Source organism: Babylonia areolata, chromosome 1 (assembly GCF_041734735.1).
Source record: "Babylonia areolata isolate BAREFJ2019XMU chromosome 1, ASM4173473v1, whole genome shotgun sequence".
In the NCBI taxonomy this organism is placed as follows: Eukaryota; Metazoa; Mollusca; class Gastropoda; order Neogastropoda; family Buccinidae; genus Babylonia; species Babylonia areolata.
Window position 1 is genome coordinate 11,942,062 of NC_134876.1, and position 72,089 is coordinate 12,014,150.

Consider the following 72,089-nt stretch of genomic DNA (forward strand, 5'->3'; position numbering starts at 1 on the left):
GGGGGGGGGGGGAAGCTTAAACCTTCCTTGCATATCATACCTTTCTCGTTATCTCAGGGGCGAAGAAGCTGCGTGACTGATGTATTCGTGGTGAACTCCAAGTATGAAATATTGCTGTGCGCTGGGATTCAAGAGACAACCGGCGTAAATAACCGTTTCATAGAGAAAAAAACCCACCCCACCTTTGCATTGATGAATCGCCTGAGAATATCTTGAAATTTCCACTTCACCTAATTAAAACTCTAATTTGACATATCTTTTAAATAATGTTTTAACAATGTGCTCGATTATTTGCAGTGTGTAATGTGCTTTCCGTCCCGAGTGACCTTAATTAGCTGTCGTCGTCTGCTGGTCCATAGACAACATAAGAAATGTAGTCCTACGAATGCTGCCAGTGTTCGTTCGCGCGCGCGCGTGCGTGTGTATGGACCTACGCTGTGTCTGTCTCTGACCAAAACTCCCCCTCCTCCTTCATCCTCCATTTGCCCCTTCCTATCTCTGTGGCTGCCTTCACCTCTACACTCCATCTCGCTCTCTACGGTCGGCTTCGGATCCACTCTGATTACGCATACCCAGATTCAAACACTCGACTGTTGGCCGCCGTTCTTTCTCTGTCTCTGGACCTTGCAGTTGGAATGAACTTCCTCTTTCTCTTCGTCAGGTCTCCGCACTCAGCTCTTTCAAGTTTGGTCTTAAAACCCACCTCTTCCCAAAATAGCCTCCCTTCCCTGCCTCTTCCTTATCTTCAGGTGTGTTTTTTTCTTCCAGTTTTAGAGTTATGCATGCGTGTGAATGACTGGTGCAAAAACGCTTTGATTTGTCTCTGCACAAGATTCTGCGCTATATAAATATAATAATAATAATAATAATTATGACTCCACCTCTCACACCAATATTCGATTCCATGACCTGGCCACCCGTTTATCTTTTCCTTATCTCCCTCCTTGTTTGATCCCCACCCTCTCCAGTCATGATACAGCCGACGTCGTCTACACGGGGTATGTGACGCACGTGAGAATCAGTGTGGAGATGCAACCATCTTTCTCCCATTCTGATCACAGGGCAAGGCTGCAGTATGCACTGCACTTTTCCTCTAGTCCACCGCTGTTGCTGGTGACTGCACACACAGATTGTGGTCGTGATCGACTGCCTCTGAAAGGCCGCGTAAAAATAAAGAACTAATACCTGTCTTGTCCTGTCTTTCTTCTCTTTCAGATGTTTTTATAAACACGTAAACTGTTGAACCGTAAGAACGGTTATAACGAGAATAATCTCGATATCTCTCCCCCTCTCTGTCTGTCTGTCTGTCTCTCCCTCTCTTGGAACGCTGTCTTGTAAATCGCTTCACTGCACGTGGAAGGACTTTATCCTGAACTATATAATTTTCTAAATGTTAGGCAAAGTATTGAGTTTAAATATTCATTTTGGCCTTGGCCTGCTTTTGTCAAGGACACTGTTTCAAGTATCATATTATCATTACCTCCCCTCCACCCCCTCCAAAAAAAAAGACCCCCCCCCCGCCTTCCCCCTCCGCCACCACCCCCCCACGCCCCCCCAAAAAAAACCCCGAGAATCGGGCGCTTTAAATGATTACACGTTTTAGATGTTCAGCTGGGATAAAGCGTTTCATTTACAAACTTAATGTTTAACGCTGTTTACAGTGGTTACTGCCTGTCCACACAGACAATTATGGTTTGTCTGGAAGTTCGGAAACCAGGTCTTGATTGTTTAGAGTAATGGCAAAATAATTGGTAGGCCCTAACCGAATCTCACCCATTTTTGCAATCTCAAAAGTGAATGAACTCAACAGTGTGTGATACGTAACGTGCTGCTTGCTGGGCTTGATGGATATACATATCAGGTGCAAACGTTTCATAACAATTCAGTGAAGAGCGATTCTTGTTATACCCCGCATCAGTCAAGGTTTAGATTCCTTCAAGGAATAATATTTTTCACGTGATCTGACCATCACGATGATTCCACAACACTTCTTGGTTTTCACTGAATGTTTAGTTTACTCACTCAGCTTCCGTTTGCTCTTGATCCAAAATGTTAAGATGTTAATGATTTAATGTGCCTGTACATAGTTGGGGCAACACAATGAATAAAACTAATCGGAATTTTGGCATACGCATTGTTTTTGTTTGTTTCTAAACTCACTCACTGACATTTGAAAGACAGGGTCTAAGAGAGAACACTATGGGAATGACTAAAATCGTTTTTATTGTCTTTTTTTAACGTTTTCTATCAGATTCAAGATGAGACTGTTGAAGCAATAAAATTCTAAATTCTAAATAAAAAGTTATCTCAAGGAAACATCAAGGTTGATAATATCACATTTTTTTCATCACGCACAAAGAAAGAGTTTTGTGTAATGTCCCGTCACATATACTGATGATTCTAGACATATTCTTAAAGTATTACTTTTCACATTTGAACATTATCGTTTAAAAGGTAGGAGAGGAGGTGGTTGTGAATGGTGAGCTGGGGGAATCCGGGTACAAGGATGGTGGAATCAATGAATATTTGAAATAAATATTCAAGTACAATTAAAGAGAATTACCTGATGGACTTCGCAAAAAGAGAAGTCGTTCAATCAGTAAACAAGAGAAACAACTGATAATGAATACAAAAAGTCAAAAACATCAACGTTCACAGTGACGTGTGGTGGCACACTTTCGTGCAAATCAAATCACAATTTTAAAAAATGCATAACTGTCACATCAATGGAAACAAATGCACTTAGTAATGGGACAATATTCAGACCGTAATGAATCAGACAATAAACAAAGATAAAAAGAAAATAATTATGGTTATATCCTCTCTCTCTCTAAATTTAGATATTTTTTCAACTCTGTACAACCCTCAGTCCTACGCTCTTTCCATTTTCCTTTCTGCTGTTTAGTGTTTTAGATCGTTTATCTTACTGTATTTCTAGTATTTTTCACAAAAAATGCGAGCATGATTCAAATCGAAGAAAATAAGTAAAGACAATACAGAGGCTTGAAACTAGAACATTCCCATAACTCCTCGTTTCTTAATCACCCCCTAGGCTGCTGGCTTCAGAACAAATCTCCATCTGAGCTCGAGTAGGTTGGGGTTTTTTTTTTTGTTTTTTTGTTTGCTTGTTTTCGTGTGTGTGTGTGTGTGTGTGTGTGTGTGTGTGTAGGTTACAAAGCGGGCATACGACGTACTTGTTTCCAATCGATCGTTAACTGCGGTGAGGGCGTAGACTGCACAGATCCCTTCACTGGAAAAGTTTTATCTGCATGCATATGTGAGGAAACGTAGCAGGAGGAGGGGGAATGTGTGGCGAGTTACCGGACTGGACGGCAAGCAAACACCACACAGGCCATCGCCTGATCCCTCGTTACACAGCCGATTGGGAGACAACAAAAACCCTCGACCAACACGATTCAGTGAAAATGGAGAGGAAGTGGGTGGTGGAAATAGTAGCCTTCCCCCTGCAACCCCCACTCTCGCTTCCCCGTGCGCTTGATTGGCGTTCGGAAACAGCGTCAGAACAATGCGCGTGCGCTCATGTGACGGCCATCCAGCGGCGAACTGGAGCGCCATCGTGCGGACTTCCGCTGACACACAGGGTGCGCATGACCATTATGAGGAACAAAAGGCGCTATCAGCAGGTGGTGGACGCTAATTTCGTGGATCCCGTCTGTTCACGCCTGGGAAAAGACAATGATTATGCCTGCTCCAGGCCTTGAGCTCAAGCAGGGACGCGGGGAAGAGGGAACGTTGGGGACAAGAGTGAAAAAATGTTTACCAGGTTTACAGGTCCACGTCAGTCCCGTAAAGGTTATCTGGGCCGGAGACGACAAAACTAGGATGCAAACAAGAAAAGGATTGAGAAATATAATAAAAAGAAGATGAGAAAGAGAATATAACTATTTATGCCCACCCTATCCCCTTCCCACATCCCTCTGTTCCGTAGTCAGGCTCCGATCTGTACAATACATAATCGTACTGTATTACATTTGTCACAACAAATTTCTCTGTATGAAACACGGGCTGCTCTCCATGGGGGGAGAGCGCGTCGCTACAATGCAGCGTCAACCTTTTTTTCTTCTCAATATGTATCTGTTCATTCGTTGAACGAGTATGTATGATTAGACTGAGAGGAGATTCTGCTGACACAATGCCAATGTTCCTTACACATACCGTCTTCTTTTCAATAAATTCGTTCCGCTCGGTTTCTAGGAAATGACAAACTATTCTTGTACCATACAGACTGTTGGAGCCTCAGCTGGGGGTCACGCCGGGATATAGTATGAAATGAAACGTTGAGTGCAGCTTGTCACGTCGTCCCCAACCTGAAATGGACCTCTCTAAACGGAGATGTTGTTCAACTGGCACGAAATCTCCAAAGGAACAGTCTGAGCGACTGTGTCGTCTTTAAAAGACGGCATGAAATTGCACAGGTGAAAGCCGCGCTCTTGTAATGAGGTAACGCCTTCTTAAAACACTTGTAAACGACAAGCATGCAGCAAAACGTTTCAATTTTAGAGAGAGATCCATGAGTGACTGGACCCAAACCATCTTCCGCCGCAGAGTCCACGCAAATAACTGAACCCACTGCTTTCGTTGTGGTCCTCAAAATGATTTTCAGTCCCTGCTTAATAGTTTTTTATTTTCTCACTTGCTGCCTCCTCTTGAAACCATTATCTGTTGTTTACAGCTCAGCGCCAATGTTGGCTGAATTTCATGAGCTTTGCACATTCCTGGAAAAGATAGGATAACATTGTTAGTCTAAAAAGTATTCCGAATGCATTGTTTTAGCATGGATCCCTGTTCATTTTGGAATTCGAGGTAGCGAGGTCGTTAACGGATTTGCACAGACATCCTCCAATAAATATGTTCATGCAATTCCATATGCAAATTCAAACACATGCTTCAGACACATGTATAAAACCTCTGACAAGAGGAATACAATTCCCAAACTGATAACATTCGATGTCAAGGAATCCCTTCTAGCTGTCACGGGGAATATGAAAAAGGAGACTGTTCTGTCACAGGAAATAGGAAAAAGGAGAGCGTCCTTAGCAGGTAGTACACGTCACTCATTTCTCAGTTGTTCTTACCATCTGAAAGGTAAATAACTCCATGGACTGCTAGAAACCAACGTGATATCGCCATTACCAGCTTTTCTTCTGACTCGGTTCATGTGCTTTTTTTCTGCTGTGTTTTTACCCGATACTAGTCTTCAGTGTCAATCGCAAGTAAATATATTTCAGTATGATATGATTACCTCTTTCACGGTGGTTCTGTCCTTTTGATAAAATAGAGTTGGTGTTGTTGCTTGTTTGTGTGTGTGTGTGTGTGTGTGTGTGTGTGTGTGTGTGTGTGTGTTTCTAAGTAGGTATATCACTGAGTCAGGTTTGGTGTCAGCCATCGGTCATTAAAGCATACACATTTGAAATGACCCAGCGATGTGGTAGCAGGACGGTAACATGACATCTATTTCCGGAAAGTCTGTCAATCCACAAAGCCTTTATAGATTTCTCCTATTCTCGAATAGGCTTACACTTTCAAACTCTGAAAAAATTTGATTGCTGCTGTTGTTCTGCATGCACGCAGGTGTGTGTGTGTGTGTGTGTGTGTGTGTGTGTGTGTGTGTGTGCGTGCGTTAGTGTGTGTGTGTATTAGTGCATGCGTGCGTGTGTAACAGACAAAGACACAAAGATAAAACGGAGAGCCGATATTCTCCTCAGAGCGTTTTCCTCAGAGCTCTTTGCATGCTCGTCTGCACATGGGTACACCAGAAACATTTTGTCACTTTGACACATACAAGTGCACAGACAAGAAGTGGCAACTCTCAGCGGCAGATTTATTGCCAAACTCAAACTGGACAGCCATGCTTTCTGGCTTCCTCATCACATGAAACGCAGACTCATACACCACGATTACAGCTTTCCTTCAGAGCATTAATTGCCTTCCCTGTTTTATCACATTATCTTTTTCCTGATGTCTCCTTGAAGGCACGGCATCCGCATACCACTTACAATTCAGAACAGGAATGGATGTGATGGGTATGTATGTATATTGATGTGTTTGCGGTTGGTAATACGGGAGTTTGGGGGTGGCTGTTGGTGTTGGCGTGTGTGTGTGTGTGTGTGTGTGTGTGTGTGTGTGTGTGTGTGTGTGTGTGTGTCTGTGTCTGTGTGCGTGCGTGCGTGCGTGCGTGTGTGTGTATGTAGTTTATGTTGACTGTTTCGGGACAAACATTCCCTTTACTAGCATAATTGCGCACACACATGCATATATGCTTGAGCAGGGAAACATTTCTTTTGTGGCAGCCAACAACAACAGCAACAATAACAACATTATCACACACACACACACACACACACACACACACACACACACACACACACACACACACACACAAACCGTTTCACACATAACAAAGAGCATGATGGATAATGCACGAGCGAATGTACAGTGTAATGGGGTTTGTTTTTTCTTTTCCCAAACGGGAAGGGGAAGGTGGCGGTCAGGGGATGGAGGCTGGTGTGTGTGCGTGTGGGAGGGGGGGGGACCGATGGAAGAGCAACATGTTGTTTTTCCAGACCCACTGATTTTGTGGTGAACGGGTCAAATGACCCATGGTGTACGAGCCAAATGCTATCATCACTGCCTTGCCTGCGGCATGTTTTCATCCCGGAGGTGATAAGTGTGGCTGAATGGGCAATGAACACGAATTAAACTGTACTGACTTAATTAAGTTTCACACAAAATTATGATTTTGTGTTTAAACACCGAGCGGTTTCCACACATTTTTATGTATGATTGTTCTGACGCCCATTTCCGCTCCGGAATGAGCTAGAGTTATAAGTAATATGATTTTTAAAAACCAGTTTTACTAACATTATGCTTAGTCGGAAGCTTCATAAATGCTATTCAGAGTGCGTCTGCATTTTATTTCACTGACACTGGGTGGATTTTCTTATCATTTTTGTGCATGTTGAAGAAAACGTGTGCGACGGGCGCAATAGCCGAGTGGTTAAAGCGTTGGACTGTCAATCTGAGGGTCCCGGGTTCGAATCGCGGTGACGGCGCCTGGTGGGTAAAGGGTGGAGATTTTTACGATCTCCCAGGTCAACATATGTGCAGACCTGCTAGCGCCTGAACCCCCTTCGTGTGTATATGCAAGCAGAAGATCAAATACGGACGTTAAAGATCCTGTAATCCATGTTAGAGTTCGGTGGGTTACGGAAACAAGAACATACCCAGCATGCACACCCCCGAAAACGGAGTATGGCTGCCTACATGGCGGGGTAAAAACGGTCATACACGTAAAAAGCCCACTCGTGTGCATACGAATGAACGCAGAAGAAGAAGAAGAAGAAGAAGAAAACGTGTGTGAGTGGAGCGTGGCAGGAGTTGGGTACAGTGGCGTGGGAGTACAGAATACTTCAGCGGCCTCCTTCTACCATCCTCACCTCTGACATGCAAGTTCTGCAAGCCGGATAAGTACTGAAATAACGTTCGCTTTTTTTTTTTTTTTTTTGGTACATTTGTGTTATGTTTCTTATGACAAGGCTAATAATTAAGAACAGTCATGAATTATTTCTGATTCCGACACAAATGTCTGTTCAGGGTTGTAAGGTCTACAGTTCAAATCAACGAAAGGATCATTTACAAAGTCCAATCAGAAATGAAGATACATTATTCACAGACCTGTCTACAAGAGAACTGTCTCGGTACCGCGGGAAGAAGGTAGGTGGGGCGAGGGGCGATAAGAAAAAAAAGAAAGAATATGTTAATCAGAACCCCCGCAGTTGTTTTTTTTGTTTGTTTTTTTTTTTTTTTAATAGACGTGATGAGAGAAAATGGGGTGAAACCGGTACAAAACGATTACATGGAAAGGAGGTTAAACATTTCTCATTCTGTTGTGGGCTTTTCTGTGGTAGCTACTGAAATTTCCGTCGTCCAGTTCTCTCTCTGTTTATCTTTCTCTATCTGTCTGTCACTGTCTCAAAATACCTTTCCATCACACCCACTCCTCTGTCACTCATTTCCTCTCTACTGCTCTACGAAAACCACACGTTCTCGCGATTCCAACAGGTAATCGCGATCTGACAACGGGCTCCCAAAGTTCAACAAACCGATATCGCCTGAACAGCATCTGACGCACGTGGAGGTCATGTTCACAAAGCTGGCCCATGAACTTCAGTCATAGGTACAGTGTCAACACAAAAGGAAAATCTGTATTTTCCAGGGAAGTACCCACTGTTGCTTCTAAAAATAACTGTTGTTTCTGAAAATAAGTCTTGGTCTGATCATTGTCTGTATGTATGTTTTTGAAAGCTGTTATTCATTTTCAAAAAATAGAATAAGCGTCGTTCTTTTATTGGGTTAAATTCTTGTATTGTTATCATTTTTTTCTGTTGACTTGTAATTGTGTTCAGCACTCACTGAACCGTTTTCTCTTTTTCTCTTTCATCGTGTCTGTTTTTTCTTCCTTTACTTTCTTTCTAATCCTTCTTTCGATACTTCAGTGTCGAGGCAGTCGGTTTTATATATATATATATATATATATATATATATATATATATATATATATAAAGACGCATTCATATATTCTGTTAAGTCGGATTATAACATTTTATCAACATAACTTTGATTTTCATTGTTTGTGGAAGGAGAGGGTGAATGGATTTATTTGTATTTTTTCAACATGTCTCTTTCATTGTATTTGCTTATAAGTTTGCTTACTGATCTGTATATTGTTATCCCTTCCCGTCCCTGAAATAAATAAATGGAATCAAAGTGACCGGAAGAAATAACTGAAAAGGACTTGTATCAAGGAAACCTGTGCACTTGATTAACTCTCTCCATACGAACGGCGAAAGAGACGACGTTAACAGCGTTTCACCCTAATTACCATCATCAAAATATTGCAAGCGGAAGGCTCTTATACTGAAGAGGTGAATGTTGACAAAGAAAACCACAATTCTTACGGCGGAAGCTAAAGCTTGGGTCATTCAGACACCCACTGGACATCCGAGGGGTCTGTGTAGGGGAGAAGAGAGGACTGGCCGTACTGAGTGAGTTAAAATCGACCACTCGTCTAACACCACCTAGATGCTTGCTGTAAGCTTTACCTGGGAGTTTAATATCTGTGGATCCAACGAAAACATGTTTTCAGCATGGAAACGATCTCAGGCATATGAAGCATATGCCGTTCTTGGGGACAAGCAGAGGTGAGGACAGAACGACGGGTCCCTGGACAGAATGAACCACCGCTCTACGCTTTCAGTTGCTATGTTGCAATCCTCGTTTCACAGTCATTGCAAGTAGACAAATGCCAGACCAACCACGATCAGCGAAAATGGCGGTGATGTGTGAAGAAATGCCTGTCGTCCATGCTTTCACACCGGCTTGAGCAACGCTAGAAATAACGGCAGACCAACGCGCCTGCGTTCATTTTCTGGCCGGTCATCAAGCAACGAACTGGAACGCCACATTGCTAACTTCTGCTGTCACGTGAAACGGTGAATGGCCACTTTGAAAGGACTAAAGCACCAGAAACTGATTGCAGTGGATACTGGCGGCTGGTATGGTGGTCATTATTGATCCACACTTCAGAACAGGTGTAGGTGAGCAACTGGATGTCCCCTCTTCGATCCCCACTGCCGAAGCAGGGGAATAACTCTCTCCATACGAAGGCGAAAGAGACGACGTTAACAGCGTTTCATCCCAATTACCATCATCAAAATATTGCAAGCGGAACGCTCTTATACTGAAGAGGTGAATGTTGACAAAGAATACCACAGTTCTGACGACGGAAACTAAAGGTTGGGTCATTCAGACACCCACTGGACATCCGAGGGGTCTGTGTAGAGGAGAAGAGAGGACTGGCCGTACTGAGTGAGATAACGTCACGATACAGACGTGTACACGTTGAGCGAAATGTAGCTTTCTCACATGAACTTAACTTCATGGGGTCTCAGAGGTCCAGTCCCGAGCTGGCCTTTGCTGTCAGCTGGACTTTAGAACAAACCGAACTGGTTTAATCCCATTTATATTCTGTACATTGCACAACAGTTGGAATCTGTATTTAGGGTTGTATGGACGGAGGCGTGAGTACAACAAAATAGTTAAGTTAGGGGGTATGAACAGATGTGTGAGTACAATAAAACAGTTAATGTAGGGTGGTATGAATAGATGTGTGAATACAACAAAACAGTTAATGTAGGATGGTATGAACAGATGTGTGAATACAACAAAACAGTTAAAGCATACTCTACAATACAATCTGAACCAGCATGATGTCGAAAATCAAAAGATACAATTGACTGGTTAGTGTATGCAGTCTTAAACCCACAATCAATTAGAAAATTATGCAGATTGTGCCTCAAACAATATCATAAATCTATTCAATGTTTTGGAACACATACATTAGCTTCCACAGGAAATCACATGCGCTGCTTTTAAAAATGGTTATACAGTTACGGTTGCTCAGTGCTGTATAATCGAAGTACAATCCGACATTTTGGAATTTATTTCCCGTCCTGCTACGAGTGCAGTTGCCCTGATATGGAGGAATACATTTGATTGAATCAATCAACCGAGTTAAACTAAATTGAACTGCATTGCACGCCTGTTTGTTTCACAGCGCAACTTCCCGCTACGTACCTCTGGGGGAAAGCCATGAAGATCAAACATTTCTCTCCTTCCCAGGAAAAAAAAAGATTTCTGTTGTTGTTTTTACCTCCTACCCTCCACCCCTTCCCCTGTAAACTGAGTACACATTTTCAAGTGCGATCTGTTTGTCTGATATAGGTATTGTGTGTCCACCCTCTATCCGAAGCAAAATCATTCGGTCGGACATTATTCTAGACAGCCACTCCTAGCTGGAGATACACCCTCGAGACTCCCGCTCCACAAAATGCATTTGTTCTTTCAAGTGGCGGTTAAAAACGATTCTTTATCAGGCATGCTGGTGTTGTGGAAGGTTTGTGGGACTCCCGGAGAACCTGCGGGGATGGGGAAAAGACGTGGAAGCAGGAGGGTGAATTGAAGGGGGTGGGGGTGAAGCAGGGGATTAGGAATGCTGGAGGATGAAGTTGCCAGGTGGAAGTCTTTCCACTGTAAGGTTGTAATCTGCTTAGGCCGTGTGTTTAGGAAGTATAATTCGTGCTTCATGATCAGTGTTGCATTTGTTTGGATTTCACTTCACAGCAATTCGATCCATTGTCAAACGTCATTGTTAATAATAACAAAGGACGTCCAACCCCAGAGGAAAAGCTGATGATCTGTTGTATTGTTTAGTTTTGTTTAAAAAAAAGGTTTTCATTCTTGTGTACTCGCTCGCGCATTCACACACACACACACACACACACACACACACACACACACACACACACACTGGAACTCATTCTTGCATATACTCACGCGCACGCACCTGTTTACGCGCTCCTACCCACCCACGTGCACACTGTTTTGTTCAGTGGGCAACACGCCCCTGTCATGTCTGAGCCACTCCATTGCAGCACGTGAACCGTGAGGATTATGGGATGATGCATGACATCTCCGGAGGGCTGAATGGTTGGAAGAGCGTGTTCTCCATCACAGTCTGCCAGCCTCCGGCACGATTCCCATCTGTTGATTTACTGCGCTCCTGTTCCAGTAACCTGCTGATCGAAAATAAAATCCAAAAGAATGTATATTTTAAAACACATGTAGCGCTGTCTCGTGTGTTATGCTAAAAAAAAAAGGCAACAACAAAAATAACAAAATGTTTTAGAATACTTTGGGTATAAAGATGAGTCGCATGTTACACACGGCTTGAATAAATGAAAACTCAAGTTTGACTGACCGAGGGCTACAAAAATTCCACCATATCTGTGTGCTGAATTGACTTTGGGTCAAGTATGCCCAAGAATTGTCACAGTCACGCACACACACACACACACACACACACACGCGCGCGCGCGCACGCACGCACACACACACACACACACACACACACACAAACAGAAGCAACAGAAGCAATCAGTAAAAACCTTTTGTCTGTTTATTTATTGAAAATGTGGGTGGAGATTAGTATTGGAAGCAGCTGAAGACAACGCGGAGGCTTAGACTTTTGAACATTTAATCGATACAGTTAAACAACAGTGAACAATGTCGTAGTTGTGCCCTAAAGGAGCTCCCATCCCTCAGTGCCTCCAAACAGTGACGGACAATCAGGCTCTACAGTTTGGCCCTGCTTAATTCACTCAGTACGGCCAGTCCTCTCTTCTCCTCTACACAGACCCCTCGGATGTCCAGTGGGTGTCTGAATGACCCAACCTTTAGCTTCCGTCGTCAGAATTGTGGTGTTCTTTGCCAACATTCACCTCTTCAGTATAAGAGCCTTCCCCTTGCAATATTTTGATGATGGTAATTGGGGTGAAACGCTGTTAACGTCGTCTCTTTCGCCGTTCGTATGGAGAGAGTTAAAGGAGACGCAGGATGTAGAAAGATCAGAACAAACAGTGCTTACTGTTTAACTTTGTGGTAATTTTACCAAATCTTATGCAGTTATGTATTTTCAGAAAAAAAAAACCTGATCCTACAATGCAAGGCAGCTGGGGTGTATGGGTGACTCATTTTCAGCGTGCGCCACATTGTGAACAACCCTCTTTTCTGTATCCTCTCCTTTGTCTTTCATCCTATTTTTACAAAGCCGCCCCCCCCCCTCTTCTTTTAGTAGATAATTAACACTTCCATTAGAATGTATTGTTTTACCGACTTCTGATATATTCACGTGTCCTTTTTCTTCCCTACAGTGGTCTTTGTGATGTTGTTAGACTGCTTGTAAGGACTAACGTTGTGAACACAGAGACATGAACTAGTTTTCATTATGTCGTGTAAATGAGTATTTTTGTGAGTATACCTACTTTAAAACAGAATGGCTTACGCTTCCAGAACAACATTAACTCATGTCATTGAATGGTGTATGTCTGACACAGAAATGGATATGTATTGGTTGTCATGTTTGTAATATTGTGTAGGTTTGGGGTGTTGTTCAGGTGCGCGTTTGCGCGTGTGCGTGTGTGTGTGTGTGTGTGTGTGTGTGTGTGTGTGTGTGTGTGTGTGTGTGTGTGTGTGTGTGTTAGGATGTGTGTGGGTTAGTGTGGGTGTGGGTGCGTTTGTGTGTGCGCATGCTTCCTAAAAAAAAACACCCCAAAAAATCAGCCGCTATGGTTTGTTGGCGCCTGTCTCCATAGTTGATATCACCCACTGTTAATCTGTGTCAGTACCTGCGAAAGGGATAGTTGGTCACATTACGTTGTTGACTTTGGCAAATTATGGATCGCAGCTGTCAAGAGGGTGCTTTCGTCGGACTTCGTCAGAGGATGGATAGTCGGCAAGTGGCGGACAGCCGCGTTGGGCAACACTGGTTTTGTTGTTGCTGTTGTTGTTGTTTTTTCCCACTGTGTTTGGCTGCAGGGGAAAAGTCAGAACGCGTAAGATTATTGAATCGCTGAAAGAGAGAGAGAGAGAGAGAGAGAGAGAAAGTGTGTGTGTGTGTGCGTGCGTGCGTGCATGCGTGCGTGTGTGTGTGTGTGTGTGTGTGTGTGTGCGTGCGTGCATGCGTGTGTGTGTGTGTGTGTGTGTGTGTGTGTGGTACGCACCACCACATCTTGAAACTTCACCCCCTTCAGTATTTCCCTCCCCTATCGCCATTACCCTTCCTGCTTCCCGTCTGTTTCCCCAACCCCGTAGGTTCTCCAGGAGGTACACACACCCTCCACACCACCAGCATGCCTGAATGAAACAATGTTTTTAAAAAGCAACCTGAAAGAAGAAATGATTTTGTGGAGCCAGAGTCTCAAAGAGTATAACTCTAGCTAGGAGGCGCTGTTTAGAATAATGTCTGACCGAATTTTTTATTCCAGCAGAGAGCAGACATTGAATGCCCATCTCAGTATTTGAGACTGCGTACTCGTTTTACAGGGTGCTGAGAGGCGAAAGGAAAAAAAAAAACAGTACTTTTTCCGATTCTGAAACGAGGGAATGTTCAGCATGAACGCCTTTCTTTTCCTGTCAATGCTTTTCATTTCCCCTTTCCAGTCACTCTGAATTCATTCGTGCATTTCTGGGATGGGGAGTTGTGTCATAAAGTACATGTAAACGACATTATAAGGAAAGGAAATTAGAGGTAACTGAAATTTACGAACCGGGATTTTTACATCCCCCTCCTCCCCGCCACTAAACTTTAAGTTGTGGTCAGGGTGCTAGTTTTGCGGATGAGGCGATAAAGCGAGGTTGCGGGTGTAGCATGCACGTAGCGCACGTAAAACAGCCCACGGCAACAAAATGTTTGTCCCTGGAAAAATTCACTCTGACAGCAAAATAAATGCATTTGCAGACAGACAAAACGAAAACATATCTGTGATTATTGGTGATGATACACTGTGACGACACGCTCTCCCCTGAGAGGGAACTCCAAATTTTACACAGAGAAATTGTATGACAAAAAGTAATACAATACAATACAAAATGATAATAATAATGATAAAAAAGTAATACAATACAAAATGATAATAATAATGATAATGACGGTAATAATGATAATGAGAAGAAGAAGAAGAAATACACACGCACGCATTCAATCACGTAATCAAACGCGCGCGCGAATCTTTTAAAGCCCAACTAACCATAAAATTATCAAACCCAGCTAACCATAAAATCATCAAGCCCAGCTAACCATAAAATCATCACAAGGCTGTAACTTGAAAACACACTGAATTTCAAGGTAAAGAGAATTTAGTCAAACGCTCTCTGTTTAAACTGTATCTTTTAAAAGACGAAAATCGGAAGTTGTCAATTTGGCTTATTGGTAAATGCAAAGTCTGCTTTTAAAAAAAGGAGTCTCGGTAAGAACATAATGACAAAAGGCGAAAAGACAACCAATCAGAAGGTATTGACACTGCAAAGCACTATCAAGAAGATGAATAAAATCAAACAAGCAATTAAGCCTATGAAGTAACCATGTTCGTTCTTACTGTAATTATATTCCAAAAGAAAAAAAATGAATCGAAAAATTACAACAACAATAACAACCACAACAACAAAAGATTCACACAAAAGATTAACAACATCAAAAAAGAAAAAAAAAAGGGTGAGGTTGGTAGATTGATACATCCCACGAGCAAGTTCATGGACTGTGTTTCTATACAGACCCCAGTTTGCGTCACTTGCGGTTCAGACAATGGAATCAGTTTCTATACAGACCCCAGTTTGCGTCACTTGCGATTCAGACAGTGGAATCACTTTCTATACAGACCCCAGTTTGCATCACTTGCGGTTGACAGTGGAATCAGTTTCTATACAGACCCCAGTTTGCGTCACTTGCGGTTCAGACAGTGGTATCAGTTTCTATACAAGACCCCAGTTTGCGTCACTTGCGGTTCAGACAATGGAATCAGTTTCTATACAAGACCCCAGTTTGCGTCACTTGCGGTTCAGACAATGGAATCACTTTCTATACAGACCCCAGTTTGCATCACTTGCGGTTCAGACAGTGGTATCAGTTTCTATACAAGACCCCAGTTTGCGTCACTTGCGGTTCAGACAATGGAATCAGTTTCTATACAGACCCCAGTTTGCGTCACTTGCGGTTCAGACAGTGGAATCAGTTTCTATACAGACCCCAGTTTGCGTCACTTGCGGTTCAGACAGTGGTATCAGTTTCTATACAAGACCCCAGTTTGCGTCACTTGCGGTTCAGACAGTGGAATCAGTTTCTATACAGACCCCAGTTTGCGTCACTTGCGGTTGACAGTGGTACCAATATCTATACAGACCCCAGTTTGCGTCACTTGCGGTTCAGACAATGGAATCACTTTCTATACAGATCCCAGTTTGCGTCACTTGCGGTTCAGACAATGGAATAAGTTTCTATACAGACCCCAGTTTGTGTCACTTGCGATTCAGACAATGGAATCACTTTCTATGCAGACCCCAGTTTGCGTCACTTGCGGTTCAGACAATGGAATCAGTTTCTATACAGACCCCAGTTTGCGTCACTTGCGGTTCAGACAATGGAATCAGTTTCTATACAAGACCCCAGTTTGCGTCACTTGCGGTTCAGACAGTGAAATCAGTTTCTATACAGACCTCAGTTTGCGTCACTTGCGGTTCAGACAGTGGAATCACTTTCTATACAGACCCCAGTTTGCGTCACTTGCGGTTCAGACAATGGAATAAGTTTCTATACAGACCCCAGTTTGCGTCACTTGCGGTTCAGACAATGGAATCAAATTCTATACGGACCCCAGTTTGCGTCACTTGCGGTTCAGACAGTGGAATCACTTTCTATACAGACCCCAGTTTGCGTCACTTGCGGTTCAGACAGTGGAATCACTTTCTATACAGACCCCAGTTTGCGTCACTTGCGGTTCAGACAATGGAATCAGTTTCTATACAGACCCCAGTTTGCGTCACTTGCGGTTCAGACAATGGAATCAGTTTCTATACAGACCCCAGTTTGCGTCACTTGCGGTTCAGACAATGGAATCAGTTTCTATACAGACCCCAGTTTGCGTCACTTGCGGTTCAGACAATGGAATCAGTTTCTATACAGACCCCAGTTTGCGTCACTTGCGGTTCAGACAGTGGAATCACTTTCTGTACAGACCCCAGTTTGCGTCACTTGCGGTTCAGACAATGGAATCAGTTCCTATACAGACCCCAGTTTGCGTCACTTGCGGTTCAGACAGTGGAATCACTTTCTGTACAGACCCCAGTTTGCGTCACTTGCGGTTCAGACAATGGAATCAGTTTCTATACAGACCCCAGTTTGCGTCACTTGCGGTTCAGACAATGGAATCAGTTTCTATACAGACCCCAGTTTGCGTCACTTGCGGTTCAGACAGTGATATCGGCTTCGTTGCGAGCAGACAGAATCGACGATCAGATCGCGATTACTTCGCGGAATCACGTGATCTTAAAAGCCGTGCAGAGAGCAGCATGGAAGGAGAGGGGGTGAGTGATGGTGAGAGACAGAGAGACAGACAGACAGACAGACAAATAAAGACAGATATAGCACAACGGAAAGTTCTACACACTGTAGAAAAACTTTTCTTCCTTTCTTGATCCGTGGGCTGCAACTTCCACGTCGTCAACATCCGCGAGTGGGCTTTTACTCATATGGTTGTTTTTACACGTAACGTAGGAAAGGGGGTGTGCGTGCTGGGAATACTGTATTTGTTTCCACTGTCCAAATGCAAGCATGGTTGACAGCGGTCTTTAATGCGCATATTTGATTTGCTGCATAAGTATACACATGTTGACGGTTCAGGCAGTCACCGGTCTGTACATATGCTGACCTGCGTCGATAACGGGATCAAGCTCGCCACCCTCAAATTAAAAGTTCAACGCTGTAACCATTCGGCCACTGAGATTCGACTGCTACTGCAACTACCGCCACCTCCACTGCCCATCTTATAGAAAACCTCAGAATGAAGGCACACACACACACACACACACACACACACACACACACACACTCGCACACGCACACACACACGCACAATAAGTAAACTATTTTGGTTTTCTATTAAATACCTGCATTAATATTATAGTTTTCTCTTTGGATATAAACTCTCTCGAAGTCCATCTGACTGCACGGGGCTATAAAAGTAGTATTTCAAACGCAACAGTATCTAAAATAACAATATTGTCATCTTTTTCCTCAAGCGTGTTAAAGGCCAGAGAGACTTATGTAATTGTATTTGTATTTCTTTTTATCACAACAGATTTCTCTGTGCACACCATATTCGACGCCTTTCAACGAAATGTTTAACATAATTCAACTGACATTTACACTCACAGAGCGTTGTTCACAGTGCCAGAACGTTAAAACTGTGCTTTATTTGTTCAACTGTCGTCAGTATTTTCAGAGAACTTGTGTATTTACCGCTACAGCAACCGACGGATTCCGGCTTTGTCCTGGTCGGTCTAGAATTGACCATAATGTAAAAAACTTGCACAGGCGATTCTGGAACTGCCCACCGCAAAGGTATGTAATTCCAGAATCCAGAAACGTATGGAGAAGTTAGAAATCTGGCAATATAAGTGTCATCCAGATTCCGACAACGCGCAAAACAGATCAGTCAGAATGAGAAAGAGAGCGAGGGAGAGAGAGAGAGGAGGGGCAGGTGCATACACATTCACACACACACACACACATATGCGCGAACGCTGATTCCGAATGACAAGAACCGGTCAGTCGGACACGCGGTGTCCCCAAGCCTGTCACTCTGTCCGGGCCCGTAGTGCTGAACAGTGTCACCGATTACCATCATGACGATCGGAACGGAGCGAGCGACGCCGCCCACACGCCCACGCGCCTTCCCCGATTCCATGGCGCGATTTTTGAGCCACTCGCTTTGGCTGCCTGGGTGGTGTGTGTAATGGTGGTGGTGGTGATGGTGGTTGTGGTGGGTGTAAGAATGCGTTCGAGAGACAACTGTGTGTGTGTGTGTGTGTGTGTGTGTGTGTGTGTGTGTCCTATGTACCCGTCAGACACGGGGTTTGTGGGAGTGGTGAACCTGACACCATATAAATAGTAGGACTCTGCTCCAGGATCGTCCCTTTCTCGCTTCCCGCGATTCGACTGCTGCCACTACCACCGCCACCTCCACTGCCACCTGACACAGCGACAAGGAACAGTCGACCTTGCGTTTCGCACGTGCATCCATACTAAACTCTTTACTTGGAAACTTCTGAACAAGCTGCGACCGGTAAGTGCGCTAATTTTAAATCATCGGTCTGCACCTATTCTCAGAAACATTTATACTGTTGTTCATAGATGATTTTTTTAAAAGTGAACTTTAAAAACACATGTTTCAATGCTTTCACTTTGTTTGTCGTAATTAACAAACGAATGATTTGATTTTAACTTTTTGTAAAAGAGCAGAGAAAACAGAATCGTAAAATGAATTTATAACGGAACAGATATGAGTATTCTTTGCATGCGGATTATATATTTGAAGCGCAAAATATTTTTTATTAGCAAGCGACCATAATTTATTTGTACTCATTTTATTTTTTAACCTAATCTGAAGGACTCCATTCTGACATGTTTTGTTGTTTGAGACAGAACAAATGGGAAAATATCAAGGAAAATTCAAATCGGAAGGGTTTTCTTTCCGTTTTTTTAAATGTAATTCATTAACCTGAAATGCTCGTTCGCGCTGAACGCTTTTACGGACAACTGATAATTTCTGGTGAAACATGATTTATTTGTTATTTGGTAATATTAATCTGGTTTGCTTCCTCCCTGATGGTGCTAAATAGTGAATTGGGGCTTTTAACTCACTCAGTACGGCCAGTCCTCTCTTCTCCTCTACACAGACCCATCGGATGTCTAGTGGGTGTCTGAATGACCCAACCTTTAGCTTCCGTCGTCAGAATTGTGGTATTCTTTGTCAACATTCACCTCTTCAGTATAAGAGCCTTCCGCTTGCAATACTTTGATGATGGTGATTGGGGTGAAACGCTGTTACGTCGTCTCTTTCGCCGTTCGTATGGAGAGAGTTAACGATGTTCTTTTTACGTGCGTGAAATGTGAACGACTCACTGATAGTTTTGTTGTTGTTGTTGTTTTCGGAATAATTATTCATTTTTCTGTTGTTGTTTTTGTTCATTCGTTATTGGGTTTTTGTTTTGTTGTTGTTGTTGTTGTTTTTGGTCTTTTGTTCACACTCTATGTAATTAAGTATTTCTTGTGGGTTCTTTTTTCGCTCCTTTAATCCTCAGGTGAAGAAATGAATGACCCCCGCCAGAGGCATATTCTTGGTTTTCGTCTTTGCTGGAATGTGACGATAACTGTACGTTATTTTCACTCAATTAAGTTAATAGTTTGTCAGGTAATTTGTCTTTTTAAAATTATTTTCATTATCATCATCATTATTATTATTATTATTATCATTACTATATTTCTTTTATCTTATTTTTTAGGTTTAATGAGACTTTTTTGTCTGACATAGTTTTGCTTTGGAAAGTAGTTTTATGACGTGTTTTCAGCCTGGTTTGGCCGTGTGTGATCAGCAGGCCTCTGAACCAAACAGAACTGAACTGAATATCGGAAGTGCCGCACTGCATCGGAGGTCGAGCAAAGAAATTTGCTCGATGATTTACTGATGTTATACTGACAAGTTTTTGCCCGCTCGCACTCGAATGTGTGTGTTCAGGTGTGTGTTCACATGTGTGATGTAACTCCAGCCAAATTTTTGTAAGGGTTGTATTTTGCGCCGTGTTATACGGACTTCTGTTCTCGTAAGGGAAACAAATTTCACGATTTATACCACGTGGCTGACAAAGCAAAACGTTATTATGTGACACATATCAATTCATGTTTACGATATCACCTAAATGACATTTTCTCCATCTGGCAGATCTGAAGCAAGCCGCAGTAATGAGTGTTTTTGGTTTGTTTGTTTTAAGGGGGAAGGGGTTGAATATGCACGCGTCGTAGGTTTATTTTGCGCGCGCGCGTGCGAGAGAGAGTAAAAGAGAGTAAGAGAGAGTAAAAGAGAGAGAGAGAGAGATGATGGTGTGTCCTAAATTGGTTTATGTTTTACACATAAACGTTTTTCTTCCTTTGTTTATTTGCTTTTTCATTTATGAGGCCGGGGATGAGAACTGCATATCTCTTCCTTATTTATTTTCACTCTTATTGACAATTCGTGTGTATGAATTCTCGTTCAGTGTGACAAAACTCATCTCCTTCCTCAGATAATCTTGTATGTAGAGTTCTGTGTTGCAAAGAAAGAGTGTCAACAAATTACTGTTGTTGAAAAAAGTATAGCCATCACGATGGCTCCCTTAGCTAAACAGAAAGCTAAGCGTTGTTCAGATGTAATGGGCTACAAAACAAGTATTGGAGTTTTCAAAGCGAATGGGTTGTGCTTGCCTGTTTCAGCCATGATGCTTACGGTGACATAATTATTTCTTTCCTCGAATTACTGCTGACTGAAAAAACAAAATCAGAAATTCAAAACTCTTTCTCTCATGTTTGGGGCTTAACGTGCAGTCATGGTAAACGGTATGTTGCACGTGCGCGCGTGTGTGTGTAATTATGACGAGTACTGATGCTCTTGGGAAGTACAGAACTGCTCTATATTCATCATGTGAGCGTTCTTTTCTTTGTGGTGTCCAATCCCCGTCGTTCTTTAACATAATAGATCAAGTGAATACAAGAGAGCTTGCTGAGCAGTCTTCGTATTCAAACCCTAACTTTCTATGTCGTTTACCAGTGGCAAAGTACTGTGAATTCAAAGGAAAATTAATGTCAAAGATGACAGTATGGGTATATACAGAACATAGTGAGCTGCGGCAACCACAAAACATACCCTAGTACCCTACAACAGCACAGTTATGATCTTGGCGGTGGTGGGAAAAACTGGACAAGTGTCGGGAACTGTTAGTCACAGTCGCCTTTGTATTGGTCTGTGGAAATGTGTGCCTTGCGACAGGTCTTTTCTTTGTCGGTCCAGGAATACAAGGCGGGATTCATTCCTGCAATAGCCGGTGAAACTGACAGCAGACTGGGGAAAACAAGAATGAAATAACGAAAGAAAATGGGACACAAATAACAAAGAAAGAAAGAAAGAAAGAAAGCAAAATGAGAATACAGACAAAACGAAAGAAGCGAAGGAGGGAAATTGACTACCAAAAAAACAGAGTCCATGGCCTACTGTCTTAAGCATGATTAATGCTAAATTTGTCGCAAGAATCACTGTACAAAAACAAAGAAAAAGCTGCAAGAGAGAGAAATCGCAGTTTCTTTATTCCAGCATTTCTGACAAGGAATCGCTTTATCAAAGCATATTTGTTTTTACGATTAAGGATCGTGGAAGACTTTATCGGCCAGAGTATGATTGTTATTATACATGCGCTTTAAGGCAAGTTTCAAAAGTTATTATACATGCGCTTTAAGGCAAGTTTCAAAACGTATGTTACTGGAGTTGATCTCTTTTCTGTTTACCAATGTAAAAAGCAATAACCTGGACATAACTTATGACTGGTAATGATAAAATGCTAACTTTTAACTAACAAAGTCGTTCCAGTAACGTTTAAAGAGATTTATTACTTTCTGCCTATGTAGATGGCTGGATAGGTTTTATATGTATCTACATACAAACGGACATATAAACAATCAAAACAGAGTAATTACAAAGACGCGTTAAAAAAAACAAATAGAATAAAATGAGAGAGAGAGAGAGAGAGAGACAGAGAGAGAGAGAGAGCAAATATCTTGTTGCCAAGCATGTCCAACCTCTTTGACATAATGTTGTTTTGTTCTTTTGTTTGCAATCCTGTGTTTGCATTCCTATATTTGTAATCCTCCATATCCCAAATGAGGTGAAATGAAATGAAATCTTGAATGGAAACTGAAAGGAAAGTAGGCTGATTTTGACCTCCAGTATAACTGAAAGAACTGAGAAACGAGATGCAGACACACTCATTTGTAGCAGGATAATCTTAATATGCCTCTGGTGGGGTTACACCACATGAAAAAACACACACAAAAAAACACACACACACCTTACAGGAATGACGTAATTACACAGCGTGCAGCAGAAAATACACAAAAGTGCGCACATAGCTTGGAATTATCAATCACATATTTTCAAGGCGCCAAAAATACATCATAAACGTGACCAATTATCAAGTCTTGGGAGATGGCTAAAAAGGAAAGGAGTCACAGGTCGCATACAGGGAAGGCATGACAGTAAACTTTTTTAGCGTAGAACTTCCGGAAGGCGGGGATATTATTTCCACAAGGGAAAGCTACTGCAGCAGAAGGAGATCAATTTTGTTTCTGTAATAAAAGTGTCTTTCCAAATGTCTCTGACAATAAAATTGCAGGAGTTGTTTTTAATTCATGAATTTAATTATTCATATTTCACTGCACGATTCGACTGTATCTTTTTTAACTGCCACATTGGAGAAAATGCTACATTGAAAACAAAACTGATATCGTATTGATTATCATTTGTAAAATGTGTAACCATTGAGTACATGTTTCGTTTAACAAAGAGGCAAGGAAATAATAGTAGTCAGAGGAAGAAAGAATCGACAAGAACGAATTTCACAAAAAAGAGTCGACATGAACACATTTTACAGCGATTCGTCGGAAACAACAAATTTATAGTACAGCCTTGGGAAGTACAAATTTTAAAAAAGGGAGAGAGAAAGAGAACAATGAAAGAGTAATCATATTATTGCCAAGCATGTCCAGCCTCTTGACATAATGTTGTTTTGTTCATTTGTTAGCATTGCTTTGTTTGTAATCCTCCATATCCCAATGGAGGGGAAAGGAAAGGAAATCTTGAATGGAAACTGAAAGGGAAGCAGGATGATTTTGACCTCCATTATAGCTGAAAGAAGTGAGAGAAAAGAGATGTAGATAAACTCATATTGCAGCAAGGTAATCTTAATAGGCCTCTGGTGTAGTTTCTCCGGAGGGGAAACAAACACACACACACACACACACACACACACACACACACACACACCTTACAGAAATGACGCGATGACACAACGTGCAGCAAAAAATACACAAAAGTGCGTATATTGCTTGGAATTGTCAGTCTATATATTGTTCAAGGCGCAAAAAATACATCATAAACGTGCCCAATTATCAAGTCTTGGGGGATGCCTAAAAAGGAAAAGAGTCACAGATCGCATACAGGGAAGGCATGACATGAGAAGGAAAGAAGTGATAAAGAGAAAAAGAAGCAAACCGAGCGACAGTAAAGGAAACGTTTTCAGCGCAGAACTTCCGGAAGGCGGGAATGTGTATTTCCACAAGGGGAAGTTACTGCAGCAGCAGGAGATCAGTTTCATTTCTGCATAAAAATTCTCTTCCCCAAATTACCAGAAAACTTTGGAACAATGTCTCTGACAATAAAAGAGCACGAGTTTTTTTTTTAAATTATGAATTCAAATGATTTATATTTTACTGCAAGATTCGACTGTTTCTTTTTAACTGCTACATTGGAGAAACTGTTACATCGAAAGCAATTAAATTTGTTCAAATCTTATTGAATATTATCTATAAGACGTGTAACCAATGAGTACATGTTTCGTTTAACAAAGAGGAAAGGAAAGTATAGGAGTCAGAGGAAGAATCGACAGCAAAGAATCGACAATGATGTGTTTCACATCAGTGTGTACAGATGAACGAATTTTGATATGACAGAGTTGACATGATCACATTTTACAGCGACAAGAGCGGAAACAACAAATTCATAGCACAGCCTTGGGAAGTAGGAATCTTATAGCAAAACTGTCAGAGGTCTTACAGGGAGGAGTCAGGAATAACGAATTTTATAACAGTGAGTTGAGAAGGATGAATTTACAGCAAAATATCGGGAAGAACAAAAGTCTAAGCCAATAATGATTTTACTCTTTCGCCGTGCTTCCAGGCGATCTTTTGATTTTGAAAGATAGACTTTCTTTTTCATTACAGTTAATCACTGGGTACGTTTTATCGTTTTTGCTTTTAGTTGTTTGTTTTTTTAATAGCTTGAACACTTACGTCAGTGCCTCTTTTTAAAGCCACAATTTCGGAATGGAAGATTAGCCGTGGCTCCAACTCCACTATGGCCTTAGTGGCCAGCTGTGTTTATATCACGATAAAGCGAACACGTGACGGTGTAATTATAATCGTGAAGCTTAGGATGGTACCATCTCTTTGAAGATGCCGCTGCTTAAGCTCAGTGGGGAAATAAATCAGGTGTACAAAATTATGGGCAATATTGTCCAATCGCCCCTCCTCCTTCTCAAATGCGTCACCATGAAACACACCTCAGATCGGCATTATGCAAACCTCGGGAAGAAGTGGTCACTATCGTGTAGACACAAACAAAACAACGTCTTGTTAATGACAAGCTTTTTTCCCCACTTCTTTTTTCTTTTCACGTTTTTCTTTTCTCTTACCTTTTAAAAAATCATTTCATTGACCTTCGCGAGAGAAATTTGATCAGAGATTGCGTTGGATACTTATCCGAATGGCCTTGGAAGAGAACCGTTTTTGAATCTGTTCCTTGTTTGTTTTGTTTTAGGTTTGGGGTGGTGGTGGAGATTTTGGTTTCATTTAAACAATGATTGATTTGAATAGCCGAGGATAAAAAACAACAATCCAACAGCAACGTTTTGAACATGTTTTGTGTGTAAAGAATCGAGCATGCCTGTTAAGAGGTGAACTTAAGTCATTGTGTTGGAAATCAACACCTATTACATTTCCTGAATATGGATGTGTGCCTGACTGCGTATGCGCTCATGTATGCGAGTGTTCTGTGAGTGTGTGTATGTTTTTTGTCGTTGTTTTTTTCGTGTTTTATTTTCTTACTTATTCTTCTTATACAAGGGCTGTGACAACATATATGTATCTTTCAGTAAATTTTTTGAATGTGCGCGCACACACAATGAGAGAGAGAGAGAGAGAGAGAGAGAGAGAGAGAGAACACACACACACACACACACACGTAAACACTCACGCGGGAGAGAGAATGAGAGAGAGACAGGGGGAAGAGGACAGACTTTTTTCGTTGAGCATTTTTGGGCATCGATTTCTACCTTATTGACATCTCCGGTGACTAGCTATCATCACAGTAACCAATGTGGCCAAAGCTTTCACGTCACCTCGTATATCATCGTGGAAAGAGACCTTTCAAACCCGAACTGTCGTCACTAATTTGTTGTTTCTGTGAGGTGATACAAATCATGCCCAACTCCCGCAGGACTCGTGCGCAAACCCTAAACCGATGACATGTCACCACCCACGTGGAGTGATGGCCAAGAGGTAACGCGTCCGCCTTGGCAGCGAGAGAATCTGAGCGCGCTGGTTCGAATCACGGCTCAGCCGCCGATATTTTCTCCCCCTCCACAAGACCTTGAGTGGTGGTCTGGATGCTAGTCATTTGGATGAGACGATAAACCGAGGTCCCGTGTGCTGCATGCACTTAGCGCACGTAAAAGAACCCACGGCAACAAAAGGGTTGTTCCTGGCAAAATTCTGTAGAAAAATCCACTTCGATAGGAAAAACAAATAAAACTGCACGCAGGAAAAAATACAAAAAATGGGTGGCGCTGTAGTATAGCGACGCGCTTTCCCTGGGGAGAGCAGCCCGAATTTCACACAGAGAAATCTGTTGTGATAAAAAAAAGAGAAATACAATACAAATACAATACAATACATTGGAACAAAACAAAGAAAGCAGAAAACGCAGTTTGTCATTTATTTTCCGATTTCACCCATACGATTGTTTTCTGCCCCCCCCCCCCCTCCCAACCCACCTCTCTCTCTCTTTTTTTTCTCTCTCTCTCTCTCCACTTTTCGGTGATAAATATAGTGGTTTTTTTCATGTTTTACGTTTTCATGTACCCGCCATCGAGTTTTGAAATAAATCCTTCTTGAAATCTTCTTGTAGCTGAATACGATCCATATATCCTCAGCGCACGTAAGAAAAAGAACCCGAAGCAACAATAATCATACTCGTCCGAAATTCTGTTTGGAAGAACCACTTTGAAAAGGAAACAACCATAGAAGCAGACAAAGGATAAAGAAAGAAAGAAATGGGCAGCAGTGTACGTTGTGACGAGAAAGAAACACAACACAACGCATTACAGTACAATATATCACAATATAACAGAGCCTACCAATATAAAACAACACAATGCAACACAACACAATGCAGCGCGATACAGAACAGTACAATAAAATGTAATGCAGTACATGTATGTAAGACAACACAACAGAACGCAACACAATAATGCAGCCTTTATCATCGGGCTCTCTTCAACATCTGTTCCTTGAGGTTTCGATTTTTTGTTCAAACAGCATGGAGAACGCTTTCAGACGTCCAGCTCCCGTGTTGTGTTCACAATATACAATTGTCTTTTTTGTTTGTCTGTCTGAAGAAAATAACGCTCAGAGTTCAGCGTGGTGAGCTTCCAGTTCAGTTCGGAATGTTTGTTATACAATGATGCATTCTTATTATCATCATTATTAGATAATTACGGGCTTTACAATTTCATTTCACAGTGTACTTTCCTTAATTAACCCTTTGTCGGTCCCCTGAACCATCTGTTCCAACAAATAAAACAACACAAAAAATCTAATAGTGAGATTGCAAGTGAGGCAAAGTTGTTGAAATCATTTTATAGAAAAACAACTTTCGGGGTCATGCTAAGTGCTAAAAAGTCCTCCCCATGTTTGAGGAAATCCTTTTCGATCGAAATCAGACGATGGTTTTGTTTTTTTCTTTTCTTGTGTGTGTGTGTGTGTGTGTGTGTGTGTGTGTGTGTGTGTGTGTGTGTGTGTGTGTGTGTGTGTGTTGGTCCCAGAATAACGCCATAACTAAACTCTTCAGTCGTCGTTCATCACCAATGACTCAGCACCTGAAGAGTGTCTCGTACCACTCTCTTGTCAACACCACGTAACACACAGGCAGGGAAAAAACTCAAAAGTTGCAGACTGAAACTTTTTTTGTATGAACGAAACATCAGCCGAGAGTGGCAAATCACCAGAAAGGCCAAAGAAGGAAATGGGAGAAAAAGAAAACACAGCAGCCAAAGAAAACACTCCTGACAGCCTGCGAGGGGGCGGGGTGGGTGGTAGGGGAGTGGAAAAGTACAAGAACTTCGCAGAAGAATAGAAGTATGGCGACGATTAATTAGAATGATTAGGGAGAAAAAGAAGTGACGCAAGTCCAAAAAACAAAAAAAACAAAAACCAAAAAAAACAAAAACAAAAAAACAAAGCAGGAAGGTTAGCAACGGATGCAGGCATCCAAAGCGGTTGATGCCGTTCACGACACATCTTCACTTACAAAGCCCGCCCGGCAGAGGGAGAAGTCCATTGATCATTTCGTGTTTTTTTCCTCCAGACTTTGTCGGCAGGCGAAAAACAAATGAAGCTGCGAAGGTTATAATTATAAACGGATCGAATGTAGGGGTATTGGAAACGTGCCTAGATTAGTGAAGTTGCTAAAGGTAGCAAAACATGATCGAACGGGAGACATTTTTCGCAATTATATATACAGCAAAAAAAACACAAAAAAACAACAACAAAAAACAAAAAAAACGCAAATTTACATCCGTCTCGAGATGACTCGGGTCTCATTACGAAGGAATGATTTTGACACGTACGTAAGCAAGTGCATAAAACAACTTTGACTGACAGACGGACGGCTGACGTGAATATCTCCAAGTGCGCACGCGCATATACATTCACGAAAACGCGCGCATCTAGTTTCTGGTGCGCAAGAGCTAAACCAGCGCCTCATCTGAAACCAAATATGGGTTGATACTTAGTTTGTGACTATGATTATGTCAGACAGGTGTACGCGTCGGATTTGACACGTGGAAACTGGTGGTACGGGTAATAACGTGGTCTGCCCAGTTCTTAAATGAGAGATATCAATAATTCCGGGACAAACATATATTTTAAGACTAAGTTCCTTGATGTCATCTTCTACGCATAATGTGTGGAAAATTACACTAAAAAGCGTTCAGTTGAAGAAAGGGACCCATTTGAGATTTTGTTGTTGTTGTTGTTGCTGCATTAAATGTGTAATTCAGTCTTCATTTTCACACAAAGTAATGCAACATATGTAACACAAACTTTTATGTATGGCCCCAAGAACAAATAATCCGAATCTGAAAAAAGTGTGTGTGTATATACACACTTTTTTTTCTTGCATGAGAGCAAACGGTTTGTTCAATGAAGTGGGTATTCAGTTTTTTTATGTTTGGGAGTCGAACAACTTTATATGCACAGAGAGCGGGAGAAGGGTAGGGGTGGGGAGGGAGTTCTACATGCTACGAAAAATCCTTGCAATATCTCATCAACTAACGTAATAAAAGTATGGGAAGAACTTTTCCTGAATATGGTCGCACAGGGTGGCAGCCACATATTAAATGTCTCTGCAAGGAACAGGAAGATATACAGAGGAGGGCCACTCATGATATCAGAGCTGAAAGATACCCTTCCCAGAGTGGCTTGGACGTTTGAAACGATCAAGCTTAGAACAAGGACGGATGTCTGATTGAATAATATGGATACTTATATAGCGTCTATCCTCGGTCGGAGACCAAGCCCTAAGCGCTTTACAAACACGGGGTCATTTGCACAACAGGCTGCCTACCTGGGTAGAGCCGACTGACGGCTGCCACTGGACGCTCATCATTCGTTTCCTGTGTCATTCAATCAGATTTCAGGCACGCATACACACTCAGACATGTAACATTTTACGTTTATGACCGTTTTGTTTATTTTACCCCGCCATGCAGGCAGCCATACTCCGTTTTCGGGGGTATATTCTTGTTTCTATAACCTACCGAACTCTGACATGGATTACAGTATCTTTAACGTGCGTATTTGATCCTCTACCTGCGTATACACACGAAGGGGGTTCAGGCACTGTCGTGTGATTATGACCGATACTTTCAAATACACCCATGGAATCTATAAGACAAAACAACTGGCTGTCTTGCCCTGCAGGTAGCTGTCAATAAACAATCTAATGAAACTGTTCAACCCCTTAATCCAATCAAGAATCAGAGGGGCGGTTTCTTAAAGAAGTATCTATTACTGACACATCCTCCCTAATAACGTCACTGTAGCAGATATCGTAAATACGTCTAAGGCGAAGATTAGATGCTTTCTTGAACAACCTGGACGCTGTCCACAGCCAAAATTGCTGTTATCCTACGTGCGGCTGCAGTTTTGACGATAGGATCAGACAATTAGTTAAAATCATAACCCCAACCGTACAAAATAGCAAAAATAATAGAATAGCTCGGGTGCAATATGGGGTGAATTGACGTCTTTGTGTATGCTGTTTTTGTCTGGAAGCTGCATTTCTTCTATCTATCCTTCTATGATATGGCCTTCACAGTCCGCTGGAATTTTAGCACTAGTAATTATGATAATAATATATCATTATTGTAATTACACAGCAAAAAACAATAATGGTAATTTTCATATCAATCATGATTGATATTGTTACAATCACTATTAGAATAATTGTTATTCGGATACAACAGACAAGGGAACGGACAGTTAAACATGCCACATACCCACACCACCATCATAATTTCTGATGTAAGGTGGGCTGTGGATGTCTGCCGGGTGTTGCAGTTCTCGCGGGTCTGTGTGGTCAGAGAATATCTTCTGGACAGTGTGGACTGTTGAATAGGTCCCTTCCCTTCCCGTTCCTCTGGTGGTTGTCCCTATCGGTCAGATCACCAACGGTACATATCGACACAAAGTGAAAACAGCTAACGAGAAGAGCAGCCGGTTTGCTATTGTAAGAGGAAACGAGCTCGGAAACCACATCACTACTGTGACAATACCACTCCAGGAAGTTTTTTGTTTTTGATTAACGAAACAAAAAATGTCGAAATACCAGATAAAGTTTACCCTTTAAAACTGCGGAAACATACTGGAGCAAAACAAAATTACACGGTGAAGACGAAGAAATGTGATCTCTACCTTGGAGGAAAAGAATCGTCTGCCGCCTTCGGATTACATTGTTTCAGCTAAAATCATGGAAGTTGAATAAGGAAAGATGATAAAACAAATGGAAGACTATCCGAGTTTGAGGTGGTTGTTTACTGAATTGTTTCGAGGAAAGGGCACGGAATGTTTCTTTTAATTCGTCTGAATCTTCTTGCCGCGTTGACGTGACTCTTGCTATCAGTTACCAGAAACCCTGGTTGAAAACAAATTGAGCACGTTGAACTACGAAGGTCTAGCTTTGTTCCGAGCATCTTTCCCCCCCCTCCCCTTTCACGAACAATGGTGGGCGGGCTTTTCGAGTTGGAGCTGTGTGACGAAATGAGAGAAACATTTTCTTGTGTTGGCTTGGGTCTTTTTTTTCTTCTGAAAAATCATCTGATCACAGGGCGTGAAGCGACGATGGAGATCCCCCCCCACCCCCCCACCCCCCCCCCCCCCCCTTCATTTTTCTTTGTCTTCAATTCACAGCAGTGCAGTGCTTTTCTGCTTCTTATCATTCATTTATATAGACTGTCCAGTTTTTGTGATAATTAAATACAATTATTCTTTTTATCAATCACTTAATTCTTATTTTACACCTGTTTAAGTTTGTCACTTTAAAGCCTGTTAGCAAGTTTTAAGCCCTGATACGGCCACACTTATCGCAAATCAAGATGGGACTTTGGTTGGCTTTGGTTGACTTTGGCGACTTATTCACGATATTATGTATGAATAAGCACCGACTTTAATGTCAGAACGATGTATTTAAGTTTGATCATTTTGGTTCGACAGTAAGTAAAAAAAATCTCTGGCGAGAAGAATGAAAGTGTCAATGTGACGAACGGCTGATGTTCCCCAGCAACGTGAAGGATGTCTTTCCCACTGCCATGATATACAGAGGAACCGTTTTCAGGTGGCTGCAAATTGATGGGCTTCTCTTTTTATCTGTTCTTGTCAGAAAAATGGAGAGTCTCTATGTTGTGCCTTGTGATGAGCCTCGTGGTATTACATACCTTTTTATCAACTGACCATTCTTGTCAACTGACCAATGAACGTTATGAATCGAAGATCAAATATGGGAAAAACAGGCGGGCATGGCGGTCCGTGACAAAACGAAGCGAAGCCGACACGCTGTGTGCCTAAATATCATGTCCGTAATAACACAAGGCAGACACGGTTACAGCTTGCAGAGTATCAGTATCAGTAGCTCAAGGAGGCGTCACTGCGTTCGGACAAATCCATATACGCTACACCACATCTGCCAAGCAGATGCCTGACCAGCAGCGTAACCCAACGCGCTTAGTCAGGCCTTGAGAAAAGAAATAAAAAAGAGAAAATAAATAAATAAATAAATATAATAGATGAATAAATAAATAAATAAAATGATAAAATAAAATAAAATGAAATAACAAAACCAAACAAAAAACAAACAAAAAAACAAAAACCCAAAAACAAACAAACCAAAACAATTAATAAATAAAATAAAATAAAAAAGTAAATAAATAAATAATAGATAAAAAATAAAATAAAATTAAGTAAAAAACTACTACTAATAATAATGATATTTATAAGGCGCAAAAACTTGATGAAGTCAACTGTAAGCGTACAAAAAAAAAAAAATAAATAAAAATAATAAAATAAATAAAAAAGACAACAATGATGATAAATAAGCAAATAAATGTAAAACACGCAGACACACATTCACACATACACACACATAACATATATGCAACAAACATGCAGTTTCACAGATATGAAAGCACAATCAAATACACATAAACGTACATGAGCCCCAACACACACACATACACACACACAATTACCCTGCACCCCCCTCCTCCACACACTCATTTCTAAGCTACGTATCGCAGCTTCCACGCCCCCCCCCCCCCCCCCCCCCCAACCACACACACACACAGACACACTTACTTGTACAAGCACACACACATACGCCCATATCCCCAACCCCCAACTCCACACACATATATACAAATATATATATGAACACCCGCACGTTCCAATATTCCGTTGCTCCCACAGTGTAGGCATGCATACACACATACCTCATCCTCTACAACGCCCCCCCCCCCCCACACACACACACACGCAGGTGCACAGAACTCACCTGACACTTGTGTACACTTACAACTTCGCACACACACACACACACGCACATAAACACACAGACCCACACAGATTGGCTGCAAGAGGGGTGGGAAAAGATCTCTGATGCCAAGGACGTGGTGTCTAGTGTGTTGCTCAGTCTATTGTATTTGAAAAGGCCCACAGAGACTTTGATCCGACGTACAGAGAGGATGTGTACTTAAATATCATGTCTGTAATAATACAAGGCAGACACGACTGCCGCTTGCAGAAAGGATGTGTTTCTAAATAGCATGTCCGTAACAATACAAGGCAGACACGGTGTGGCGCGCATGGATTCGCGGAGCTCTCCCCGAGTGAAAACTGAAACGGAGCCTGTGAAAACCCACTCGTCATACACCAGTGTTTCTGATCCGAGTCCCCCCGCCCAGTCATGGGCGCCGTGTCAGCCCACCGCTCCCCATCAGATATCTGCAGCGGAGCTCACCCCGCACGGCGACAGTGCCGGGAGGAGGGTCAGCCATCTGTGAAATTCAAACCGCCGCCTGATAATTCTGTCAGGCCAGGCTGATACCGGGGATGGGTTATCGCTTGGGGGTCGGGAGTTGCCGGAGCTGGCAGTGTCCGCCAGGGGGTAAAGTGCAATTAGCTTCGCTGTTGGGGTGAGACATGGGTGCGAGCTGGGAATTGAGCCAGGGCGTACGAGGTGGGTGGGGGGTTGTGTGGATCCGGGAAGAAAGGGAGGGAGAGGAGGCTCCGTATCGATTGATCGAAGCGAAGGGGAGGTCTGTCTCTGACAAAAGTGAATGACAAACAAGTTTGATGTTTGTTGTGTGTTCGTTTAAAAAAAAATCATAAAAACGGAAAGGAATAATTACAAGTATACACATCGATCAAAAATCAAGAAGATAACGAAAAATGAAAAGAAAAAAAAGAGAGAAAGAAATACCAGAGCAGATATTTGTTTTAGCTACTGGACAGATATGTATTCTTGAGGAAGAAAAGGGGAGTGAAAGGGGAAGTGGGGGTGGGGCGTCAGAAGATGTCAAAACAATAAGAAAAAAGAAAACAAAACGAGGAAACTCTATAGCAGCGTCTACATAAAATGCGGAACAAAAATACATTCTGAAATGAAGACACGAAGAATAGAAAGTCGCACAAACAGAAGAAGTTAGAGGCGCTGATCCGGCAGAACGCAGCATGCTGTGCCTCAGCTTTCCCACCAGGGTTTAGAGATGGGTGTGACAAGTGGACCCATCACAACGACGGGCGCCATAGCCGAATGGTTAAAGCGTTGGACTTTCGGTCTGAGGGTCCTGGGTTCGAATCACGGTGACGGCGCCTGGTGGGTAAAGGGTGGAGATTTTTACAATCTCCCAGGTCAACATATGTGCAGACCTGCCAGTGCCTGAACCCCCTTCGTGTGTATACGCAAGCATAAGATCAAATACGCACGTTAAAGATCCTGTAATCCATGTCAGCGTTCGGTGGGTTATGGAAACAAGAACATACCCAGCATGCACCCCCCCGAAAGCGGAGTATGGCTGCCTACATGGCGGTGTAAAAACGGTCATACACGTAAAAAGCCCACTCGCGTATATACGAGTGAACGTGGGAGTTGAAGCCCACGAACGCAGAAGAAGAAGAAGACCCATCACAACTTCCTGTTCCGCTTCACAATCCTGTTGTTCGGGCACTGTCCAGTACATTGAAGCAGATTCAGTTATGTGCTATACGAAACTGCAGAAGAACGAGAAGTAATACATACAAAGACAGGTCGCAATGCATCAGATTTACCCACTTTTTTTTCGTGAAGCAAATCCATTTGTCTGAGATCAGACTATTTCCCCAGAGCAGTCTTCTTCCTTCCTGTGCAGCACATCTCCAGAAAGTAGTTGTACAATCAACTGGTTGATAGCGGCCACTTTCTGAAAGAAGAATGTTATTCGTTGACTGATATGGGTAATGTACCTGACCTTTCCGATTTCTAAGACCCACTTCCCCAAGAAATCTGTTTGAAAGGATAACATTTCTTACTGACCCGAGTTCGACCCTGACCCTAAAATGGATCTGTATCAGACTTCATCATGCCATCACGAACACTGTAAGGGGACCGACGAACCACAAATCACAAAATATATTTTTCTTAAATGGTGACAATGGCAACAAGGAAGTCCAGATTTCACCGTGAGAGTGTATGCGTGTGTGCATACATACGTACATACATGTACATATGATTATATATATATATATATATATATATATATATGCGCGCGCGCAAGTGTGTCTGCGCGTGTGTGCACGCACTCGCTCACAAAACAGCAATCCTAAGATGGAATGGAAGGGGGACAAAACCTGCGACTTCTTTTTTCGGAAACTATTAGTCAAGGATCAGTTCTATTTTCAAACTGATTGTTTGTTTAGTCAATTGTTGTAAGTCATTGATCGCTATGCAAACTGACCTCCCAGCCTCCTAAAAAAAAAAGAATGTCAAAGCATGACCCAGGTTACTGGTCCGTGAAACGGCCAGCTCTTTTCGGAACGAGTGTTCCAGTCTCAGAATACAAATTTGCCCGTCAGTGAGTGGCGTCATTTGGTAGAAACCACTTCCCGACAAAAGCTGAAACTGAGCTCAGCGAAAGAGCTCCGTCTCTGAGCAAACAAAGCAAAGTGAGATGATCCGATTGGGCAACAGTTTTGAAAGCTGGATATACGGTTTCTTCGTCCCTAAGTGCATTCTTGGATACACCGTGAAACTCAAAGACAAGCAAGCTGAATCTGATCCGTACGTTTCGCGGTGTTTGGCGGAAAATTGCCCATCACTTGATGGGCTTTGCAGACAGCTGTAATTCGATTGTCAGCGAATAACGACTGGAGGGAAGTGGCGGAGCAGCCGCAGTTGGCTACATTCGGGTTTTACGTCGACAGCCCTCTTCCGGCGATTTGGCCAACCGGGATAACCATGGCGGGAGAAAGGGGGGTGATGAATGGCAGCGATCTCGCAATACATGATTACCTCCAGAACCTCAGGACATTGGAACGACGCAATGAGAAGACCAGCATGTAAACATCCAGAGATTTGAACTCACAACCGTGACATGACGTTTCGAAAATCAGCCGTACAAAGTTGCGTCACAACTATAATTAGTGTCGTTTTGCTTGTACCAGTTCTAATAAAGGATCGACCACCCTTTCACTTTCTTTCTGTCCTTTATTTTTGGGAATGGTTATTCCGGGAACATCCGTTATTTGGGGGGAAAGGTTATTCAAGGAACACACACACACACACACACACACACACACACACACACACACACACACACGAAAAAGATAGGGATATGTATACTGAAAGAGGAGAAAGACAGGAACACAGAAAGAGACAGAGTCACAGAGATATAGGCAGACAGAGACGAAGGGAGAATTCGGTGAGCCCAATTTCTAAATCCTTATCAGATTGTGATCGTGTCACACTAAAAACCGCGCTTCGAAATCGCTAATACTCTGTGCCACAAAGACCTTTGAAGATACGTTATAGAGGAACTGCTAACTCAAATTCACCCACCCCTTCTCCCATCCCTTTCTCTTCTTTGTAGTGTATAAATAAAATGATGTTCGTTTGTATGCATTATTTTTCCAAAGCATCGTCACGAAAGCTTTCCATTCTGGGTTGGTGCTTCGACGTATTATCGAAAATTTGTTTGTTTTAAACTCAGTAGACGAAAGAGTTCTTAATGTAAATACAATAGGCGAAATTACCTACGGATAGTCTAAAGTATATGTACTAAAGCTTGAATTGAACGTATGTACGTACATGCATTTAAAACTCAAGGACGATTAAGGAAACGATAAACCACTTTTTAATTGCTTCTACTCGTGCGCGGGCACGTATATATATATATATATATATATATATATATATGTGTGTGTGTGTGTGTGTGTGTGTGTGTGTGTGTGAGGGGGAGAGTGTGTTTGTGTTTGCTTCTACTCGTGCGCGGGCACGTATATATATATATATATATATATATATATATATATGTGTGTGTGTGTGTGTGTGTGTGTGTGTGTGTGTGTGTGTGAGGGAGGGGGAGAGTGTGTTTGTGTTTGTCTTGAGTCCGCTAAATATTGCATATCTTACAATATCCTATCTAACTGTAAAAGAAGAAAAACCTTACGCTCGATCGTCATTCACATGGGCATTCGTCCCTCGGTCACCCTTATTGGCGTGACGAAGAGTTGTACGTTATGACTTTTTGGTCTGGTTTTGATACATATAATATGGCCTTCATCGTCGGTTGGGCGATGAGAACAATGGCTGCTTCTCTCGTGTCACTGTTTGCATGACTTGTCACGGTGTCAGAACAGAGAAAGCAGTAGCAGCTCTTCTTTCCCAAATCCTGAGGACAGCAGAATGCGTGTCCCGGTGTTTTTAAGGACAATTTGCATGCCGTTTGATGAAGCCTTGTTAAAGAAAAAAAATCACCTGACGAAGGAGAAAACGCAGGAATGACTGTCTCATCCGGGCAGTGAAGGGCAAACCGGACATCAGCATCAAAAGAAGAGCCATGTTTGGCGAACGCAGTTTTTGGCAACGAAAGAGATTCATGGCTTTCGCTTAGACAACGGCTAAACAGACAGACGTTTTCTCTCAGCGACCCGACGACCTGAAGAGGACGGGGGAAGGAGAGAGGGGAAAGACGGGAAGTTTGGTGTGACTTATGCAAAGGCCAATTTATGTAGGACTGTCATAAACGGTAGTAGAACGTGAGGGATACCTGTCTGCGTCACGAATGCACAAATGTTTGAGACGGTACGGAAAGCACGAAAGGTTCATCACTGGAAACAGGGACGTCTGTGGTTGAAGGAGGACGCTCTGATGGTACCTGACAGTGGAAATCAAGTTAGTGATCCTCGTAGTAGAAGGCGAAGGTCTTTCCATTATCACACAGGAACAAACTTTGGGCACAACTGGATCCCTTAGTGGTGACATTTCTACACTGTTAAGTAGCTCGAAACTATGTACACTGTTAAACTGAAGTACAGGATTCTGCTCTTGTTGTTTTTTATTGTCAGCAAATCATCAAATAGATAAAAGCGTTCTTAACATAGAATTTCGTGTTTTAAGGGTTAGGTAACAGAATTTGCGTGAACACTACAAACAGTACATCGTCTGACCGAAACATTTTCATCTGTAAGATAATCGTGGTCATTGAATGGGATTGTGCCAGTCAGTAACACTCCATACACCCCCTTCATACCGCAGTCCAGCCCCTTTGCTCTCTCCCTTTTTCTCTGTCTCTCAAGATGTAGACGATGCCATTCTTTCAAAGTTGACAATTAGTTTCTGCGCGCTAAACTAAAACTCTAAGCCAAAAAATGGTGAGAAAAACAAAAACTGCATTATCTACCAAACTAATATTATCTGTAAAAAAATGAAAACATAAATGATGGTTGCCACGAAAAAAACAAAAAACCAACCAAACAAAAAACCCCCAAAAAACCCAAACCTTTTTGGGGAAAAAGAAAAAGAAAAAAAAGGTTCGGGTGGGATGTGGTAGAGGTAAGGTGTCCACTAATGGTTTAGCACGCGACAAGTGGTAACGTCAACACGTACGACATATACGTGGTTTGTTACGCCACCCTTCTGGAAGGAAGAGAAATCTGGAGAGGGTGGGAGAGAGGAGGGTGTGTTAAGTGAATAAGTCATCACACATACCGCAAACGCCTGAAGCGATTACGTATGGCGATGTTGAGAAAATTCGATCACTGACCACGCGGCCTTGCGGACCCGGTACGGCTAACTCCATAAGGACGGGGCCCGGGTTGTGAGGAAGCCTCGCAGTATGCCGCAGCACTTTCCTCTTTCCGAAAAAGAGAATTTAATTCATGGAGCGTAAGTCTATCTACCTCCCAGGGACACACACCGCCGTCGGCAGCAGAGAGGAGTGTACCGGCACACGGCTGTCTGGGAACAGAAATCCCAATTAACCCTTAATGCCCGTGAAAGGAGTACGTTTTCGCGAGACTTCCACTTCTCTCCACGGCGTGAAGTTAGCCATTCTATATTTGAAGTGCACTTTTTTTCTTTTCTTTTATCTTGTTTTTGTTCTTTTCTCTTTTCTGAACACTTTTCGGGATGGTCGGCCTTTGTTTAGACAGGTGATGGGTGTTTGGAATATGTCAACAGTACACCAATCAGTGATCGTAACCCCCAACTCCACCCGCCTTTCAGAAGATTGAGTGGACAACAACGGAGAACATACTGAAATCGTAAACACAACCGTTTTCAGGTCAGTCACACACACACACACACACACACACACACACACACACACACACACACAATGTACAACAGCAACTGGGAATGTACGCGTGATGTGGGAATGCACGAATCACGTTCACCAAGTCAGTGACAGGTGAATCGGGATGATAGCATCACAACACAGTCTGGTTGCCATGGCCGTCAGGCCTGACTGATTGGCCATCTCAGTGTGGTGGTTCCCAGAGAAACCATACATGTATGTATATTATTATTATTAGATAACTCCTGGCGGCTGCTGACACCGTGCGACAATGGCTGTCGGAAATAAACAACCAACGGATATTGACTGAGGATGTTACAAACTTGCACATCACGCGGTGATCAGGCTTCCGACATGGAGATGACATGGCATGGGACGTTGATGCGGGGATAATACCGGACAAGGACAGACGAGAATGTCTCGTCACACGGCTTAAGCTGACACCACGTGCTGTGGCGCCCAACGCCCACACTGTGAGGGAACATTTCCCTTCTCGTATTTGCGGTTTTCCGACTGAACGCTTCCACTGACGTGGGCCGAGACAGACAACATTACTCGTGATTGGCCTATATAGTTCACGCTGCTCTGCCAGCACTGGCTCATTTTATGTTGCAGCCAGTAATTTCTTCAGGGGCAGACACTGAGACAGAAGATTTTTTTTTCAAGATTGCTAAACCAGTTTTTGAGCCAGAACGAGAGCACTAAGTTCAACTGTATGGGTGGAATTATTCGTGGGGAGACATGTCATAAAATGGGCGCTTAGATTAGATGGGTGGAATCCAACGGAGGGAACCCACCTTCAGATGTGGATCAGTCTGCGAAGATTTCAAAGAAAGGAAAAAAAGCTTGACAGACTTTATAGGCGACTTCATAGCTAGGAGAACTGATACTTTGTCATTGATTTTTATGAGCAGCAAGGTTGAAGCGAAAAGCGTGCGTTTGATGTGTCCATTGAAGATCGCTGGGAAATTCAGGAGCGTCAGAAATGACGCCAATGTCAGTTTCTGTATTGTGTAGATGAAGAACATAGATTTCCTGGATGTTTTGTGCATCTTATTTTTTGTTCTTCTTTCTACCTGCAACCCAGTCGACGGCACAGGGCCTGTTTACAGCTAAAAAAAATTGTTAAACAAAACACCACAAATCAACCAAGTCAGACTTGCAAAAAATATTGTTTGAGAAACGTGAGCATAAATCAAGTCACAACGGCATCTTAACCGAGGGTATGTCTCTTGCGTCGACAGTTCCGTTTAATTTATCACCAGACGATTGAAAAAACAACAAGCCTAAATACATTAACACAATCACAGTATGTTTAAACACACACACACACACACACACACACACACACACACACACACACACAATACGGGCAAATAATTTGTATTTCTTGCTCGGCACAAGAAAGTGCATAATTTTCAAGTTCACATGGAAACAAAACATCTGGTATACAGGAAAACACAGGTGACAGGACCAGTAAGGCAGAAAGAGAGAAAGGAAGAGACGACAAGAAAAAAAGAAGAAGGAATTAAATTATTTTTCTGATAAGCAAGGAATCGACAGGACACTAACACTAGAATGGCATCTGTTGCACGTCCTATTGTTACCATTATCGTGGGAGTACTGTTTCGGGTTAAACAACAGAGTCAACCCTATGTAAAGTCAGCATGTAAGCGACCATTTTGCAAAACATGGTTATGAAAGCGTTCCATTGGGTTCCTGGTCATTTCTGGCGTTCAATGTTGGCAAATTATGTCGTTGACCTTTGCAGTTCGAGTTCCGCAAGTATAATCATTCACACGCACGTGAACTGACCTTAAATCAACGGTTCATAAATACGTAAAAGAAAACAAACTCTTCCATTTTCGACCCAGTCGAAAGGAAATAAATCATCCTCCTCTGTCTCCGCTGAAGGGGAATAGGAAACTGTTCCATTCAAACCGCTTACAGGTCGCCTTTTTCTTCCCATTCTCAGTATCTGAAAGGCGATGAATCTCCGAAAGGGTGCCTCATGAGCAGACAAATAGCCTGAAAAATCGCTTTGTCAGTCCTTGCAAGTGGTCTCCAACATGAAGTATTGACAGGTATGAACAAAATGCTGCACAAATGGAGCCGTGCCAAAATGCCATTATCTGCTTCGGTTTTTCTTCGTCTGTCCGTTTAAATATTTCGTATTCGCGATGATGTTGAGGTTTTAAAGTCTGTCGGTGGTTCCACGACAAGCACAATCACATTAACACTTCTGTTCGCCGTTCTTTGTTAAACTTCGACATGCAAATAAGAAAATACAAGGTGCAAGTGGGCGGGGGATCAGAATATGTATTGATAAATGGAAATGGGCATTTTCCCCAGAAACCACAATTATTTTGCATTTAAAAATCTTTAACCGATTCAATGGACACGTATTCGGCACGATCAAAAAACAAAACAAAAAATCACGAAATTTTAATCAGAAAAAAAGCAAATGTGTCGACGTATTTAAACTGAAATAAACCTCTGATATGCGAGTTTAATTTGCCATTTTTATAGGTATTATTACACACAAATGCACACGTACACACACACACACACACACAAGCGCACACAAACACAAATGCACACACACATATACGTACGCGCGGGCAAGCAAACAGATTATCACTGAACATTGCTAATGTGGCAAAGTGGGGTACTTTAATCCTGAAACGATGCATACATATATGAACATAATATACACCCTCTCCACAAAAAAAATCACCAGCACTTTACACACACACACACACACACACACGCACACACACACACACACACACACACACATGCGTGCGCGTGTGTGTTTCACTGTATGTGTGTGTATGCCCCTGCGCGCGCGCACGTGTGTGTGTGCACGCACATTTGTGTGCGGTGCGTGCGTGCATGTGTATGCGCGCTCTGACGTAAAACTTTTTTTTTCCTGCAAATCAAGTACATATACTGATATAGTATACACACTGAAATAAACCAATACGGTAAATATTTCTGTTTTGTACGCGGGCGGGCGTCTGTCTGTCTGTCTGTCTGTATGTATGTATGTATATACATACACACACACACGCATGCGCACACACCACACACACACACAACCCCCCCCCCCTCACACACACGCATATATATATGCGTGTGTGGGTTTGTTTTGTTGTTGTTTTTGTGTGTGTATGTGTGTGCGTGTGTGTGTGTGGTGTGTGCACGCGCGCTCGCGCTCACGCAGAGCGTATATTGCATACGCGGCATTGTGACGTGAGTGTTTGCTGGCCGGAACCACCCGCCAGGGTGCAAGGGGCGGGAGCGGCGGTGCAGGATCTGTGCGGCAGTGGTCGTGCACCTCTCGAATCGATCAGCTGGATCGTCATTGATCTCCCTCATTCTCCCATTCTTCTTGCCCAGTGGCTCTTATGTTGACTTAACGCGGCAAAAATGAGATTCCTACGGTGGGGGGAAAAGGAGCGTTCAAGATGCCTAAATCATTTTTTTTCTGTTTTTTTCCCCCTTCCGTTGACTGTTTGCTTGTTATTTGTTGTTTGCCTTTTGATGGGGAGAGAGAGAGAGAGACCATAGGGGAATTGAATCCTCGTTTGGAGAAAGCGTTTCAAAGAGATTTCCGCTGAGTGTTTGCGAGCAACTGACAGAGAGAGGGAGACACGGACAGACAGACAGACAGACAGACAAAGGAGGAGACAGACAGACAGACAGGAAGACAGATAGACAGACAGGAAGACAGGTAGACCGACCGATAGACAATCAAACTTAGAGCAATAGACAGAGAGACGGAGAGAGATAACAGAGCTGGAGAGAGAACAGAGACAGCCTCTGTGTGTGTGTGTGTGTGTGTGTGTGTGTGTGTGTGTGTGTGCATGTGAGTGTGCGCGCGCAAGCCTGTCCCTTCTTACTAAGTTGAAACAGGAAAGGTTGTGTGCGCGCGCAAGGACGTGTGGTTACATGTGGGAGGGAGGCGCATGCATCCGATAATGCTTTCCACACACACACAAAAGGCTTCCGTGAAAGTGCCCAGTATTAGTGTTAGAAGGCCCTCAGTCAAAAACGCGCCGTGTTATCACAGGGATGAACACACAAGGTCCTCACGAACACCGCCGGAGCGATCGATAGTCATCTGAAAAGAACGATTGAATCTAGTTGCATTAAAATATCCACTCTGTCTGCTTCCGGATGATTGTGAGATCTGTTAGGAATGAGGGCGGAACCTTGAGAGCACTAGAATGAAAGAGCAATGGAAGCAGAGGATCACGCTCAAAAGAGAGGACGAAGTCGAAAAAGCAAGAGAAACAACATCCTGATCGAACCAGTGTTGCGGTGTGCAGAACAGAGACGGGAATTCTGTTCAAAATGGATGAGACTCGGAGCAGGAATAAAAGATTTTAAAACAGGGATGGCCGGAGTCCAAAAAAGGAAGAAAACAGTGTGGTGTTCATGTGAAAAATATGATTCTTGGAGGAATAATGAGTTCAGTTTAAAAGAGGAGTTTATAGGTGACCGAAAACAAAGGGTGTTGATAAAAAGCGGAGACAATTCCTAAAAAGAAAGAAAGAAAAAGAAATGAATATTTGCATCCCGACAGGCCGAAGTAACCAAAGTACAGAATTGAGAGAGAGAGAGAGAGAGAGAGAGAGAGAGAGAGAGAGAGAGAGGAGTCCGAAAGACCAGAAAAAATAAGTCACTAAAAAAGAAGACATGGGCTACAACAGAAACTAAAACCCCAGATCTGTTTGCTTCATCGTCTAATATCACTTACAGTGAAAAGACGTTAAACTAAAGAACGAACGAACCCCAAATCATACGTTAATAGATAAAAAGCAATTAAAAAACCAACAAAAAACAACGCAACCTTATTCAAAATAGATACATAGACAAAACAAGAACAGATGCTTACCAAAACAAAAACCCAACTGTGGTCAGACATTGAGAGCCTACCAAATGCTAATATACATAACTACAAACATGAGTCACGCTGAAACAAAACCCCAATATCAACGAAAGACCGGCATGAAGAGATGGAGACCGAAAGACATAACAGACTTGAACCCCACTGAAGCACAGTCTGATCAGACATTGCAGCAAAAGGTCCGGTCAAAACTCATGGAGTAAATACAGAACAAAGCATAGCTGGGGTTTTTTGTTTGTTTTTTTTGGGGGGGCGGGGGTTGTTTTGTTTTGATTTTTTGTTTTGTTTGTTAGTTTTTTTGTATTTGTTTTTTGTTTTTTGTTTTTGTTTTTTGTTGTTGTTGTTTTTTACAAAAAGAGAGATGGAGTAAAAATATTCAAAACAAAGTCCTGTTCGATAAATTATTCAGAATGAATTATGACTTCCGAGGGTCTAGCTTTAGATTATCAAAAGGCATTCGATACCATTTCTAAAAGATATATGCTAGAAACATTAAATGTATTTGGGTTTGGTAAACAGTTTATACAGTGGGTTACAATTATGTTTAAAGATACATTTAGTAGTATCAACCATGGGGGATGGATATCAGCACCTTTTATGTTAAAATGTGGAATCAAGATACATTTAGTAGTATCAACCATGGGGGATGGATATCAGCACCTTTTATGTTAAAATGTGGAATCAGACAGGGTTGTCCCTTTCCACCATTAGCCTTTATATTGGGAGTAGAATTTTTAGCAATAAAAATTAGGAATAGCAACATCACCGGGATTACACTTCCTACACAAAACAATGAACACAAAACACTAAAAATAAAACAACCGACGACACGACACTTTTTCTAAACAATTGTGATGATATGAACAAGGCAGTGGACATAATCAACGATTTTTCATGTTTTTCTGGTCTGTATTTAAATGCTCAAAAAACAAAAGCTATGAAGATAGGACATATAGAACACAGAGAAAGTAATCTGCCTTTTGAGTTGACAGACAAAATAAAAATATTAGGAATACACTTTAACAACTCCAGTCCGGCATCAAGCATAGAAGACAACTGGCTAGGTAGAATATCTACGATGAATAAATTAACAGGTACATGGAGCAAACGAGACTTGAGCATCCATAGAAAAATCATTATCATTGAAACATTTCTGCTAAGCTAATTTATATACATAATGCAAGCAATAGGACTACAAGACCGTGTACTTTCTGAAATAAATAGAACATTGTATAAATTTGTTTGGCAACGCAGAAGGTCCAACAGAAAGGCCTTTGAGAAAGTTAAGAGGACAACAATGGAAGCAGAAGTTTCCCAGGGTGGACTGAATATGGTAAATGTTCACAAAGTCCAGGAATGTTTTTACTTGCAATGGGTGGAGAAACGTTTTGCTTCAGAAAATGAAAACTGGACATATATTCCAAGGTGGCACTTTGGAAAACTTGCAAGCAAGATTGGGGTATTTGACATAAACTGCAGACCCAGCAGTTTAAAAGCACTGTCAAAAATACAAAATATATTTTGGCATAATGTATTACGAACACATTTAACACACAAATATCAAAAAAAAAAAAAAAGGAATCAGACATTGACAAGAACAACTTTAGTGTCCAACTGTTATGGAACAATAACTTAATCCAATACAAGCATAACTCTTTATTCTTTCCCTTGTGGAAGACTGCAGGAATAGAAACAGTAAGAGATGTCATTAATATACAAGAAAAAAAGATGAATAACTTGCAAGAAATTATAGAGAAATTGGGGGAAAACCAGCCATCTTTTATTTTCGAATATAATGCTTTATCAAATGCTATTCCCCACCAGTGGAAGCAATGGATGGGTGACATAAAAGAAACTATCAATTATGACACAGTTGATGACCTTAAAGCGTTCTGTACAAAGCTAAAATTCATATCCCAAAGAAAGAAAAAATCAAAGAAAGATGAAGTAAAACCATGTGCCTACCACTTCTGGCTTAGAAAACTTAACGTTGAAATTGATCATTACTACTGGTTGCTGCCCTCTTCATCAACTAAAGAAACAAGATTAAAAGAACTACAATGGAAAATATTGCACAACATATATCCAACTAATATTCTATTGCATAAAATGGAAATAATGGAAAACAATAAATGATCAATCTGCGTAGACGAAGTTGATTACATAGAGCATATCTTGTACAAATGCCAACCAGTGAAATTATTCTGGAAACACATCGAATTTTGTATAGTTGGAGCAGTTGGCGTCAGACTGGAATTGAGTGTGTACGAAGTCCTCTTTGGAGTGAAACGACCAGGCAACTTTAAATGCAATAATATTATCATTCAAAAGGTCAATCATATAACATTGATAGGGAAAATGTGCATTAGTATCTATAAAAAGACAAAGACAGCCATGCCAATGTCTTTAATCTTTGAACAAGAAATGAAATACAGAAACATATAAATGCATTAAACAGATTTACATAGAAAGGGAAGTGCTGATTACGATTTAAACGACAAGGGAGGAGGTGGGAAGAAGGGGGATGGCAGCGGCTGTCTTTCTAGAAATGTGTTTGGGACAAGTCTATGTGTATGGTTTGGAATATTTAATATTGAACTCCAGTGTCATCATGAAATCAAACACGCGCGCACACAAGCACGCACAAACATGTACATAAGCGAGCACATAAAACCCTGAGGTAACCATACATCTAAAATGTTGCAACGAAATGTACATGTATATAAATCAGACAGACATGTAGGTACTATGTATACGTATGTATGTTCGTTCATTTATTTTTCCCTTTTATTTTGTTTTGTTTTATTTTGTTGTGTGGGTTTTTTGGTGTGTTTTTTTGTTTTGTTTTGTTTTCTCTCTCTCTCTCTCTCTCTTTAATTTTTTTTTATTTGCTATTGATTATTTTTCTTCTTTCCTTTTTTCTCTTTCCAATGAAAAAGTTCATGTGAGGCAATAAAAAAATAGGAAGAGGGGAGAAGAAGGGGTGGGGGGGGGGGGGGGAGAGAAAAAAACAAAACAAACAAAACCAAACAGCGATCAGAGTTGTCTTTGTGATAGTGATGTGATGTGTAAACGTATGAAGATACAGCGATCAGAGAGGTCTTTGTGTAATAGTGATGTGATGTGTAAACGTAAGAAGATACAGCGATCAGAGAAGTCTTTGTAACAGTAATGTGATATGTTATAGTATGAAGATACAGCGATGGGGAAAAAAAGGGGGGGGGGCGGGGGGGTCAGCGGACGTAGAAGACAATGGTAACATGTCTGGGCTAGAAATGACTGCAGCTCTGCGCTCAGCATAAAGATGAATGACATAAAAAAAAATAATAATAAAAACTTCCGAGGGTTAAAAAAGAAGGAAAAAAAAAAAAAAAAAAGATGAAAGTGAGGTTGACAATAACCATGTTTAAAAAGTCAAACGCCAATGAAGACAAAATATGCTAACATCCCAGGTGACTAGAGAATAGACACAAAAGGAAGTCTGTTCTTTTCGGGTGGGATTGAAGAGGAACAAGCAATGCTCGTGGTCATGACAAGACCCCCACGCCTCTACTCCCATCCATCAAAGTACGTTGAGTTGAAAATGAACAGTAAAAAAATTGCATACGGACTTGTTTGATCAAACAATCTCAGTAACGCATAACTGACATTAAGCTTTAAAGCCTGATTTTTTTTTCTGTCCCAGGGCCATTAAGCAATTCTCTCTGCTTACTTTTAAGCATTTGCAAATGCAGTTGACAGGTCGTTCTGCTCACCAACGGCGCTGCTTTGTGTAATTCCTGTGACAAAGACATCCATTCCAAACTTACCTAAAACAGAACAGACGTCGCGAACCGCTAGTAAATATGGGCTCGCACGTTGCCGTTGATAACAAGCATGTACAAGTTACACAACACCCGCTACAAAGGAGGCATACATTAGACTAAGTATTGTTTAAAAGAGATATATATTAAGTAGCCTGTAAGTGATCAGTAACAGTCCTATCCATAACAGATAAAATCTAAAATGGATTAATTTCGATTCTGTAAAAAGCAAGGAGTCAAAGGGTTTTAAGATATATGTTTTAAAGAGGAATTTAGTGTAAGGGAGTATATAAAGGAATAAGTTCAACAGAAGAATGAAAAGACAAACCCTAATTCAGAGAAAGACAGGGTCTGAAGAGAAAATATATGTATAAATAGGAATCATATTATACTGGGGATGAAGTCTAATTACATCAGCCCTGTTCACAAGTTGACACAAATCAAAAGGAACATAGACAGCCTTCACAAAGAGGATGAAATAAAGAACAGCAGCAAAATGCCGTTCCAAAGCCGTCTAAAGTGGACCATAAAAGCGTCCTTAAGGGAGCAGAAATACAAGCGTTGTGATCAAAACATGGATGGAGTGCAAAGAAGAGCAGAACCCCTTCCTTAAAAAAAATGAATAAATAAATGAGTGAATGAATAAATAAATAAATAAATAAATACAAACGAGGCGCGCAACAGTCTGGTGCGTGGGACCAGCATCCCAGGATATTGTTCGATTCCTTGCAGCGGCCTGTGGAAAGGTTTCAAGTTCCCTGGTCAGTGTACACGTGTATTACGTGCACATTGCCAGTGTCATTGTTCGGTCTGTGTACACGTGTGTTACGTGCACATTGTTAGTGTCACTGTTCGGTCTATGTACACGTGTGTTACGTGCACATTGTTAGTGTCCTCGTTCGGTCTGTGTACACGTGTATTACGTGCACATTGCCAGTGTCATTGTTCGGTCTGTGTACACGTGTGTTACGTGCACATTGTTAGTGTCCTCGTTCGGTCTGTGTACACGTGTATTACGTGAACATTGCCAGTGTCATTGTTCGGTCTGTGTACACGTGTGTTACGTGCACATTGTTAGTGTCCTCGTTCGGTCTATGTACACGTGTGTTACGTGCACATTGTTAGTGTCATCGTTCGGTCTATGTACACGTGTGTTATGTACACATTGTTAGTGTCCTCGTTAGGTCAATGTACACGTGTGTTACGTGTACATTGCTAATGTCTTCGTTCACACATACATGAAGGAGATTATAGCGCGCGCGTTAAAAATACCACAAAACTTCTTTTCTGTTCTAGAAGTATACATTCATCCACCATGCATAGTTTACGAGAAAAGGAAAGACTGCGTGAACAGGGTGGAGGAAAAGGCTGTCGGAAAACCCCACTAATAAAAAAAAAATGAATGAAAAGAAAGGAAGAAGAAAAGCCCAACAATGGAGTAGCAGCTCAGGAATGCCCCCCGAAAGAGAGAAAATATAGACCCTCGCCGACCAGAGGAAGAGTCTTGTACCTCTGGAATATGGAGTAAATGGAGGAAGAGAAAACCCCAAAAACCTGTTCAACAGAAAATGTGGAACATGAATAAAAACTAACAAGAATCTTGAATGAATGCCAATACACTGGGACGAGAATGGGGATGAGGAGAGGGAGGGGAGGGGGCGGGGGGTGAGGGTGGGGGGGGGGGGCTTTGAGAATGGACACAGTTCTGTTCAGAAAAGGAATGGGAGGGACATAATACAAACAGGGAGTAGGAACCGTACTTGTAATCCAATCGATCAAGAAATACGACAAAAAGAGCACAAAAAGAGCACACCAACACACACACACACACACACACACACACACACACACACACACACACATATTCACGCACACACACACACACACACACACACACACACAGATTCATACATACACACACACAAAAGCGCGTATGAATGCACGCACGCACACACACAAAACACATACACACACACATACACACACACAGCGCGTATGTACATACATACACACATAAGCGCGTATGTATGCACACACGCACACACACACACACACACACACACACACGCCGCACATACACGCCGCACACACACACACACACACACACACACACACACAAACCACCATCATCGTCACATAGAGAAAGGGAGGGGATATTTTGTAACCCAGTCTTTCAACGATTAGAAGACAGCATATTTTGACGTAACACACGTGACCACCCCTCCACCTCCGCCGCCCCTCCCCTTACACCACCTACCCCCTCCTTTTCTAACACACTCACATACCTATACATCCGCACACAACGCATGTGCATTTGAACAGCTCGTATTTGTGTTGCCACAAGAATACGGGCGCAATAGCCGAGTGGTTAAAGCGTTGGACTTTCAATCTGAGGGTCCCGGGTTCCAATCTCGGTGGCGCCTGGTGGGTAAAGGGTAGAGATTTTTCCGATCTCCCAGGTCAGCGTATGTGCAGACCTGGTAGTGCCTGAACCCCCTTCGTGTGTATACACCCGCAGAAGTGTATGTGTGCGTGCCTGAAATCTGATTGACCAACAGGAAACGAATGATGAACGCCCAATGGCAGCCGTCAGTCGGCTCTACCCAGGCAGGCAGCCTGTTGTGTAAAGGACCCCGTGTTTGTAAAGCGCTTAGAGCTTGGTCTCCGAGCGAGGATAGGCGCTATATAAGTATCCATATCAACCAATCAATCAATACAAAGCAAAACAGTCACGTTCTGCTGTTGGGTGTTTTGTGGAAGGCTACTGTGCGCATTTGCTTCAGAATGAATGAAACGAATCCACTCTGCAACCGAACGATGTCCTGTTCATGAGGACGGTTTGTCTTTGGGAGGAACACAAATAAACCCCACACAACAGAACTGGGACTCAAGGTGCTCAAAGCAGGGATCGGAAAGACGGAGTCTGTTCAAGTGGAACATAATCAGTGACAAGTCCGTGCCTATTATCCAGCAGAACATAAGTCCTGTATAAAACAGAGGTGGGCGGAATAAAAGAAGAAAAATCGAAACAAGAACACTGCCCAAAAGAGAAATACATATGAAAACAAACACCATATAGGTCGTAACAGATAAACAAAAACAAGAATCCAGTTTTTGAAAAAAACAAAAACAAAAAAACACTCATGAACAAAAGCAGAAATAAAAACGTAAGTCGTGTTTAAAAGGATGGAGCTATGTAATACAATGACATTAAAAATAAATTAATTAATTAAAAATAAAAATAAACTCATGGAAGGCGTACAGCAACATACAGACCATGGCAATGTAATTCACGTGATGGAGATGCAAAGATGGTGTTATTTTTGCGATATGTTACACATGCTCAGTAGTAAGATTTAGTCTGCATGGGAAAATGAGGGAAGATATCCTTAAACAGGCGAAGTGTAAACCAGTTCGATTCCAGAACGCCAGCAAGGCTCAAATAAGATGGGAAAATCGTTAGCTTAGGGACATGAACTGCCATGCACACTGTGGTATGTAATCCTTCTCCAGTCTGGTGGAAAGAATCACACCAAATTACGCACCCTCTCAGTTTTATCCCAGGGTTTTTACAATAAAAATACCATCAACACCAATTTGTTTTTCTGTTTGTTTTTTTACCGTCAATTGTTTATTTGCACATTTCCAGGCAGATTACATGACGTCATTCAAACGAAGCTGCCAAAGCAGTCGAGACCCGGTCTGAAACAATGCAAACTGGCATGACCAGTTGCTGATTGGGAAACCCGGTTCAAAAAGGTTAACAACACCAAAATTTGTTTTGATAGTTTAAACACTGTCAAACTGATCGCTCTCGTATCTTAAAGACTAAAGTCCATTGGCGATGCAACTCGGCCGTATATGATCCAGAGAACATTTCGGGATAGCACTGAATCGTTTTATTCGAGTATCCCTTACTCACACCAAGGATAATTTTGGTATATCCCTGAACAGATCAAGGGGTCGGTTTTGTCAGTTTGAAAATTACTTCGCAAAGATAATATAACTGTGGATGGTGAGGAGATAGGGACTTTAATGACAGCAACTGAGGTTTCATTGAATCCTCTTTTACAGAACTGGTTTTGTAATATCATGTTTCCACCATTACTCGAGGTTTGTCTCCACGATAAATAACCCTTGAGATCAGTTGTGCAAACCCTATCATCGCATTATATCTGGAGATGTGCAAAATTTACTCCAAGGCAATAAAAATGAGTCAAAAGTAAATTTTGGAATGTTGAAAGAAAGATTTTTTTGCCTTCTTTAGATTCTAGTCCAACTGTCATGTATTCGTGATCAAGGACCTTTTCGTAGAGTTTAGAATACAAGAGCTGCTAATCAGGATTGTTTGCCTGGGTGGTTTCATGTTGTAAGTTTATCCCCGTGTGATATAACTCAAGAGGGCATAATTCTATACAGGCCACACCGCCTTATGCCGAACTTGAAGCAGTGTGTGGCCGGCGATGGGCAACAAGATCTGTCTTGTCCTACCACGTATCGAATGAACTCGGCTGATTTATCTCACGGCAAAGTTCCTGCCAGCCAAATGGCCTTTGATGTGGCGCGAGAGCAAAGCTGGGAAAGCGCGGCACTCCATAATCTGCTCCACACTGGTTCCTGCCATCTGACTGATGTCGGCAGCCACCGCTCTGACAGGTCCTAAGCACCTGTTGATGGAGTGGGCCGCCACACAGGCCTCAATACACTGCCATCGGCAATGTCACTGCCGTTGTCGTTGGCACCACTGGTGTTTTTGTTTGTTTTGTTTTGTTTTTCTATAGCCCATCGCCATATTCTTTTTTTGTTTCTTTTTTGTTTGGTCTTTTTTTCTAAAAAAATCTGTCGCCCTTTTCGTGTGTGTGTGTGTGTGTGTGTGTGTGTGTGTGTGCGCGCGCGCACGCGCGTGTGTGTGTGTTTGTTTTACGTTCTTTTTTCAATAACCAGTCCAATTCTGCTTCAACTCTGTGAACCGTCAATCTCTCTTATAAATTATTTCACTCTGCACTTGTCTGCATCCTTCGCCATTACTCGTGTTTGCATTCCAACGGAATAGTTGCATGTTCATCGACTGGCAGAGTGCCACGTGTAATGCTTACGTGCCCTGATCAACGTATCTCAGATCACACCCAGAATTTGTGGCAAGAAGAACAACTAAACTGACAGACTTTTTCGAATCAGTCCATTCCTGAACGCTATGTATTTCTAATTGTCTTTGTGGGTTAAAAAAAAAAAAAAAAAGAAAGAAAGAAAGAAGAAAAAAAAAAGAAGACTGCACATGCTGTCAACTTGTGACAAAGCCCTTGGTGTAAAGGATCACTTTCGGTGTCGGTTTTTCAAGGAGGCGTCACTGCGTTCGGACAAATCCATGTACGCTACACCACATCTGCTAGACAGATGCCTGACAGCAGCATAACCCAACGCGCCAGTCAGGCCTTGAGTGCTGCATATAAAGTTGTGTACATCAGAGTGGATTTCTTCTACAGAAATTTGCCAGACGACAACACTTGTTGCCATGGATTCTTTTTCAGTGCGCCAAGTGCGCGCTACACACAGGACATCGGTTTGTTGTGTCACCCGAATGAGCAGACGCTCAGTTTGATTTTCCAGTCAAACTTGGGAGAAAAGGCAAGAGCGAGAATTGAACCAAGACCCTCACGGACACTGTATTGGCAGATAAGCGTCTTAACCAATCTGCCACCTTCCTCTCAATGTACAGAGAATCATGGCATTTGAATGCTGACATTTATGCGACAGTCGCGACATTTTGCGACACATTTAACCAAGATCTCTCTCTCTCTCTCTCTTTCTCTCTCCCTCTGTGTGTGTGTGTGTGTGTGTGTGTGTGTGTGGTGTGTGTGTGTGTGTGTGTGTGTGTGTGTGTGTGTGTGTGATCTTCCACCTGAGATAATTCTTTAAAACTCTTAAAACAAACAAATACTACTTTAGTTGACCCTTTGTCCAGACAGAACAGAAAGCCTTCAAAAGGCGTCTGAGCGTCCGGACCTGTCACGCTGGGCCACTTGTGTTCGCAAACAAATCGATTGGAGCAGTATTGGAATGATGATGGAATGGGCTTTAAGCACTGTTTTTGTGAAAAGTCACACATATTGATTTAGCGTTAGCCTTAAATGGTTGTACCATTCTAATACATTCTACACCTTGGTCTTTAATGATTGCGCGCTTATTCTGGCTCAAATCAGTCTGACTGGAAGATTTTTTCCCGATAGACTGGTAAATATAACAAACAAACTAAATGAATAAATAAACAAACAAATAAAATAAAAAAAAGAATAATAAACTATTTATCCATCAAAACATTCTTCACTTCTGCAGTACATACCTGCTAGTCACCATTGACATCAGTGCATTCAGTTTGAAATCGTTCTTCGTCACATCACCACCCACTGCCTTAACTTCCTTTCAACCTTTCTATTGAATTCTTTTGGTCGGTAACCGCATGGCGACTCGATCTGGACTTCTCACAACAGCAGTCTGTTCGCGATTCCTGATTCCACATTTATCTTGAACCAGACCCCGAGCTCCTGTATTTTTTGCTTTGACCGAAGTGCTGACCACGTGCCCGAAATCAAGCAAACAAACCAATAGAAACACGGGACTGTTTGGAACATGTACCTCCAATTGCGGGTGCATCTGATTTCAAGTAATTGCAACAAAACAGGATTCAAGTTCAGTTGGGCCCGCACAACGCACCACTGTCGCAATGTCTTTGAAAATGACCCACAGAAATGGACTGACGGGAGTTGTTTGGCGAACTTTTTTTTACTGATATGGATCGCTTGCTAATTCTTCACGACAAAATGTGTCGTCTGCCAAGTCAAAGGGAATGAACTTTTGGAATACAAGTAATTTACTTATACAATACAAGCCATCTGATTGGTTCTTCTATTGCCGGTTCTTGCTGCTGAAGCCAATACAATTCGTTGACTTTTCCTTTGAAATTAATTGGAGCCATCATTCTAAACACGCATTTCAAGCATGTCTGTCGAGTTGGCTCAAAATATTTATTCTCTCAAGCAGCTAGAAGCCCCAAACGAGGCGTCCTTTTAAACACACACACACACACACACACACACACACACACACACACAAGATTCTGAGCACACAGTATTCAAATTCACACCCCATCCCACGATAGTCAGCATCTTTCTACCACGGTGGCAGCTTAATCGATTGCAGGGACTTGTAACCTGACCAGGAAGTACGAATCGAATTGTACAATTTCCAAACATGAGGCATTGCTCAGTGGAGTTTCTGTATCCATGTGAATGGTACAACACGACACACTATTTATATCTATCTGTCTAACTAATCTATATCTGTCTATATATCCTACACACACACACACACACACACACACAGAGAGAGAGAGAGAGAGAGGTCACTCAATGATCAGTCTAAACGAAATTTACCATGTGTTTGTAATCAAGCAAAATAAATCGTGGACTCTAAGAACTAACCCGTAGAAATTTGGACAAGGTTAGTGACCCAAACACGCCGCTTTTGCTACAGGACAAACACTGGAATATTATCACGACCCCATCTCACTCTCTTCCTCTTCCCCATCACACACACGCGCGCGCGCACACACACACACGTCTCCAGTTCTTGAAGTACACGTGCAGACCAATTAGACGAAGCCTTTTATAGAGAACAAACTATTGACATGTTTCAGACACGATCCTGAGCCGGAACCCTTACAACGACTCACACCATGGAACACATGCACCGCCTTTTCATCACGGCAGCGGCAGCCGCCATCCTCTGTGCCTGCGTCACACTGGCGCTGCCCGCCGCACGTGCCGAAGACAGCCTGGTGGAGGGAGACTACTCCCAGCTGGCCAACCTCATCAGCAGACTCAAAGCACAACTCGGCGACAACTACCGCAACGGAGCCTGGGCCCTGGTGAGCAAAGAGGGAGAGGATGACAGCTCCCAGAGCCCGGAGCCCGTGTCTGCAGACAAACTGGTGGCTCTAAGGAGGGGGTTCCTGGGCTTCAACAAACGGCAAGGGGGCTGGAGCTTCGACTACGGTCTGGGAGGTGGACGCTTCGGAAAGCGTTACTATGGCGACTACGGCATCGGAGGGGGTCGTTTCGGGAGGGACGTGGACCACGTGGACGTGGCGGATACCAACGACGCCACTATGTGAGACGTGCATGACGACACGTCTGGGTTTGAACACCAACCTGTCCTGTGATCCATGGACGGTTCCATGAAACGCTTGTTGACAGAGCGACAGTTTTTAGCAGAGGACCCGAGAGTGTTCAGGTTTTATTTCATTTTTCGCCTTACGATTTTACGTTTGGACTGACCGGATTGTTCCGTCTGTTTGACAGTCGGTCCTCTTTACACCTGGCCCTTCCTCATCTCAGTTGACCAATCACTCCTATGTTGCGTGTCTGTTGATAACAGGGACTTTGTCTTCATGTACAACGTTTGGTTTCCCTCTGTTTGTAAATATTCTTGGTCAGTTTTACTTCTGTTGATGGAAGTTTCCCCCCAACGCTAAAGAGAGGCTTTAGATCTAATATTTTCATTTATTTACCCAAGATTATGATAATGTATCAGACAGCCGGTTCACAGGATGGGAAAGCGGACATTTTCTATGTTTTCCTTGCTTGAAAAAAAATCAGGCATGTCGGTCTGGCTGTTATCATTGTTAAATGATAGACATATATTTCTGATCATTTTACTTGTCAGGTTTTACTGTGTCCATGATTGATGACCAAACTTGATCTATGCTTCATTATTTCCGTAACACAAGGCTGTTGTTGTTAAACACTGTCAATGGAATATTAATCCAGTTACATTTATTTATTTGTGAATGGATAATATAATCACAAACAGATCAATACAAACGTATCCAGAGCAATGTTTTCTTTCTTTAATCCGACAATAAAATTTTGGCTTTGCGTAAATCCACTTCCCCTGTGAGAAACCAGCCTTCAAGGGGGAAAATAGCATATTTTCGCCATTCTCCCAGTGAGTTTTGAAACCAGTTCATTCTGTATGGAGCCAAACAGCTATTCTGACACTGTGTGCAGAATGAATGAAAGTGTATGCGTCCAACAACTCCTGTATTTGTACTGGTGTGTATGTATCTGAGTGAGAGAGAGGAGGGGGCGTGACAGGTTCAGGTCTTTTCTTTCAGTTCTTTCCCACATCTCCCTTTTCTTCAGCAGTGTCCAACTCATTGTGACAAAATGCCGCTCTTCCACTCAGTATCTCACAGGGAAAAATGCCTCCATTTGTGGTCTTCAGTTATTGTCAGATTTGTATGTGGTGAAAGTTTACCATTCCATTTAACTTCTTTAGTTCCATTTTGTTTGTGTCATTTTCTGTTTTGTGTTCGGAAATTCAGCTGCTAAAAATTCCAAGGTGGAAAGACGACTGTATCATCAATAAATATTAACTTTTTATCCTTTTGAAAGGCACCATCTTATGACTCTAAGCATGCTCCAACTAGCTTGGTCAGTGGCATTCAGATTTTTTAAAATTAAATTTTCTGCATTTTGACTCCAAAGTTCTTCTTCCATTCCATGAGCCTATTCCTTATTTCATATGATTTTCAGTCGGTTTATGAACTCCTGTTATTCTTTAATTATGTTTGGTGTTGCTATTATTAATATATCATTCCTTCTTTGCTTCCTCCCAGTTACAAAGGCAAGAACAGAGAACCTTGTTTTCAACATGTTAACTGCTGTGATGTCTGCATTCAGTCATTGATCTTCATTGGAACACATATTAAAGTTACTTTTGAGTTGGTGTGTGGTCATACGAATAAACGGGAAGTTTAAAAATGTGTGTTGTTATTTATTCTTTCTTTCTCTGTTTCTCAAATTAGAGAGAGAGTGTGAGAGAGAGAGAGAGAGAGTGTGTGTGTGTGTGTGTGTGTGAACTGGAGAACAATGTCATTTATTCAGATCAAGGGACTACACTTCATCATCATCATATTAAACAAAATTTGAAACCTATGTAGAATTACATTTGTTTCCCTTGTATAATGCTTTGAGACCAGCCAACAGGGCAATCAACACAAAGACAAACCCATACATAAAAATGCCAATAATATATTGTATTGTATCATATTGTATTGTACTGTATTACTCTTTTATCAGGACAGATTTCTCTGTGTGAAATTCAAGCTGCTCTGTCTATGGAGAGCTTGTTGCTACAGTGCAGCACCACCACTGTTTATTTTGTCATTGTTTTTTTCTGTTCTTTTTTCTGCCTGCAAGTTTGTGTGTTTTCCCATCAAAGTGGATGTTTCTACAGGATTTTGCCAGGGACAACCATTTTTGTTGCTGCATGTTTTTTATGTGTTCAAAGTGCACGCTACACACAGGACCACAGTTTATCATCTCATCCAAATGACTAGCGTCCAGACCACCACTAACGTCAGTGGTGGGGAAAAAAATACTGCAGAGTGAACCAACAATCCATCCCTGACCTGCATCCTATCACCAGAAATCCAAAATAATTTTACAGAATGTCCCTGGTATACATCACTTAAAGTGACTGATCACCTTAGGATTAACATAAATGCGATTTGTTTGTATTTGTTTTTTGTTGTTGTTTTTTATCACAACAGATTTCTCTGTGTGAAATTCGGGCTGCTCTCCCCAGGGAGAGCGCGTCACTACACTAAAGCGCCACCTCTTTTTTTTTGTATTTTTTCCTGCGTGCAGTTTTATTTGTTTTTCCTATTGCAGTGGATTTTTTTTACAGAATTTTGCCAGGAACAACCCTTTTGTTGCCGTGGGTTCTTTTACGTGAGCTAAGTGCATGCTGGTATTTAACCTGTTGTACACTGTAGATATACGTCTTTAAAGAAAAAAAGGGCAGCAGAAGCCCCAAAGTAAACTTGCATCTTCAAGGTTCAAAACAATATGACAAAAAAAACCTCATATACAGAAAAATGGAAAGACTTTGCTTGAATACTGACAAGGGAACAAGAAGCAGAAAACATTTGAAATCACAAAAAAACCCAAAAAACAAGTACTAATGACAGAACAAAACAATGAAAAGATTTCTCATGAAGATGAATTTTCAAGTGCAAACTTTTCATAAGAAAGGGATATGGTATATTCTATATAAAAAAACAACCCAACTCTAAACATGCTTAACAGACCGTGCATACTTCAATCTTCTAGCTATGATCCATTAAATAATTGAATATTAATGCATCTAACACAGATTTCCAATTCATCCTTCCATAGACTGGTTTCATACACATTAAAATATGAATAAGTGAATAAAATTCAACTCTACAAGGCCAACATTACCGTGATATCACTATGCCTGTAGAATAGCCTGTGGCAGACATCATTCAGCGTTATCATATCACCATGACTGTAGAATAGCCTATGGCAGACATCATTCAGCATTACTGTGATATCACCATGACTGTAGAATAGCCTCTGGCAGACATCATTCAGCATTATCGTGATATCACCATGCCTGTAGAATAGCCTATGGCAGACATCATTCAGCGTTATCGTGATATCACCATGACTGTAGAATAGCCTCTGGTAGACATCATTCAGCGTTATCGTGACATCACCATGACTGTAGAATAGCCTTTGGCAATCATTCAGCGTTATCGTGACATCACCATGACTGTAGAATAGCCTTTGGCAATCATTCAGCGTTATCGTGATATCACCATGACTGTAGAATAGCCTCTGGCAGACATCATTCAGCATTATCGTGATATCACCATGACTGTAGAATAGCCTCTGGCAATCGTTCAGCATTACTGTGATATCACCAAGACTGTAGAATAGCCAGTGGCAGACATCATTCAGCATTATCATGATATCACCATGACTGTAGAGTAGCCTCTGGCAATCATTCAACATTATCGTGATATCACCATGCCTGTAGAATAGCCTATGGCAGACATCATTCAGCGTTATCATGATATCACCATGACTGTAGAATAGCCTATGGCAGACATCATTCAGCATTATCGTGATATCACCATGCCTGTAGAATAGCCTATGGCAGACATCATTCAGCATTATCGTGATATCACCATGACTGTAGAATAGCCTATGGCAGACATCATTCAGCGTTATCATGATATCACCATGACTGTAGAATAGCCTATGGCAATCATTCAGCATTATCGTGATATCACCATGACTGTAGAATAGCCTGTGGCAGACATCATTCAGCATTATCTGCACATCAAGGTGGTTGTGTTTTTATGTGAGCACTTTCACGGAGAAATAATGGTCACATTATTTTGGCAATTATTCAAATATCCATCTGTCCATATTCTGGATGATAGAGGACAACTTCAGAGCTTCTCTTACCAGTTGATGGATTGCTGTGTTCTCTCTGAATGCACACACTGTGCCCCCACCCCCACACACCCCCTCAAGTAAACACACACATACAGACAAGTATCACATACATGAGCAAGAACACCTTTCTCTTTTTATTCATTTTCTACATACACCACTTCCACACATAACACAACCACTTCAAATAAAACTGATACCACCAATGTACACTTCCATCACATTCTCTTCATCCTTTCAAAAATCAAATGAGATAAAACAAATAAAAACTTGGAACTTTGGTCAACAAAAACTGATGTAAGTTTTGTATTAAAAAAAAGGAAGAAGAAATAAAAAGCTTGGTACTGTGTTCAACAAAAACTGATATAGGTTTAGAGAAGAAAAAACAAAACACTGAAACTGAAAAGGGGACCTGACATATCCAGAACAGGAGAAAACGAAGAACGAACAAAACACACACACACACACACACACACACACACATCAACCAGCTACACCAGAAATCTTCCACTGTTCTGCACGTCGTACAGTGTAGAGTCTGGGAGCATGGTGTTTCACAATGCCCAGTGCTCAATGCAGACACTGAGATAAATGCACAGTCATCAGTTAAACATAAAATATCATGGTCATAACACTACATATGACATTTAGATCTGTAACATTATTCGGGAGCAATTCATGTGACCAACGTAAAACAGATATATCAACAGAATTTAAATGAGAAAATATGGTAACAACTAACAAAAATACTCTTAAACTTGTTTGATATCAACACCATGTTTGACTTTGTCATTTGGCTGTCATTCATCCTCTCATCCCTATTAAGTGTTTTCCATGTACATGCTGTTACATAAATCCATTTCAACGATGTACAAGGAAGTGAAATCTTAGGCTTCACAGCTGTTCAACAAGTTCAATGTCAAAGAGAAGAAAGTCAACAGACTAGACATAAAACAATCTTGAAATATACTGAACACATACAACTGATTCAAAAATCTGGATTGTTTCAGATTACAGCTTTTCAACACACATGTCAAACCTTTAATTTAAATATGCCAAAAATTTGATCAACTCTTCTGAGAACCATTTCTTTACTGAGACAGAACATACATTAAGTATACATACATACATACATCACATATACAAGTACATGCATGAGCACAAACATATGCGCACACATTCGTGCATGCACACACATAACACATGATAACATGCTTGTCAATGTAAGCACATGATGGAGAAAAAAAAGTTATCTATACAAGAGGTAATTTATATAAAGAAACTTTTGTGGTTAGAAAAAAAGTCTTTAATTAATAACAGTGTGTAACATTTGCGGAAAAAAGGCTTATATTCATCTATTACAATATATCTGGGTAAAAAAAATAAAGCCCCAATAAATTCAATAATTTTGATCAATAAGATTAAAATCAATATTCAACTTCTGATAATTCTTTCTCTCACCATACTGCGGACTTGAAGGAGGCAGCTCTGTTCAACTTCTGATTATTCTTTCTCTCACAATACTGCAGACTTAACTCTTTCCATACGAACGGCGAAAGAGACGACGTTAACAGCGTTTCACCCCAATTACCATCATCAAAATACTGCAAGCGGAATGCTCTTATACTGAAGACGTGAATGTTGACAATGAATACCACAATTCAAGCTAAAGGCTGGGTCATTCAGACACCCACTGGACATCCGAGGGGTCTGTGTAGAGGAGAAGAGAGGACTGGCCGTACTGAGTGAGTTAAAGGAGGCGGTTCTGTTCCCAACTGCACAAATCAACATTTGCTTGGAGCTCAGCCTGATCAACCAGTGGGTGACAGCTGTCACCTAGCAGGTAACTGACGTCAACAATCGAATAGCCGAATGGTTAAAGCGCTGGACTTTCAATCTGAGGGTCCTGGGTTCGAATCTTGGTGCACCTGGTGGGTAAAGGGTGGAGATTTTTACGATCTCCCAGGTCAACATATGTGCAGACCTGCTAGTGCCTGAACCCCCTTCGTGTGTATGCAAACACAGAAGATCAAATACGCACGTTAAAGATCCTGTAATCCATGTCAGCATTCGGTGGGTTATGGAAACAAGAATATACCCAGCATGCACACCCCCGAAAACGGAGTATGGCTGCCTACATGGCGGGGTAAATAAATAATAATTTAAAAAACAAACGGCCATACACGTAAAATGTTACATGTCTGTCTGAGTGTGTATGTGTGTGCGTCTGAAATGTGATTGAATGACACAGGAAACGAATGATGAGCGCCCAGTGGCAGCCATCAGTCGGCTCTACCCAGGTAGGCAGCCTGTGGTGAAAATGTCCCCATGTATGTAAAGCGCTTAGAGCTTGGTCTCTGACCGAGGATAGGCGCTATATAAGTATCCACATCAATCAATCTTGGAAGACAGTCGGAACCAAATCACTAATTTGATTTGACGGGCGCAAAATCCAAGTGGTTAGAACATCAGACTTTTAATCTGAGGGTCCTGGGTTCAGATCCTGGTCACGATACCTGCTGGGTAAAGGGTAGAGATTTTTCTGATCTCCCAGGTCAACAGGCGTGCAGACCTGCTAGTGCCTGAACCCCCTTCATGTGGATATGCAAGCAGAAGATCAAATATGCATGTTAAAGATCCCGTAATTCATGTCAGAGTTTGATGGGTTACAGAAACAAGAACATACACGTACCATGCACCCCCTCATGAGAACAGAGTGTTACTGCCTACAGGGTGGGGGTAGCAGTCTTTCAGTTAAAAGCCTACTTGTTTATACAAATGAACGTGAGAGTCGCAGCATGTGAACAAAGAAAAAGCCTACTTGTTTATACAAATGAACGTGAGAGTCGCAGCATGTGAACAAAGAAAAAAAAGAAAAAGAACTATGACCATAGCAGCCTAGTCAACTACACAAGACCTTGTCAAGGCTGAAGGCATGGCATACCACAAAGCACCAACACAAAACCCTTACAAGGACAAAAACACATTCCAATCTTCATTCTATTTTGTTATCTAACCACTTATTCCTATGTCACGGCTCTGTTAGACCCATTCTTGCAAAAGAAACAATTTAGCATTGCTCCCCTCTCGGAGGGTCTGTGGGACTCACATAATTTATTTTTGGTGAATGTGCTGGGGACAGGGGCTGCCTTCCTGAAATAGGGCATTGAAACTGAGAGATGTGCTAAACTGAGAGATGTGCTAAACTGACAGATGTGCTGAGAGATGTGCTAAACTGAGAGATGTGCTAAACTGAGAGATGTGCTGAAGGTGGAGTTGGAAAAGAGGGTTAAGTACACTGCAAATTTCCGAGTTGAAAAGTTTTGTTAAAACACACACACACACACACACACAATCACACTCCTTTTTTTTTTTTTTTTTTTACTCACTCTCCCCCAGTCCCCTTTCTTTTTCTTCATCCAATATCACTTAAAGTGGAAAGACGTCAAAATGAAGACTACAACTGCACATTTTGTTCTCTAGAAAGTAGTGGTCTGTGAGAACCATAAAGTTGGAATATGATTTGCTATTTGCAAGATTTGTTTATTTATTTACAAATTAACCTAGACAACAGAATATGAGCAAAAAACAACTCCCGTGTCGAATTTGACGCAAACACAAAATCTAGATTTAATCTAATAAAAATAAAAGACTTTTATCATTTTTTAAAGACAGAAATAAGTCTACTTATCCATGACATACAGCAAAACTTAACCTAAAAAGAAAACAAATAAATCGGGCACAGCTATGGTCAAATTACAGCAACTAAATCCTGAATGCACATCTGACGTGGGCAATTCTACATAAGAGGATTAAGAAAAAAAATCACACAAAGGAATAGCATGATTATACCTTCTAGGCCATAAATACATAGAAACACTTACACAGGCGAAAAAAGTCTATAGAAAACACAATTTCTGAGCATTGTAAATTTGTCAGACCCAAACATGCTAAAACAGTCACCTCTTTGAAACAGTCTATAATGTTAGAAAAACTGTCTACAGTAGAGAAGGGACATGAAACTTAAAAAAAAAAAAAGAACAAACCAGTTCTTACTGGAGTTGTAAAGCCTTATAAAAACCACTCTCCATTGGAGATATAAAGCTTTTTTCTTTTCTTTTTTTTTTTTTTTTTTTTAAAGAACTATTCCCAAAAGGAGATAGGAGGAGTTTGTATTATACTCCATGTTTGGTGTTAAATATACTTACCATGTCAAACTGATGCAAACTAGGCCTATTGGTTTGCTCTGCTTGGCCAAATTTCGCGCGGCTAACAGTGAAAAGACGGGCCCACCCGCTCTCAGCCAATCAAACGCCTCTAAAAACTATAAGCGCTTTTTTTTTTTTTTTTTTTTTTAAAAAGAACAATCCTCTGCAGCAGATGTAAATCCTGTAAAGAGAACCACTCCCAACAGGGGACACAAATCCTGCAGAAAGAACTGCTCCCTGCAAAGGATGTACATCCTGGAGAAGAAGAAGGAAAAAAAACCCAACAACAACCCTACCTGCAGGGGATGTCAATCCTGTAGAGAGAACTACACCCTACAAGGGATGTAATCCTGAAAAACAAACAAAAAAACACCCCTGCAGGCTATGTAAATCCTTTTAGAAAGAATCAGTGGAGTGTTGGCCTAGAGGTAACGCGTCCACCTAGGAAATGAAAGAATCTCAGCGCGCTGGTTCAAATCACGGCTCAGTCGCCAATATTTTCTTTCCCTCCACTAGACCTTGAGTAGTGGTCTGGACGCCAGTCATTCGGATAAGACAATAAACCGAGGTCCCATGTGCAGCATGCACTTAGCGCACATGAAAGAACCCACGGCAACAAAAGGGTTGTCCCTGGCAAAATTCAGTAGAAAAACCCACTTCAACAGGAGAAAACAAATAAAACTGCACGCAGGAAAAAATACAAAAATATGGGTGGCGCTCTCAGTGTAGCGATGCGCTCTTCCTGGGTAGAGCAGCCCAAATTTCACACAGAGAAATCTGTTGTGACAAATAAGAGAAATACAAATACAAACCACTCTTTACAGGGATGTAAACCACTCTGTACTGGAGATATATAGGATTTATAGGATTTTAAAAGAACAACTCCCCTACAAGAGATGTAAATCAAGTAAAAAGAACCACCCCCAATAGGGGACGTAAATCCTGTAAAAAGAACAACTCCCTACAAGAGATGTAAATCAAGTAAAAAGAACCACCCCCAACAGGGGACGTAAATCCTGTAAAAAGAACTACACCCCCCTCAGGATTTAAAAATACAAGGATTTAAAAGAACAACTCCCCACAGGGAATGTAAAACCTATAAAAAGAACTATCTCATACAGGGGATATAAAGCATCAAAGAAAAAAAACAAACAAAAAAACCCAGGAGATCTTAAGTTTCTAAAAAGAACCACTCCCTTTTGGGGCAATGAAGCTAAAAGAAACAGCAACTCCCTGACAGGACTGTAGAACTTTTAAAAACTACCACTCCCTTTAGTGGATACAATGCCTATAAAATAGCTACTGCCTGATGGAGATGTATAAAACCTTTAAAACCAATCACTGTCTGCTGGCTTGCTCACTGTTGAATTCCATGTATTTCCTCATATGCGTCATACAAGAGCATTCTTCCAGACCATGTGAAAATGCAAAACAAAACAAACAAAACAAAAAATCAAACAAACCCAACAACAACAGAAAATCAGCTAAACTGATCACTGAACAAAATAATGATAATAATGCAACATCTCAAAAGCTTGCACAACCTTTTCCCTAATCATTCAACACTGTCTACAGCTAGAGCTCCTGCCCTATCTAGTAGCCATGCACACTTCTACTTGCTAACCAACTTTTTTAAAAGTTTGTACTCTTTGCGATGTAAACACATTACCTGTGCTTGCAGTGCAAGGGTGCTTTTGTCTGAACATAAACTCCAGCGTCTGGATTCATCAAATTTTTCTGTGCATGTTAGTGAAGAAATGAAAGAAGAAAACACTTGACTCTTTACACTCTGAAATAGGCAAGATTCAACACAGCACTTGATCCTCTGTACAAGAAACAGCAAAAATTCAACATACAAATCCATAATGCTGAGCACACACACACACACACACACACACACTTTAGTTCCATATGTTCACGAACAGAATATTTCAAAACCACGTATCAAAATAAATCACCAGTCAAAACACATTGTGCCACAAATTAAAACTGTGGATAACATCTATTTGCCAATGTTTCTGTGGTTTGTATGCAGACAGCAGACTGAGAACACATGAATATGTGACACTGCGAGAACCCACGAGGACGCCACATGTCTGAGATTGAAGTGGAAGCATGGATTTCAGAAGCAGACCTCTGTATTGACCTCTTGGTAGGGAATCCACCAGCACACTTTCCGTGGTAACAAGTGCATGAAACAACAGCACCACAACATGCACCAATGACAAACATCTTCATGAACACAGTCAACACAACAATGAAATGGAAGCACAAACCTTTCACAGTGGAAAATTCAATCAAACAAAAACTTTATAAAAGGGAATAAAAATTATACAGCTCTTGAAGATGCAAATTCTGTTCACATACCTACAGTGCACAGAGAAGGCAGAAACCACTGCAAATTAAAACCTCCATTACTTCCATTTTTAAAGAATCAAAAGCCATCAATGTGAGAACAGTGTTCAGTGATTTTTCCTTTTTTTTGGCAAGGCACTGCAACATCTAATGACTGACAGACAACATAGTTTGTACTGTGCTGCCAATACTGGTTTATGTCCAGCTTAAAAACCTGTCTATAATGCCATCTTCCAATATTCAAAAAAAGAAAAGATACAAAAAAGACAAGTGAATTATATCAACCACTCTTACAAAACGTCCAAACTGTCAATGAAATATGAAGCCCCGAAACGACATGTGAACACCACATGTGAACACATCAAAGACAGGGTTATTCCACTGTCAACTGGTGTCTAATATCAGAGGTAAAAGGCTCAGAGCACGCTAAATTTCTCCAAGAGGAATAAGTCAAGGTATATCTCAAACACACACCATTAAAACTGTACATGTATTTACAGTAAAGTGATTGAGAAACATTTCTTCCTACCAGATAGAAAACTCTTCAACAGGTACTTTGTATGACAGTGTCCCTGTGCAGATACTTTTATGAATAACATTACAGAACAGACAGAGACCGTATATGAAACAGTAATTTCCAAATGATCGCCAAAGACACTAGATTGATCAGCATGTCACAAAGTAACAGAGGTCATCTGTCTCCATCAACTTACCAAACAACAGATGACAGAACATATGAAATAACACTTTTGAAAATGATCACTATGGGACCTGACAGACACGGATGAAGGCATGACATAGTTACCTCAATGAGACTGCATAAGTTGGAGGTAAACAGGCCACGCTTTCTGACACAAAATGTATGGACAGGTGTACAGGCCAGAGACCAGAGCCATATTTACATCTTTAAGTCTCAAACGTCAACAATTGATACAAGATTATAGACAATATGTATAATATACCCTATGACAAGCAGCCATTGCTTTGAGAATATCACAGAGGCTACTTGCAGGTATGAACCCTGAGGCAAACAGTTATTACATACAGTATATAAAATATGCTGTGATATACAAGACATATAAAACAATTATTGTGCCTTCTCTGTCGACTTATTGCAAGTGGATATACGTTCACACAGTCTAACTATCTTACAGACTGCTTGAGAAAGGTAATCTTTGTGCCTCAAGTATATATCTGCTGCTTTAAAATAGACTTTTGAACAAAACATGTTCTGCATTGAAAGCAGTGAAGTGGAATCATCATCAAAAACTGATCCACCATTTTTCTGTTTCAAATCTGGTCAATCAGTTTTCACTCTCCTATTCACAGTCCTTTGATTAACGCCAGCTCTCTGAAGTGACAATGTTATTGACACAGCTGCTGTGGACATGGCCAGCTCTGTGAAGTGACACAGCTGCTGTGCACATGGCCAGACAGCATGCAGATCAGGATAACAGTTATCACATCAATGTTTTTCATGCTGAATATATAACAATTCCATACTTACAATCACTGAAACGAACCACTAGTGAAGAGTGTTGTGTTTTTCACCACACAATGCAATTCAGAAATTCTATCATATGTTTCAGTGAAGGTTTGATCAGGATCATTGTTCTGTTATTACTGAAGTAATCTGATGTTGTAGGTCTGTTTTGTATGATATCCACTGATTCAACTTTTATTTTTTTAAAGTTAAATGCATGAGAAAAAATGCCATTTCACTGCATGTGTTATACACACCAATTTAATTTCAGAAAATATTTCAGAAAAAATGTTAAGACTGGGAAATGGAAAGCCATAAATTCATCAGTACCCGAAAAAGATAAGAAAGGAAAACTGAGAGTCACTTCTCTTTAACACATACTTGCACTTCACCTCAGACACATAAAATATATTAAAAAAAAAAAAAAAACACAAACAAAAAAGCCTGAGGCACGAAGAACATGAAAGATGTTCTGCCATGCTGATAAGTCTGACTATTCAGATGAAGTTGAAACAGAAGAGTAATCAGATTTAACATTTTTGTCATGTACAGGCCATACATATTCATTAGTCTACAACAGGCAATGTTTAGGAAAGTTGTGGCTTGTCAACTGTAAACTGATGAATGATACAAGTGTGTGCCTAAGTGTAAATGCCCAGAGCAAGCAGAATCGGCTATAGCACTGTTCCATTCTTACCTTTTTCAAAATCCCCCGGCCCCCACACCATACCTCTCACACTTTGTTAAATCTCCAGTTATGTACACATTTGTTCACTGCACTGAGTGAATATACATTCCACGCAACCTTTGTTCTCACTGTATACCTTCCACACCCTTTGTCAAAGATCTGACTCAAGCCTCAGGTGACAACACACTTTAAATAAGCATTCTTGGTAAGTTTCATGACACTCACACAGTAAACGAAGTCCATGCTAGCATCATTACGCAAAGCCATGAGAGTGAGTGTTTAACATCTGAAGATACAAGTCACTGAATCAACTCTCAAACAACAACTTTTTTTATTAACCAGAAACATAAATTATTGCTTCAATTAACAATTCTCTCCCCTCCTCTCTCTCTCTCTCTCTCTGACTCTCTCACATACACACACACTCTCTCTCTCCTTCTCTATCACTCTCTCTCTCTCTCTCATATACACACATTGACAAAAAGAATAGATGACAGTACAGAAATTTGACTCATTACAAATATTTGCAGCTCATTCCCTTTCAACCTCCTTTCCAAAATATCACATTTTTTGTTGTTGAAAATACTTTAAATGAACATAAAATGTACAGTATCACTGTATACCTTCAACCGATCAAGTAAAACTGATAATTCTTATCTCCCATCTCCCCTATTTCTTGTTCCTCGATAACAACAACAACAAAAACAAAACAAAAAAAAAACAAAAAAACAAAAACAAAAAAAAAAAAAAAAAAAAGGGGGGGGGGGGGGGAGGGAAAGAAAGAATGAAATTCCAATAATCAGTGCCAGTTTCCAGCTGATATATTTTATCTGTGGACATTTCTCAATAGGCTGGTCAGTACTTTTGACAACAACAAAAAACTGCCATCATAATTTACCGGTACTTTACATTAAAAACAACAACAACAAAAGCCTTAAGAAATTCAAGGCATCACTTTTGTTCTTTCTTCTACACACACACACACACACACACACACACCGCACCAGATTTCCCTCTCTCTCACAGCTCGCTGATCAAACTCCAGCAGTGACCACCTGATGCTTCCCAGCAACCCTCAGTGGGGGTCAAGGCTGAAGTGACCACCAGTAGGCATGATACGATTCCTCGGGCGTCCATGCTCCCTGATGCTGAAAGCCCCAAGAGGAGGCAGCCCGTACCGTAACAGGCCGCGCTGTGTACCAGATATGCGTGGTGTGGAGGTCAAGGTCGGCTCACTGGGCTGCTCCAGTCTGCGTCCATCCTCATCGTATAAGAACTGTCTGTCCTGGAACATTGGTTTTTGTTTTTTTCTGTCTGGTTCAATTTTTCCTTTTTTCTCTCCCCCACACCCCTTCCCTTTCTCATAATGTTACACCAGAAGAAACATACAACTTTGTAATTTGTTTGATTAAAGTATAGTGTACTGATGAAAAAAAAATTTCCATACAAATTTTACTTGACAAAGGAAACCATTCTCATTCATTTCTTCAATCAAAGTTTTGAAACATTTAGTAAAGATTTCTTCAAAAGACTTTTCATAAAACCAAGAGCATATCTAGCGTTACACATTAGAAAAAACAAATTACTGCTCTGTATCCATTTTTTTCTCAATGACAAAAAAGCTAAGAGGTGAAGAAGTCCAATATGTCCAACAAATCACATTCATCATAATATAGGACAAATATAACTGTGTGGATTAACTAAATTACCCCCGCTTAATCATGTAAGCAGTCTTCACAAGACATACTATGGATAGAATCCTTGAACTGAAAACAAACTTATGATGCACGCTTAACATTTAATAACAAGTTGTTTTTGTTTTTTTTCCATGTCAGAGTTTAAAAAAAAATGTATCAAGAAAGGATAAAGATGTTGGTTCACAACAACTAAAAAGAAAAGAAAACATTAGAGGAGCACACTACAAACTACATGATTACAGCGTGAGCATTTCAGGGAATACTGGAACAAAATTAAGATATAACACACACCATTTTAACAGCAGCACTGACAGCAGAAAAGAACAGCACTGATACTAATGGTACACACTCAGCAAAAAGGAAGGAACATATAATCACTGATCAAAAAGAAGAGCAAGGGAAGTAGAAAGGGGAAGAAGGAATAAATAGCAAACAGTACAAGCTTTGCACTGTACTACCAAGCAAACATTACAAACACATGCAGGTCATTTAAAAAAAACAACAACCACAAAAGGTAATTGTTCATCTTGGATATTTGACAGGTAGGCACACAGGCAAACAAGGGAGAATTTCAGTGGAAGTAACAATTTTTTCAACAAGGCAGGGGTATTTTTTGTTGTTGTGTGTTAATATTTTTGCTGTTGTTGTTTTTTAATATTTTCTCTTTTTTTTTTTTTTTTTTTTTTTTTTGCTGTTGTTACTATATATCTGTTTTGCTTCTTCAGCATAATGGGGTTGCTGTTCTGGTGGTAATAAAACTGAGACTGAACAAGTATTCATGGCCATTAAACGCTGACATATCGGGACATCTACTGGACTCTACTAATATACAAAGAGAAAAGATTACAATACATAGATCCTTAAATAACAAAGGGTTTAATGCAGTTAAAAGGCAGGGGAAAATCTAAAGCATTAGAACAGTAAATTCACAGAGCAACTTAAGAGGATAGTATGATCGGATCCACACTTTTTAACAAAAGACAAAGAACTGTCATAGGGTCTTTTTTTTTTTTTTAAATACTTGTTAGACATGCAGTGCACTATACAAAAGCAATAATGAAAGACATCAGGAAAGGAGAAAATATACTGGGTAATGATGTTCATATATTACAAGGGAAGAACAAAGAGCAATGAGAGAGGAAAAAGAAAATGTATACCTAGTCTATGCTTGACACACTGAACTGAAAGAAAACACAAGGTGAGTGACACAGTTGTATTACTTTTCAGCATCAATGGAAATCCCAGTGAACTATCATAGTTACCCAATCACAGGACCCAAACAGAGTCAAAACGTAACAATAAATGAAACAATGAAACGCAGTGAACTATCATAGTTACCCAATCATAGGACCCAAACAGAGTCAAAACGTAACAATAAATGAAACAATGAAACGCAGTGAACTATCATAGTTACTGGAACTCCAAAAGAGTCAGGATACTGATAATGAATCGGACACAGTAAACTATTACAGTTACACAGTTACTGACTCAAACAGTCATAGTTAATAAACAAGACACAGTAAACGGTTAACAGTTATGAAATTACTGGCCTGAAACAAAGTCAGAGCATGGATAATAAATGACAGAGTGAACTATTACAGTTATGTAATTAATGGACTCAAATAATGTCTGAATATAGATAATGAATAAAACAATAAATTATCATAGTTACCCAATTAG

The 72,089-nt window shown here is 41.3% G+C and overlaps 2 protein-coding genes across 2 annotated transcripts in view; one reads left to right on the plus strand and one right to left on the minus strand.

The window, feature by feature from the left end:
- Positions 1-18,606: 18,606 nt before the first annotated feature.
- On the plus strand, positions 18,607-57,462 carry LOC143291171 (uncharacterized). Its single transcript, XM_076600878.1, has 2 exons — positions 18,607-18,755; positions 55,343-57,462. The coding sequence occupies exon 2, from the start codon at positions 55,382-55,384 to the stop codon at positions 55,817-55,819; it is 438 nt and encodes a 145-aa protein (XP_076456993.1). The 5' UTR covers positions 18,607-18,755; positions 55,343-55,381; the 3' UTR covers positions 55,820-57,462.
- Positions 57,463-69,477: 12,015 nt separating this feature from the next.
- Positions 69,478-72,089, minus strand: part of LOC143291707 (ADAM 17-like protease) — a 19,319-nt gene continuing 16,707 nt past the window's right edge. Inside the window, exons 12-13 of the mRNA XM_076601734.1 lie at positions 71,567-71,590; positions 69,478-69,997 (exon numbers count right to left, since the gene is read on the minus strand). Coding sequence (XP_076457849.1) covers positions 71,567-71,590 — 24 coding nt within the window. The 3' untranslated portion in view covers positions 69,478-69,997. The remainder of the gene's footprint in view (positions 69,998-71,566; positions 71,591-72,089) is intronic.

What these genes read in the sequence shown, in the direction of transcription:
- LOC143291171 (XM_076600878.1), top strand. Translation starts at nt 55,382, where the DNA reads ATGGAACACATGCACCGCCTTTTCATCACGGCAGCGGCAGCCGCCATC.